The 72,089-nt window shown below is 42.0% G+C and overlaps 1 protein-coding gene and 1 long non-coding RNA gene across 2 annotated transcripts; both read right to left on the reverse strand.

Moving 5' to 3' along the window:
- Window positions 1-25,986: 25,986 nt before the first annotated feature.
- Window positions 25,987-35,723, reverse strand: LOC125264376. Its single transcript, XR_007184073.1, has 3 exons — window positions 35,643-35,723; window positions 26,189-26,282; window positions 25,987-26,064 (listed from the first exon to the last, which is right to left on the reverse strand). It is a non-coding gene; the product is annotated as an uncharacterized LOC125264376 (long non-coding RNA).
- Window positions 35,724-38,954: 3,231 nt separating this feature from the next.
- On the reverse strand, window positions 38,955-39,407 carry LOC125264023 (lithostathine-1-alpha-like). Its single transcript, XM_048183272.1, has one exon. It carries the CDS (start codon window positions 39,405-39,407, stop codon window positions 38,955-38,957), a length of 453 nt encoding a protein of 150 aa, XP_048039229.1.
- Between the last annotated feature and the right edge of the window lie 32,682 nt (window positions 39,408-72,089).

Raw genomic sequence — 72,089 nt, forward strand, 5'->3', positions numbered from 1 at the left:
TTTCCATGATAAGGAAATACAACATACACACAGACTCTCCATTCTCTAGCACATTCAAATTAACGTTTCCATGGTGAACACAGAGGAAAATATGTGGACACACATGTAAACAAGGAAGAAAATAATGTAGAATAATAAACAAATGATGCACAGCAAAATCCCCAGTGTTAAAAAATAACTCAGTGTTCATGTGTGTCCACACCAATGTTCCCTCTATTTTTTCTATGGAGTGCACAATTTGGCCACCTGAGCAAAAATATTCTTATATCAGACCTGTACAGTGTATGTAAACACACACACAAAGTGGTCTCATCATGCAATTGTAACTTTGAACTTTAATGTGCCATTTCCATTTTCTTTGACCCTTGATGTAATTTAGTGATAAATCATATTTTTGAAACAAGCAGTTCAGTTCATTTTAGGTTACTTGAGATTTTTTCACATTGCTGTTTTAACTGTACCAGTCTTTACCAAGAAATTTTATTAAAAAATAATTTCTGTCTGTTCAGTTCAATTCTTTATAATAATATAATATGAGCAGTTACAATGATGGTTTGGCACAACAATAATGTGTTTTTGTACAGTCAAACATTAGCAACAGGCAGTGTTAAACCATCAAAATTAAATGTTTATTTCTTATGAATTTCCCAGATTTTCTATATAGGGAGGTTTCAAAATATTTAGCAGCAAGGATCCCTAAACAATTCTCTTGTGAGATCAATTCTTTATTGGGCTTACATTATAATATAATATAATAAAATATAATATAATCTTGAAGCATTTAAACTGATATACAGCATTATATCAGTTTAAATGCTTCAGTTTGCATTTAAACAGCATTTAAACAGATCTGATAGCTAAATATTTAAGAAAAGTGAACATGCTAACTCTTTTATAGTCATCTAAACATCCCTGAAACCCACAGCATCACCACACACAATAATCTATTTAAACTGAGGTAAATAACTGATTTATTGTGGTGGGTGTGTGATTGTAAATGTCTCAGACAAACACAATTGGAGATATTATAAATATCCTTAGTTCTCCAAGGTTTATAATGGTTGTGAATGGCTGGTCAAATTTTGAAGACAACTAAATGACCAGCTTCACTTATTACAAACCAGTTTGACTTATTGAGAATTAACAGAGGTTTAGATGTTGATGAGTTATTGAAAATAATAGTTTGGTTTGATTGTCACCTGGTGATCAGTGTTTGCTTTAGTTGGGCTTTTTGGCTCTGGCTGCCATGAGTTTAGGATATTGGGTGCTGTCTACACTGGATGCGGCACAACTCAACATCACAAATCCCTGATAGTAAATGGATTCCCTATTCTATTTCTGACATAGTCCAAGTACTCACGCTACTTCTTACATGAAGAACAAATGGATTTGCACCTTTGTTACCTCCCGTGTGGACAGTTTCTAGCTGTTGCGATACAGCGCGACTCAGAAAAGCCATATGCTTTACACATATATGATGATGTTGACATTTCATACCGATGTTATGAGGAAAAAAAAAATACATTTTAGAACAATTGGAATATTTTAATTATTTTAATTGAATATTGTAACATAAGCAACTGCCTATGTTAAACATACTCGTCACAGAACAAGCACACAAAAATCATTACATTATTTTTTTTTGAATCATAACATGTAAGTTATATTGCTGGCAGTGGTGATCTCAGCAAAAAAAAAAAAAAAAAACACTTGCAAGTTAATATTTTTGTTTGCAAATGCAAAGATTTTAGGCACGGTCTGGAGCCCTGTATAAGATAAAATTTAATTGCAATTTAAAATATAGAAAAATGTAAAAGTTACTTATAAAGGCCATTATTTATTATCATAATCTTTGACATGCTTAACATCAAATGCAGGTGATGGAAATCAACCAGTGGAAGACATTTTTCAATGGTAAGCTTGTCTTACTCTAAGATTTGACTTCAGTTTATTGATGTTATTAGAAGTACAGCAATTTTTTTAAGTTACATGGAAAATATTTAGTGGCACTCAAATTTCAAATACTCTAATCCTGATAAAATGTTTGATATTTCAGGAAACTGAAAAGTGATTTGAAAAGAAGCATTGAAGAACTAAAGTCAGAATTTGGCAGAAATCATCAAACTCTCATTGGTCAAATAAAGGAGCTGAATGACATCACTGAACTTGAATCCATGCACAAGAACGTCTCGGTTACGTATGTAACCCTCGTTCCCTGAAGGAGGGAACGGAGACGTACGTCAGTAGTGACCGACGAATTGGGATATCGCTAGAGAGCCCTATCAGCTTTGAGTGAACTAAAACAAGCCAATGGAATTGGCGTGCGATATTTGCATAATGCGCACCGCCTCCGACAGGTGTATATAAATAGGAAGCAGATGCAGTCGCACTCCGTTTTTCGCTGAGGAGACAACTGGTGTCCGCACAACAGCGAGGGTACAGAAACTGTGGCGACGGGACGTACGTTTCCGTTCCCTCCTTCAGGGAACGAGGGTTACATACGTAACCGAGACGTTCCCTTTCAGTCGGTCACGTTCGACGTACGTCAGTAGTGACTGACGAATTGGGATCCCAAATAAAGCGCCACAGTTACGAAACCCCTTCCAGTGCCCAGTGCAAGCTCTAGCCACCCGTCGCACCAATTGGACGGTGAAGGGGGCAGGCTTACGCCGAGATAGTCTACTGCTGTTCCGACATACCCACTAAGTAAACTAGACTACACTGGGGAAGCGAACCCGTAGGGGACGCTGCGGAGGCCACTACCTACCCAATGGGGGAGGAGTTTACGTGGAGAATACACATATGAACTGGCCCGGAGGGCAGTACGCATATGGAGTCCCTGGGATGGCTCCACCTGGGTAGGGGGAGACTCATCTGACAGGTGACAGCAGAGCTGGCTCTGCTAAGGGAAAGACACGGACTCGCCCGTAGGGAGTTTTAAACCGTGGATGATACACATATGGGACCGCTCACGTAGAGGAGTCACGACATATGGGCCCCAGCCAACAGACAGCGTCAGCGACGGATGTAGGCCTGGCATCAGACACTCCGCAATGTCCGAGCCGAAGGGGGAGGCGGAGGAACTCGACAGGGTTCGCCAAGTGGGGAACACGACTGGAGTCAAAATATGCACGCATCCGGCCCAGGGGGTGGGAATGGCATTGCAAGCCGACACTTAGAGTGGGATCAACGCGTCTACCGGCTAGTGGAAGCGAGTACACGGGAAGATACCGGCTCTACACGTAGGCTATAGAATCTAGCGAATGTGTTAGGTGTCACCCAGCCCGCAGCTCTACAGATATCTGTCAGCGAGGCGCCATGAGCCAGCGCCCAGGAAGAGGCCACCCCTCTGGTGGAGTGGGCTCTCAACCCGAGCGGGCAAGGCAAGGCGCCAAGGCGATGGCATCCACTATCCAGTGGGCCATCCTCTGCTTGGAGACAGCCTTTCCCTTCTGCTGGCCTCCGTAACAGACAAAGAGCTGGTCTGAGGTCCTGAAGCTTCGCGTTCTGTCTACGTACACACGCAGAGCGCGGACGGGACAGAGCAAAGCTAGGGCTGGGTCTGCCTCCTCCGAAGGCAGCGCTTGCAGGTTCACTGCCTGATCTCTGAAGGGAGTGGTAGGAACCTTGGGCACATATCCGGGCCGGGGTCTCAGGATGACGTGAGAGTCGCCGGGCCCGAACTCTAGGCACGATTCGTCGACCGAAAATGCGTGCAGATCCCCTACCCTCTTTAGAGAAGCCAATGCAACCAGGAGGACGGTCTTGAGAGACAGTGCTTTTAACTCGACTGATTGCAAGGTTCGAGGGGCTGACCCCAGAGAGATGTAAGAACCAGGGTCAGATCCCAAGAGGGTATGGAGGAAGGGCGAGAAGGATTCAGTCTCCTCGCCCCCCTCAGGTACCTGACGATCAGATCGTGTTTCCCCAGGGACTTACCCTCAACTGCGTGGTGATGTGCAGCGATAGCGGCAACATACACCTTCAGGGTGGAGGGAGACAGCCTTCGCTCCAACCCTTCTTGCAGGAAGGAAAGCACGGATCTGACTGAGCATAATCGGGGTCCTCTCGGCGAGAGGCGCACCATTCGACGAATAGGTTCCACTTCAGCGCATAGAGGCTCCTCGTGGAAGGAGCTCTAGCGGAAGTGATGGTGTCTACGACCGCTTGCGGGAGATCACTCAGAACCTCCGCATCCCATCCAGGGACCACACGTGGAGGTTCCACAGGTCTGGACGCGGGTGCCATAGGGTGCCCCGTCTCTGAGTCAGGAGGTCCTTCCTCAGAGGAATCGGCCAGGGAGGGGCTGTCACGAGGAGCATGAGGTCCGAGAACCAGGTCCAAGTGGGCCAGTACGGCGCCACTAACAAGACCTGTTCCCCGTCCTCCCTGACCTTGCACAGGAGCTGTGCGAGAAGGCTCACTGGGGGAAACGCATATTTGCGCAGACCCGGGGGCCAGCTGTGTGCCAGGGCATCCGTGCCGAGCGTGCCGCCGGTCAGGGAATAGAACCACTGGCAGTGGGCAGTTTCTGGGGAGGCAAACAGGTCTACCTGGGCCTCGCCGAAATGCTGCCAAATCAGCTGGACCGCCTGGGGGTGGAGCCGCCACTCGCCCGCAAGTGGAGGCTGCCGTGAGAGCTTGTCAGCTGCACGGTTGAGCACACCTGGGACATGAGTGGCCCGAAGGGACCTCAGATGCTTCTGACTCCACAGCAAGAGATGGCGGGCGAGTTGCGACATGCGACGGGAGCATAGACCACCTTGATGGTTGATGTACGCAACGGCCGAAGTGCTGTCCGAGCGGACCAGTACGTGCTTGTCTGACAGCAGCTCCTTGAAGCGGCCCAGTGCAAGACATACTGCTAGCAACTCCAGGCAATTGATATGCCATACTTTCAGTGGGGCCGCTGTCCTGCGCTTGAGCGTGCTCAGGCAGGTCAACACCGACTGGACGCGTTCCTCGGCGAGGCACGCAGTCCGGGCAACCAAGTCTAGCTCGAGACCGAGACAAGAGATCCTCTGCCCGGGGGAGAGTTGCTCTTGTCCCAGTTGACCCGAAGCCCCAACCGGCTGAGGTGAGCTAAAACCATATCCCTGTGTTCGCACAACTGCGCTCGCGAGCTGGCCAGGATCAACCAGTCGTCGAGGTAGTTGAGAATACGAACGCCTTGTTCCTTGAGGGGAACAATGGCCGCCTCCGCAACCTTCGTGAAGACGCGGGGCGACAGGGCCAGCCCGAAGGGTAGGACTTTGTACTGATATGCTCGACCCTCGAACGCAAACCGTAGGAAGGGTCTGTGGCGAGGCAGAATCGAGACATGAAAGTACGCGTCCTTCAGGTCAATCGCTGCAAACCAATCCCGGGGACGGACGCATTCGAACTTGTGAAGGTACCGGTTCAAGACGCACAGATCCAGGATTGGCCATAGCCCACCGCCCTTTTTGGTACAATGAAGTAGGGGGCTGTAAAACCCCGACTTCATCTCGGCTGGAGGGACCGGCTCGATTGCATCCTTCGCCAGGAGGACAGCAATCTCCGCCCGGAGAACAGGTGCGTTGTCCAGTGACACCTGAGTGTAGTGGACACCCCTGAAAACCGGGGGACGCCGGGCAAACTGAATCGCATAGCCGAGTCTGATGGTACGAATGAGCCAGCTGGACAGGCTGGGGAGCGCTATCCACGCTTCCAGACACCGAGCCAGCGGGACCAAAGGCACCACAGACGCACCGGGGGTGGGGCAGCGAGGCAGAGTACGGGGACCCGACTCGGACGGCATGGGAGCGGCCCGGAGTGTGGTCAGACTCTGCGAGGCAGCAGTGCGTATGGGAGACGGCGCACGGGGCGCGGCCTGCACCATCACACTGCCACCTGCTGGCGATGTGAGGGGGGCTGCGCGTGACAAGGCAGGGCCTCGCACGCTGACAGCCGCAAGCAGAGTACGGGGACCCGACTCGGATGGCATGGGAGCGGCCCGGAGTGTGGTCAGACTCTGCGAGGTAGCAGTGTGAATGGGAGACAGCACATGGGGTGGGGCCTGAACCACCACACTGGAACCTGCTGGTGAAGTGAGAGAGGGCTGAGAGTGGCAAGGCAGGGCCTTTCACACTACCAGCCACACCCTCTTGGGACCTGGAGGATCAGACAACAGTTTTATTCGTGGGTACCACTGGACTCCGGAGAGCCAGCGGCGGAACAGACCAGAATTCTCCACCCGGCCCTCCTCCGGGGAAAGAACTGTTTCCTTCAGCTGCAGGTCACCATATCCCCAGGACCGCCTCCTGCTAACCAACTGGGTTGGCTGCGGGGAGAGCAGGCTGGGTTTTAGGCCAGCTTGTGAGATGAGCACATCGAGAAAGTGTACTTGACGATGACACATCCCAGCAAGACTAGCCAGGGGTGTTTCCGGACCACCATGGTGGACATTGTCTGGCCAGAGGCCTGCGCTATGACCTGCATCATGCGTAGCTCAACCCTGACTCAGAACTACCCACATGCAATGAGTGCTTTGGCCTACCACGGACTTGCCGGGGGCCAAGACCCATGCAGGGCAGAGGTGGTGTGCCCGTAGCACTGCGACCCCACCCTAAAGGGTAGTGAGAGAGAAAAAACTTGTAATGCAGATTATGGCCCCCTTGGCGTTCCATATTTAACAACAAAGAGGCTACAAAACTGCCAAGTTTTTCCATGCACGTCCGGGCACAGGGGGCGGGGCAAGGCGAGTGCGCGTCACACAACGCCCCAGGGGCCCGGGAAAGCATGGTTGTCAAGTCTGAATCTGATTCAGCATGAGCACATCACGACTGTGGGACGCTCAGCATCATCTTCATTTTCAGAGCCCAACAATACTCTCTCCAATGTAGCAGTCGACATCTGATCCTCTGCTGGAGCTCCGACTGAGACGCTAGGTCCCTCATGAGAAGGACCAGCAATCCAAACAGAAGCTACCAGCCATGTTGGACAGTGAACGTGGCCGTCCAACTGGACGACACACGGCGCACTGGGCGCCGACGTGGCCATGTTTTATTAAACATGAACCACCCACGGACATAGTCACAACATGTTTGCGATGCACTAGAGGAATGGGGGGCCCACGGAGAATGGCTCGGCGGGTATAGCCCCACTGTGATCCTCTGGTCACCCAGGCTTATTAACCAAAGTAGTATTTTTCTTATTCAGAAAAATAAACTAGATCGGGGAATAAGTGAGGGGACTCCACCTCATTAAAGGCGCTCGAGTCTCGACCGTGCATCTAGAGCGCCAGACGACGCGCAGGGTTGCCATGGCAACGCGCGCTGTCAGCCGGCAGCTCGACGGCACACGGCGCGCTGAACGCTCAAGCCCTTACGAGAAAGGCGAGACAAACAACGCGCCGACGTGGGCATATTCTCATAAGAGAATATGAACCACCCACAAACACAGTCTCAACACGCTAAGCAGACATGAGAGAAAGTGATTGTGGCCGTCAGTGAGGATAGGAAACGACCGCCTCCAGAAACGCACAGAATGACGTCTTGAAAAAGACGCAGTGTCTGTCTGTGAAGCTCTTTTAGAAGGGGAAGAGTCAGCTCTCTCGTGCTGATGCACACAGGGAGTGACGCGATGTGTTCAGGTACACCACTCCCCGAACACACCGGGAGGAACCAGCCCAAATCACAACAGACAACTGCGTTTTGGGAATTCAGTTGCTGTTAAAACAGCAGTTGAGAGCTTAAGCTCAGGCTCCCCGGGAAGCTCGCGACCTCGCTGTTGTGCCTTAACGCCAACACAAACAGACGCTGAATCTCCAAGGCTGTTTAGTTTCACTCTTGTGAAGTCTCAAGCTGGACACCAACTGTTGGCTCCGAAGCGAAAGACAGAGTGCGACTGCATCTGCTTCCTATTTATATACACCTGTCGGAGGCGGTGTGCATTATGCAAATATCGCACGGCAATTCCATTGGCTTGTTTTAGTTCACTCGAAGCTGATAGGGCTCTCTAGCGATATCCCAATTCGTCGGTCACTACTGACGTACGTCGAACGTGACCGACTGAAAGGGAACACCACAGTGGGCAGTTTGGTAGGATAAACCATTGGAGCAGATGGAGGAATTACATGCATAGCACATTTGTTTTTTGCCCAGCTCACATTTGGAGTGTCTTTAGCTCTTAGTGGTGCTGGTGCTACTGCTGGAGTAGCTGGAGGAGCAACAGGTGCACGTTGATGTGTTAGAAGCAGGAAAAATGGGCAAGAGTAAGGAGCGTAAAATCCTGTCCATTTGAATTAGGGGCGTAACTGAAGTATTGGCTATGCCAACTCACTGGTCATTGTGAGTTAAGGTAAAAACAAAACAAAAAAACATGATACTGTATAGTGCAAAAAACGTCAAAATGATGTAGATGATATGTATTATGGGCTAAAGTGATTTCCTCTTGATATCTGACATGATTTGTTTGAAAGCATTGTTTCTGTGGTCTTTAAAAAATTTGTTTTACATTGTAAGAATGTTGTTGTCTTTTGAAAACAAATATTAATATTAAATCAACATTTAAGGTTTTAATCAAACCATAAATATAACTTGAGAAAAACTAATAAATTAGGCTGTAACAAATTAGAGTATTGTTTTGAAAGTTGGTCCAAAGAATATATAAAGTATGTTTATTTTTCTCTTTTTTTTTATTTTTTACAATTTACTGCCTCAACAGTAATTTCATCAACAAATGATTCAGGGATGCCGATCGTCAACTTGGTGTGTCCCGGGCTTAAAGGGTTAGTTCACCCAAAAACTTCTGTCATTAATTACTCACCCTCAAGTCGTTCCAAACCAGTAAGACCTTTGTTCCTCTTCAGAACACAAATTAAGATATTTTTGATGAAATCTGATGGCTCTGCGAGGCCTCCATTGCCAGCAAGATCATTTCCTTCTTCAATGCCCAGAAAGCAATTAAAGATTCCTGTTCATGTGACTACAGTGGTTCAACCTTAATGTTATAAAGCAATACTTTTTCTGTGCCAAAAAAAGTGAGTAAAAGGTCACACGGCCTCGTAATTCCTGTAGTTATGAGATTCTAGCTTGTAAAAAGGATTCACGTCCTCGTAGAGCTCGTAATTATAGCTTGTACGCTGGGAGTTTTCTGAAAGCTACCATGTGGCTGCTGTACCACCTGACCACTGTAGATTCATTTAGGCGTTGATAGTGGTGCCATGGAAACGCATAATACCCAGTCCAAGGACCAAAAGGACGTAAACAGCTCCGAATATAACGTCACGTGTTGTCATTATATTACCATCGGATTACCTTGATATCGCTAGTTTTATCCGACTTCCCGAACATTCGCTATTAGCTTTAGCCCGTTAGCAATAGCGGCGTGGCACACTAGCGTTTGTACTCTTCTCTCACTATATTATTGTTCATCTATTCTAATGGCGAGTGTATCGGATGCTTCTCTACCTATGTGTGCAGGTGAGGACACGTTTGAGCTGCATGCGGTGCAGTTGGAACTGGAGGACGTGGAGCGACAGATACGGACCCTTCTCGAGAAGCAGGCCGAGCTACGCGAGCGGCAGACAGCGCTGGAAACTTCCCGTGCTGACGCTCACCGCTCCTCGGTAAGTTTACAGTGCGATATTAACACTCCTGCTTCCTCTACGCCGTGTGTTTCTCTGCACAGGGCCCGAGCTCCCAGAACGCGTTCATCCCAGCCTTCGTTCACTCCGGCGGCGTCTCACCAGGGACCTTGGGTGCTTCAGCAGCGGAAGATGCGAGCCAGGCCTCGGACCAGGACCTCTCCTCCTCCGCCGCCCCCGATCTTCGAGGTCTCGACACGGAACTGCTTCTCCCCTCTTCCTGAGGCGGAACGCGACGCCGTGGTCATCGGAGACTCCATCGTCCGCCACGTCCACGCTACCACAGCCAAAGGTAAGGTGCGCAGTCACTGTTTTCCTGGTGCTCGTGTTCTCGATGTCGCTGTGCAGATTCCCGCGATCCTCAATGGTGCTGAGACCATCGGAGCTGTAGTGCTGCACGCGGGGATGAACGACACCAGGCTGCGGCAGACGGAGGTGCTGAAGCAGGACTTCAGGAGCCTGATCGAGACGGTATGAGCCACATCGCCCGCGACGAGGATCATCGTGTCCGGACCGCTTCCGACGTACCGACGAGGACATGAAAGGTTCAGTAGATTATTTGCTTTAAATGAATGGTTGATGTCTTGGTGTAATGAACAGAAGCTGCTCTTTATAAATAATTGGAATCTTTTCTGGGAGCGTCCTAGGCTCTTCCGTGCTGATGCAGAAAAGTTAGTTCATGCTTTCATGACGTCTTGACTAGATTACTGTAATGCATTATTAGCTGGTAGTCCTGTTTCCTCAATAAATAAGCTACAATTAGTACAAAATGCAGCTGCTAGAGTTCTTACCAGGTCAAGAAAATGTGATCATATAACACCAATTTTATCATCTCTACACTGGTTACCCATTAAGTTCCGTATCGATTATAAAGTATTGCTAATGACCTATAAGGCTCTAAATGGTTTAGCTCCTGTGTACTTAACTGATCTTCTATCGCCCTACAATCCTTCACGCTCTTTAAGATCACAAAACTCTGGACTTCTGGTTGTACCTAGGATAGCCAAGTCCACTAAAGGAGGGAGAGCGTTTGCACATTTGGCTCCGAAACTCTGGAATAGCCTTCCTGATAATGTTCGGGGCTCAGACTCGCTTACCCAGTTTAAATCTAGATTAAAGACGCATCTCTTTAGCCAAGCATTCACATAATGCATCTCATACCAGATCAATTGCACATGACTATCTTTGCTTAATGTTATGAACAGCAGCTATGCTAATTATTCTCCATTTGCTTTTCTGTTTTGCCTCGGGACACTCGTCCCGAGGTGACTAGTGAGGACATCAGCTTCAGTTTGGATACAGCCTCTTAAGAAGACCTCAGATGACCAACACCTATGAAGAGACGGCGCCAACTCCTGTGAGGACTTCAGAAGACGCAATCATCTGGATCAACATGCACATAACACAATTTCTATATCCTAATTATTGTTAATGTAATTCATTTTTCAGGAGCTCATTGCTTCTACGTTCAGTTAAACTGCTAACAGTGATTGTAAATTAATTGCCTAAATTATTACATTATTTGCTAACTGCATTCTTTAAATTGCAATGTTGACATGCATTCTCTGTAAAGCTGCTTTGAAATGATATGTATCGTGAAAAGCGCTATACAAATAAATGTGAATTGAATTGAATTGAATTATAAGATTCCGGTAAATACGAGGTGGCGTGAACGCAGCATTATTTAACAATATCCAGTGATGGGCGAATTCAAAACACTGCTTCATGAAGCTTTGAAGTTATACGATTTTTTTTTTTTTTTTGAATGGTTTGGAGCGTGTATAAAACTGCCAAAGTCACATGAACTATTAATTTTGAAACACTTATGGTGTAAAATCAGGTGAAATCATGTGATTTTGTCGCTCTGAACCACCGATTTGAAACAAAAGATTCGTAAAGCTTCGAAGTTTCACAAGGTAATTATGACAAGTATTAGCAAAATATAAAAAATTTAAAAAAAAAATGTTAATTGACATGAAAAATTGACTAGTTAATGATTTAGTTAGAAGTTAGGTCACCTTTGAAAAGCAACCTATTTATGGCTTGCCTTCCTTTGAAACCAAATAACTGAGATTTCTTGCATCACAATAATATAAATTAAGTTAAAGTGTCCAACCAAAGGTAACACCAATCACCATAATAGTGTGTTCAAACAAAAACATTTTAGGAAAATCAACCTCAATTTATGAAGTCAGCTTATGTGATATTTTCTCAATTTTTTTTTTTCATTTGTATTGACAATTCAACATTCAAAATGACTAAGAATTGCCCCACCTCAATTTTTTTACTTTTTTGTTGGAATTTACATTGTACTCTTGCTAAACTTCCAGGTTCAGCTGCTGCACTGTAAAATCCAACAGTTGTTGAAACATTTTTTTAGTTAACTTTACACACACACACACATATATATATATATATATATATATATATATATATATATATATATATATATATATATATATATATATATATATGTGACCCGTCACGAAAAACCAGGGACACAAGTCGGCAGCACAACTCTTGAGCAAAATGAGAAAGAAGCATTTTTTTTCAAAATTGGTGATTTTCGTTTTTTTTGCAGAATCTGTTAGTTGAGATCATGAAGAAGCCTTTCCGTGTTTGAGATAGCAGTATTGGTATATTTAAAAGCGTACATTTTGAGGTTGAAATCGGCTTGTTTTTCAGAGATTCTAGCACGCAGTAGGGGCGTGTCATTGTCTGTGTGTATTTCCATACTGGGAAGCGTGGCTACTTACTATGCAGCGCTCTGGCCGGCTCTAGCTGATATCAAAATTCAATGAAGAACCGTGGCCGTTACACCGAAAATGTTTTGAAGTACTTCTTCGACAAGCCGGATGCTTATGAACAAGCGCTCACTGATTCTGAAGACGATCTGAGCGACGATGAAAGCGGCATAATAAGACATTACCTCTCTGGAGTCGGGTAACGCGCCGGCGCATTTTGCAGGATTTTTTTTCACATTGCAGCAAAACAGACTTAAAATACTCCGTCATTTTTTGTCATAGAGACATAAGTAATATATTGAAACTATAGAATGTCTTCTTTTATTTGTGTACACTCAGAGTAAAAACAAAATGTTGTGCTTTTTGAAAAATAAAGAAAACTAACATGATGCGCGATTTCTCCTCTCCCTCTGAACGAAGTCCAATCTGATAGTTCTCAGAAAATGAACTGTAACTTAGTGAATACTAATCATAAAAAAATTATACTTATGTCTGAAAAAACGTTGAAATGTCAAGTTTTAAAACGTGTAAGTCAAATCGAAAACAAACCTTCTGTGTTTATGTAATCTGTATGAAAAGAGAGCCATGTCAGAAGTCTGTGATTCAGCTCATTATCCGCTAATGCGGCCACGCCCACGGAGGGAGCGCTATTCAGAGGCAAATTCAGTCAATACATGCATTCATCGTCTCAATAATGATTTTATTGTCTTGAAAAGTGTTTTGAATAGCCATAGTTAGCGATCTCTGGCCTCTGTTAGTCCAGTTATTTCCTGGATTGCCTATTCTTCTTTAACAGGCTTCTCAGGTGAGAACATTTCATTTCATGATTATAGTGACCAAAATGATCACGGTTATCACAGAATCCTGTTCAAAAAGTCAATTCACCAAGTTTTATGTGGAAAACCAGCAAATAAAAAATAAAATTAGCATCAATATGTACTTTTTCTTTACATAAACATTAAAATAATAACATTAAAAATTATGGGCAGATTTTAAAGGAGTGTCTTGCAACATGTTATCTACAATGCACAAGTTCAAATAGAGTTTTGACAAAAAAAGTCACATATTTCAGCCTCTAAATCATTTTTATAAAAGTCAAAAAAGATAAATTACTGACATTTACAATGCACATTAACCTTTATTATTAATAGTATGCGGTCCATGCAGCTTTACAGGGGGTATGGCTTATCTAAATGAGATGTAAATGAGCCCTATTGTCACTCCCAGCAGGTGAGAACAGGTGAGAACTGCACAAACAAAAAGGGGTTTTTCTCCCTCTTGAGCTTTCTTGATTGCCTACGTTCAAATGGCCACAGCTTCTCCAAATATTATCAGATTTCCATGTGTCACACATCGTTGGAAAGCTTGGAGACTGCACTTTCAGAATCTGTGAATAACTCAAAATGCCCCAGAACCGACTTGTGTCCCTACTTTCCGTGACTGGTCACATATATATATATATATATATATATATATATATATATATATATATATATATATAAAAAAAAATCTTTAAAAAAATATCATGCTGGATATCTATACTGATATGGACTGGGTAATGAGGTAGGAACCTACAGAGGACTGAATTCAAAGACACCCCCAAAATCAAAATGAATAAATGATGCAGCAGGCTAGTCCATTTTGCTGAAATTTCATAGCAGCAACTCAAAATGGTAAACAGTAGTTTGTATGGCCCCCACATGCTTGTATGCATACCTGGCAACATCGGGGAATCTTCCAAATGAGACAACGGATGGTGCCCTGGGGTATTTCCTCCCAGATCTGGAGCAGGGCATCACTGAGCTCCTGGACAGTCTGAGGTGCAACCTGGTGGCATCGGATGGACCAAAACAATGTCCCAGAGGTTTTCTATTGGATTAAGGTCAGGTGAGTGTGGGGGCCATTCAATGGTATCAATTCCTTCATCCTCCAGGAGCTGCCTGCATACTCTCGCCACATGAGGCTGGGCATTGTTGTGCACCAGGACCCACTGCACCAGCGTAGGGTCTGACAATGGGTCCAAAGATTTCATCCCGATACTTAATGGCAGTCAGGGTTCCATTGTCTAGCCTGTAGAGGTCTGTGCGTCCCTCCATGGATATGCCTCTCCAGACCATCACTGACCCGCCACCAAACCGGTCATGCTGAATGATGTTACAGGCAGCATAACATTCTCCACGGCTTCTCCAGACCCTTCCACGTCTATCACATGTGCTCAGGGTGAACTTGCTCTCATCTGTGAAAAGCGCAGAGTGCCAGTGGTATCCTGGAGGAGTTGGAATGAATATGCAACCTCTGTAGGGTCCATGTATCGCCTAATGTTACCAGTAGAGACACTGACCATAGCCAAATGCAAAATTAGTTATAAAAAGTAAAAAAAAAAAAAAAAAAAATGAGTAGGAAAAAAAAATGTCAGTGGCCTCCACCTGTAAAACCATTCCTGTTTGCTATGCTAAACAGCATAAATGCTAACAATACTTGGCAGTCAGAGAGAGAGGAATTCCATGGGGTGTAGGGTGTGTGATTGTCTACAACCAGTATGTAGGGTGATATATGTAGGATATGCCAGATATGCAGGGTGTGTGATTGGCTACAGCCGTGTGTAATCAGTGCAATGGATAATGGGAAATGTAGTCCGGGGTGAAGTGCAACAGTAACAATGTGGTGCAAGAGTCCATACAAAACAAAAGATAGAACTGAGATTGTGACAGACTTGATGCTATTATCTGATTAAAAAGTGTTCATTAATTTTTTTCTGAGCAGTGTATGTGTATATATATTAAATATTTTAATTAAATATTTTAATATATAATATATAAAATTTAATATATATATATATATATATATATATATATAATAGGAAAATTATTGCAAGGTTAATTAATCTTACATTTATTATCCCGATTCGTGCCTCATTCTCAGTTTGTCTTTTTGTGGAATGTGGTACATATAGAAAAAACAAGTCTAAATATGGTCAACATCTGGTCCAGTGCCCCTGCCTGCCTGGGGATCCAAGAAGACCCCTTCTATACTTGCAATACAAAAGGCAGGGACCATTTCTTGGCTGCTTTCCAAGAAACACACACACATATACATTGTGTACATTAAAACCAGATGTGTGACGAAACCATAACAACCAGTCTCCATTCTACCCTTGCATCCGTGAAGACCAGGTGAGAGAAAACAGGGAGAAACAGGGAAAGAAAAGTCAGGCTGATAAGAATATCTATCAGTTCCCCCATTTGATCATAAAATGATCACTTAATCATAGCATGACTTTTCCTCACAACACTTAATCAGTTTCCTTGACCTTCAATTAACATTTTCCTATATTCTAAAACAGTGGGTAAAAATTCACTGTAGACAACTATGTTGTCATCTTCCACATCTAAATGTCTTCATTCTGTGCTTCAGCATCAGGATGATTTAATCAGTTTCTGTTGAATTTCTTTTTTTGCTGCTATGATGCTCGTCGATCCTTCATCTGTTCTTGGATGCTCTTTATCAGTTGGAGCAAACAGCGGGCTTTTAAGCCACCAGTTGAGTCTGCTCAGTTTCCTCGTTGGTCCCCCTAAGGAACTCTTTTGCCTCTGCCAGGGTTAGAGGCACGCCTGGTGTGAACTCAGGGTGTTCCACTTTTCAGCACTGCGCATAGTGTGCTCATGGATCCGCCACTCAGATAGTCTTCTCTTGTGGTCACAAGCAGGTGTCAGTCAAATCTGGTTCTATGAAGATACCGCATTCAATCTCCTGATAGCGTCTACTCGTACCTTATACCTATATATGATAGATAGATAGATAGATAGATAGATAGATAGATAGATATGGAGACATGGAGGACACACACAGAAAATAACAAGACCAAAACAAGACAATAGCATTGTCATTTTCCATACCGTAAAAAATACATCAGTACCCACATTGTAGGACAAACATCTTTTGTATTAAATTGGTGATGAACTGAGATCAAATTTTCCTTGAGTTTTTGACATATTAGAATTCATCATATTTTAGGAATATCCTGTAAGTTTCAGAGCTGAAATCTTCCTTGTTAGTCCAATAAAAGCTTTAATGGACACCAGACCCAGCAAACGACAGGATTTTCAAAGTGAGGATCTATGACGTCAAAGGGCAGCAAGCACCGCCTCCGCAGAAGAAGATCAACACCTACTTCATCACTGCCTGTTTAGCCCCGCTCACCGATTCGCGCATGACATGCAATAGAATAGGTAGCCTAAGTAACATAGGCCTACGTGGTGCTAAACCAGATTGAGCTATTAAGCAATAAACATGCCGTTGAGGATTACAAAATATTGTGCAGTGCCTGGACTCGACATTAATGCAACAACATGCAAGTAACAGTGTTAATTCTAATGCCTGATCTGATATTAATGATTCATGTACAGTCAGATGTTCTTTTTCTGTGTGTCGGTAAATCAAACCCGTGACTAAACGTCAATTGGCGTAGTTTCTCTTAGTAGGATGAAAATAATATGTTATTTAACAATGATTAAATAAAGGAAGCGATCAAAAAAAGTTCCCTTTGCAATCGTTAGAGCAGCGCGCTTAAGCTGTCAATCAAACAGCATGCGTTTATAATGACTGATGCTCAACTCCCATTTTATTAAAAGAATCTTAGTTATATCGCGTTTGCACAGAAATTTCAATGACGAGATCACTGCTTTCATTCAATCAACATGTCTGGATCAGCTACAATGTTCATTACTGCAGTCTTTCATGCCACAATCTAAATATTTAAGCCTTGAGAGCTGTAATAGTAAAAACACACTAAAAGAGAGAGTACTACTTGGCTATTTCAAATGGAAAGATGTCAGCCAATCACAGCAGTGGGCGTTTACACTAAAATCTCTCAGCAGACACGCCCCTTAAAACAGAGTATTCAAACCAGAAGGCTAAAATCAGAGTAGGAAAAATACCTTTTTATAAATTGACAATTTTGGGTGTAAAAGCATTAACATCATAAGTGTACCCCAGAAAACATTATGAAACAATAAAACAATGCAGCTCATGACCCCTTTAACTAAACTGCTTTACCTGTGAATGGAAATTTTAAAATGCTGTTAGAGACAAAATATATATTTACTCATCAGCAGTGACAGTAGTAACCTGTGGAAAAATTAATGTGGGGTGAGGGCTGTCCATTCTTTCATTACCACCAATACATGGAGCAGGGTTTGAACCCATGTCATTCCAGTTTCTGTCAATACCATACATTGGTTTTTGCTATTTGATTTCCTCTTCATTTTTTGCGCTATACAGTGCATTTCAAAATGATTAACCAATGCTTTTCTACATGGACAACACTCAGACCACTTTAAAATGTTAACGATCACAATGTATTTCATACACCTGTCACAGAATTAGCTTGAGGGAATTCTGCAAATGGAATTCATCATGACATTCTGAAAAGGAAGAGTTCGATGTGCGCTGCGCAAGTGTGGCACTGCCACAACAACAACCCAGGCCAGGATCGTTAACCGTCATCCATGGCCATTATTTCATTGGGCATTATCCAATTTGTGTGCCCACTTCAAAAATTTTGGTTACAGCTGTTTATGGCATTTTGTTTGCCTTTGTGCACCCCCATTTGCAATTTTTTTCATTCATTTGTCTAATATAATTTCATTTTCATTATTAATTTTGTGTTGCTCATGAGATGCTCTGATAAAAGTTTGGAGATCTCCACATATTCTTGGATCCATGGCCAAACATCATGTAATTGTAATCCCTGTCAATGACAGCATCTGTAATTTCATAAATTAGGAATTAGGCTATTAATTCAATTTATCCCTAAAAATATAAATAAACCAAGATGAGGTGACCAATATTATGGCTTTACCATCCACAGTTTGTTCTAGGACACTTTGTGCCCCAATTGTAATCCACTCCTTTTTAAAAAAAAAAAAAAAAAAAAACCCATAACATGCTTTATAGGAAGCTCTGTCTTACGAGCAGATTCTACACTTTCTCTCTCTACACTTCACAGCCTCACCAGTGATCTAATTTAACATTTTACCCTGGATTTTATGAAATATCTCCTAACTAGACTAAGTCCAGTCCAAAGTTTTAACTGATTTATGAATCAGATCAAACACTTAGCTTCATTTAAGGTTGGACTGGTGCCTATCAAAAGAAAGCAGAGTGTTGTTAGTTTATCAAAACATAAAGAACTGCTATGAGACCAGTAAATAACCAAGCTACAAATTAATGTGACAAATCAAAATTTTAGGCGGTCTCTGTAGTGCTCATTAAATATGCAATACCTGCACACAAGGGAAGGGCTAGAAGCTTGCTTGATCATCAGTCAGCTGAATGTGTTACTTTTCTCAGATTCATCTGGCAGTTCTGAGATTTCTGTAGGACTGCTGTTCTGCAGCACTGGACCTTCTGAAAGAGTCTTTCAGTTTCACATGTCTTTCTCTTCATCCAGTGAACTTTGTCAGTCTGTGATGAGGATCTGATGAGAGCACTGGAGGTCTGGAGGATGCAGTTGTGTCTCTGTCTCTCTTCTCAGGGCAGCTTGTTGAATTGTCGTTTCTCCGAGTCCAGCCCCTCTGAGAAACAGTATCAGTCTTCTCTTTCAGGGGTGGAGCTGATGGTCCATCCAGCCATGTGCCGTCTTCTCTCTCCCTCATTAAGTGCACAGCATAGTTGTTCTTTATTTTGGCAACATCCCAGAAGCCATGGTACCCTCCAACCCTCCATCCTTCTTTGGAACAAAATAGTAGCGGCCCTAAAAACCCTAACTCTCTGCTGGGAGGAGGAGCTCATTTTGTAGCTCCTTTCGCAAAAAAGAGTTTACTTTCTGTTCCACTACCAGAGCCTGCCCATTTAGATACATTTTTGGCAGAAGCCTCAACTCTGCCAGAAAATCCACAAAAGGGAACCAGCCTCTCAAGACTGGTCTCTGGTATACCTAGAGCAGACACTTTGGTGACCTGAAATACACTGGCAGGAAATAACCCATTTGACTGCTTTTCGACCCTCCTCAGAGGGTGCAAACCGGATGCAGCGTTGAGTGAGCGCTGAATCAAAGCTTGCTGGAAACCGTTGCGCCCCAAAGCACTAAGAGTGATGGGGTTGGCAGATCGGTCCCCTGAGGGCAACGAAGTGGCACAGGCACCGTATACTGAGGTGTACACCGCTCCACCCCGCAGGGGGCTGCCCCAAGAAGCCTAACACCACAGGCGTCAGGATCTACATGAAAGGCTGAACTAATACATAAATCTAACTACTTAAAGGGCACCTATTATGCAAAATTCACTTTTACATGGTGTTTGACCATAAATGTGTGTTGGCAGTGTGTGAGCAAAACCACCCTAGAATGAGAAAAATCCACCCAGTGTTTTTTTTACAATCTCAATAATTCATAAGCACTGTCTCAGAACGCCCTGTTCTAAGATTGCTCTCACTGTGACGTAGAATTGCGCTAAGCCCCACCCACGTGGTTTGATTGACAATCTGGTTTTGGCATAGACGCCGCCCTCGGTGATCTGTCAACCATCCTCCATTGTTTCAACGACAGCCGGTAATGTCTCCTAAGAAAGTGTTCTGTTGTGGGATGTAATAATGAATATAGTAGTTTTCACTTACTTCCGACATCAGAGCCACTGAAAACGCAGTGGATGGATTTTATTTACGAAGGAAAGGCGCCACTCAAAATTCCAAAATACGTTTATGTTTGCGCGAATCATTTTTTGACTGACTGTTTTGAGAACGAGGGTCAATTCAAAGCAGGTCTTGCTTCAAAGTTAATCCTCAAGTGTGGATCGTTGCCTACTGTTCGCGATCCAACGTCACCTCCAGAAGAAGTAAGTGTATTTAATGTTTTTTGAGCAAATAGTCATTTCAGTCGATGTCAGCCAGTTCAATAACAAATGCGTCTAAAGTTGTTGTCGTCGTCGTAGAATGTCTGTGTATATAATTTAAACCTTGATTGTATAGTGTGTATCCACACGTATATATATATTTTTTAAAGATATTGTATTAAAAACTGTGTATGTTTACTTAGCAAACGTTATCACAGTATTTGTGTTTGTAGTTTCAAAAAATTGCGCGAACATTATCACAGTGTGTGTGTGTGTGTGTGTTGCACATCCATAATTGCAAAGGGGACGCGATTAAAACTCTATAAGTACATAAATGTATCAAATAACCATTCAGAGACGTCCTGCTCCATTCTCAATTGTGTTTCTTCTGCTGGAGTCTCTTCATCATCTGGGTCTGATTCCGGTTCAAACATGTACGGCTGAATGCCATACAAAACAGCGGGTCTCTCACTCTCAGCCATTCTGCTTCTACCAACTGTTTATTGCCATAGGTATGCAAGTTACGCCCTCATCCAAAGGCAGGGCGGGGATATGCAGCTCATTTATATTTAAGGTGGTACACACCAAAACAGCTCTTTTTAAAACAGGCCCCAAAAATGACATTTTCAAATGGTTATAATAAATTAACTATGGGGTATTTTGTGCTGAAACTTCACAAATACATTCTGGGGACATCCAAGACCAATATTACATCTTGTAAAAAGGGGCATAATAGGTGCCCTTTAAAGTCAGATAAATATGTATTATTTTAATTTCTCAAAATTAAATTACAGCCAAATGTCCATTTAATTCCTCAAAATTAAATGCAGCAAATTATCTATCAGGCAAGTTAATATGGTCTGAAAGAAATGCTAAATATAGTATGTATGTATATATATACTGTATATATATATATATATATATATATATATATATATATATATATATATAGGCATATAGGCCATACACACATCAAATTTCATTTAATCTCTCAAAATTAAATGCAGTCACATATCAACCAGACAGGTAAAAACGGTCTGGATGAAAGGCTAAATAAAGAGTTATTAGTGCAGACATATAGCTTTTTAAAAACCAGGCAATATCCCATTTAATTCCTCAAATTAAATGAATCAATGAACCATCAGACAAGTGTACACGATCTGAATGATTGGTTGAATATTTATAACTGCCGTCTGCACACCCTAATCTACGCGTTGCCTCGGCAAACACGAGATCAGAGCCACTATGGCGCTCCAAATGTTCCATTCGGCGACGAGACTGACAAGCACGACGGATAACACGCGTGTATACGTGCGTGTACGTCTCCATTTGTTTTATATGGAGACGTACACGCAAATATCACGTCACGTAGACACGTCAATAACGTGTAGCTGTTGATCTTTACACCCTGCGTTCCATTCGGAAGGGCTCAGCCCTATGCCCTAATCCCTTCAAAGGGTTTACCCTCCGGAGTGAGAGCTTCGAAGGGATGAAGGGTGTAGGGATAAAAAAAACTCTTCTTTTGGAACGCACTTCAGCGTCATCTTAACGAGACAATCAAGGAGCCGCCTTCGTCGCACATTTTGTACGATAAGTAGATTGTGCAAGATGGGCCTTTTGTTTAACATTTATTTATGGTTTATCTCACCAAGGCCAATGGATATTAACCTACTTCATAAGCAATGATTTTAAATGGATTCATTTTGCGTATGCATAATTCATGCCATGTATTTCTAAATTTTTTCTTTGTTCTCAAGCACACCCGGGTGAAAAAATACTATAGTGATTTATAGTAAATACTATAGTGTTTTTGAACCATACTATAGTAAATTGTAGTATATTGTATATATTATAGTATTTACAACACTTTGTTAATTAATGCTACAGCATACTGTAATATTAATTAAAGTGAACTGATCAACTGTAATAAATACTGTAGTATACTTTAGTTTTTACTACAGTAAACTGTAGTGTATTGTAGTATAATATAGCTAGCCTATATATTAAAGAAAACTTAGTACAGTATTGGGTAACGTAATGTGTTTAAATTATACTATAGTTGTTAAATTACCACAACAATTTAATTCAAGTACTTTACTATAGTATGGTTCAAAAACTCTATAGTATTTACTATGAATTACTATAGTATTTTTTTCACCTGGACATTTTGTCTTGCATATTGAATAAACTTACTTGTTGGTTTTATTGGCCTAATGTATTCATTTCATTTGCCACCACATATTTACCTTACTGTATGCTCAGTAGTACTGTTGTTAGCATTGCCCCTGCTGAACAAGTCAAACAAATTCTAATGGTTTCCATTGCAAATACCATTAAAATCATAACAAAATTCCTGTATAATAATGCTTTTCGGCTCTTATCCCACTAGGCCTACTGGTGTTCAATGGTTCCTATCAGACAGGTAATTTCCCACCGATTCACCATAATTTGTTGGTCTGTACCAATACACACCAACACTTTATTAGGGAAAACCCACAGAGATCATTGCAGTTTCCATTAAAACCAACACAATTCCCATTATAACTATTAAATAAAAATTATAAGGTTTGTGATGGATTATATTGGTTTTATTTTGAGCAGGAATTTACATATTATAAATAATAACAGTAGTAAATGTGAAATTATACTTTGTCTCTTGTAAAGATGAAAGAAATCTTTACATTTTTAAATGTGTCTTATTGTGTAATAACGGAAATCCACAAGAATGGCATGGCACGTTATTCATTTTATTATTTGAAGCTCCATAAAACACACTTGTCCATAAGTGCACACAGATGATTGTCATTGCATCATCATTCCTTTAAAAACAGAAAAGGAGGTCACTCATGGTAGTCATATAGATAAAAAGAAAAGTCCTTGTGTACAATCATTAAATGTGAAAACATACAAATGTAATAAAAGATGTTGTTGCATATACTGACATTATTAATAGATGGGATTTTAATGTGTGTGTTTATGAATTCTCATCTAAAAACTTAATATTTGTATGGTGGTTATAGCAAATATTGACAATACAGATTGACGAGCTATTACACCTGAATGTAATGACTGCATTTTGGTGGCAAATGTTAGGCATTCTAATTGGACATGGACACACAGGTCATGGAATATGGAAGAAGCATGTGCTGCTGCAATTCTTCTGGGAGTCTTGTTTACATTAAACGAAACAGAAATAGAAAGAGAACGAAGAAGGAAGAGACGTTTACGGAACAGAAGGGCATTGGCACTTGCAGCTGGATTTCATCAAGTAATATTGCAGCAACTTAAAAAATTCATCAGAAAAATAGACAAATGCAACAATTTCAAACTTACTTATACACTTACATTTGATATTTTAATAGGAGAATCCTTACAGATATGCTCAGATCAACAGGACTGTACCTGTTCTGCGTGCCTTCTTTGATGTGGAAAGTGACACGAAAAGACATTTCCGTCTTAGGAGACAGTCCCCCAATGAGCTGATCCAGCTGCTGCATGAAGACAGGCATCATGGATGGGGAAGAACTATAGAAATTCTAATATTTCTGTTCTGGCTAGCAAGTGGGGCATCTTATAGGGTTGTGTCCTGTGCCTTTGGAGTGCCCAAAACCACAGTTTATAGAGCTGTGAAACTCACTTCCAATCATCTGCTCCAGCATTTGCAAAAATACATTAATTTGCCAAGGGCCGCTGTGTTAGATGACATCTCAGAAGGGTTTCAAAGGCTTGGGCGACATGCAGCAATGGGAAAAGCTGCTGGAGCAATAGATGGGTGCCATATTCGAATAAAAGCACCAGGAAAGGGGTTGGCACCATGCTATTACAATCGGAAGCTGTACCCATCTATAATACTACAAGCAATCTGTGATCACACTGGAAGGTTTCTGGATGTTTTTGTGGGTTACCCCGGTTCTGTCCATGATTCCAGGGTGTTAAAAAATTGCGATGTGTATAGAAGAGCCCTTTACCCACCACCAACACATTTTCTTCTTGGGGATGGAGGCTATCCATGCATCCAAGAACCAATTTCCATTCTAACACCTTACAAAGAGCCAGTGAGAAATCCTGTTGAGGCAAGATTTAATAGCCACCATGCTAGGGCACGCTGCATCATTGAAAGGGCATTTGGCATGCTAAAGACCAGATGGAGATCAATTTTCCTGCAGTCACTTCCAGTGGATCACAGATTTGCACCCAAGGTTGTGGCTGCATGCACCATGTTGCATAATCTCTGCATGGGTGTAAGAGACACAGTTACTCCACATGAGGAACCTGAAGAAGCCCCACAAGGTTGTGCTGATCAGCAGGAGGCTACTGGCATGACGCTTCGTGATGCAGTTGCTGCCCAGATGTCTGTACCCATACATATCCCCACACATCTAGAAGAACATGATTATTTTTAGAAAAAGTTAAGTAGAAGTTCTAGAAGAAGTTAACAATTCTTCTAATTTCAAACCCTCACAAAGATAAACACATGTTTTACCTGCTTCAGCGTGAAAGTTTCATTTAGCTTTAACTCTTCATAATGTAAATACCTACTTTTCACTCCCTCCTTGCATGGAGAAGTCTATTTTTTACTAAATAAATTGTTCATAATCCATCAAAACTGCTGTGTTATTACAAATATTAATATTGTTGCTGGTTTATATTGTAATTTCTGTCTGGGGGTTTTATATTTGTGTTTATACAAAACTCACTGCGTACTGAAACATAACACTTTCCACAGCTGTAATTATTTATATCACAACTAGCAAAATAAAGTTCATATATTAGTACATATACCACCTGTTTCACAGACAAGGTTTAGCTTAAGACAGGACTATGCCTTAGTTAAGTTAGGATATTTAAGGTGCTTTTATAAAAATGCATTAGAAAAAAAAACATTACTGGTGTGCATCTTGAGACAAAACAATGGCACTGACACATTTAAAGAGATGTCAGTGTAATTTATTTTCAGTTAAGATAGCTCGAACATGCATTTTAGTCTGGGACTAGGCTTAATCCCTGTCTGTGAAACCAGGCAATAGAGCATGAATGGCTGCGATATGAAATAAAAATATCATAAGCAAATCATAATAAAACCAACAGAACACACCAAATGCTTTGTTAATTTACATTTTATTTACAAGTTTTTCAAACAAAGAAAGAAACCTCTCACTTCTTTCAGCAGCAGCTTTTTCTCTTTCTTCCTCTCTGGCTGCCTCGGCCACAAGGAAGTCTAAAACACATCCTTTCCTCTTTCTCTCCTTCCTGACAGCCGGAGGTGAGGTCTCAGTTGAAGGGCCTGCAACTTCATCCTGAGTAGATGAAGCAATAAGAACAGGAGGTGCAATAGATGGCCTTCCACCTATTGCTTCATCCATCGGAATGAAGAAAGGCCACGATGCAGCAGTGGCCTCTCCGGACTCCGTCCCTGTGCCCGTTGGTGGACACTTAAGCTCCTGTAAAAGAAAGCAATAATATGTAATGTGACAAGCACCATCCCTTACTTGTCCATAAAATATCATGGAAATGTGTATCACACATTTCCAAATTATAATGACTGGGAAAACGTGGTTGTTCAGTTGGTGAACTTTGATGTTATTATTATGAATGTGAAAAAGGTGAAGGTATACACATCCAAAACATCTTGGCCAGGTGATCAAAAACAAAAAAAAAAGAATAAAAAATATATCAAATAATAAAAAAAAATACAAAAATAAAATAAAATAAAATAAATGTACTTTTTTTCTAAATAAAGGGACAAAAACAGTGTTCAGATCTTATTCTTTTTATTTTTTATTATTAAGAATGTACCTTGTACTTTTTCTTGAAATTTTCCCATTTCTTTGCGGCTTGCTGGCCAGTAATCTTCCCCTCCAAATTAATTTCTTTAATTACAGTTCTATAACAACAACAAACAAACAAACAATAAAGGAAGATTTGTATGCATTTTGATGTCACACAGAAAGCATAAAATAGGACATTACTATTTACATAAAGAAATAAAATAACAATATGGTACATACTCCCAGGCTAGTTTCGATGCATTTCTTTTGCCCGTGAAGAGATGCTCATTCTCAGCACGGAGTTTAATGAAGAGCTTGGTCTCCTCTGTAGACCCTGCGTGCAGTGGCGGACTGGGACAGTAAATCAGGCCGGGAATTTGACTCCACCCCAGGCCACCTCTGCTGCTGCAGTCACCACCACCAAATTCATGTGTCCACCAGCCTGCTAAACTTATAGGGTAACCCTGTTAGTTGATGTAACAGGTAGACTACCATTCATAATATGAATGGATAAATAATCCTACTACTGATGATCTTATAAATCATAAAAGCACATATTTTTCTAAGAGTATAGCCAGCATATTTAGTTTTGCTTATAGCTTAAACTTTACCTGGAGGTTCCTGCACTGACTCAAAAGCTGAACTGTCCACCACCAGCTCTTGTTCAACAGCAGGAGCACTTGCAGCACTAGTGCTACTGTTGCTTCCTTCGTCACCTTCAAAATAAATAAATAAACATTGTAGACTTGGCTACATAATGTAGGCTAGAAATGGAAAATCTAAATTTCTGGTCAAGTTTGGCACTAAAAAAATACTGTATCCCCATATGTAAAACAGTGTGCTAGTTTGTCATTAAGATGCACTTTTAAAACTTCTATCATTATAAAAAATAAAACAAATATATATAAAGAATAGATTTTATCTATTGTAAGTTGCTTTGGATGAAAGCGTCCATCTGCCAAATGATTAAGTAAATATTAGGGGTGGAACAGTTCAACTTTTTCACGGTTTGGTTTGTTTCATAGTTTTAGAGTCATGGTTTCGGTACCGTTGTTACAACGGCGTTGTATGTGCTATATTTATGGAAAAACTATACTTTCAAAAATATATATATTTTCTCATATTATTTAGAATTCTAACTACAAAAAACAGCACAATTAAATATAATAGATTAAAGATACAAATAAAATAAACTGACTTCATTAGTTTTTAGGTACAGAAATTGAATAAAGTAATAATGTAAAACAGCATTGCATTTTGGACTATACATTAAAGATTATTCTTTATTAAAGTTACAAAAGGTTTTTAATCAAGAGCAGTGAGTGATTTCTTCTTTGTTGCTGTTCAATTAATATAAAGACTGTCACTTTAAGAGAATGTGGTAAGGTGACACTAGGACCTGGGGGAGAATTGGTGAGGTACGATCGGAAAGGGGGTTGAGACCAATGATTGCCGCACATATTAATCAGGTGAATAACCATTTGAAAGGGAAGATAAATAATCAGAAAAACAACAGGAACGGGATGCGGGGCTCTTTGTTTGTTCGGGAGCGAGTTGATGCTTAATATAGCAGTGGATAACTATGTGATTCAGGAGCGGAACTGATGACTAATATTTCAGTGGATAGTACAACCAACTAAGAAAAGGACCGGGGCTGATGACTATTATATCAGAGCACGCACTACTAAGACAACAAGGACTGGCACCGATTGTTATCTGTTTATTTTAGAGTTTTGTATGCTATTGTGTAGCCGATGTGGGGTTTAATGAGTTTTTAACTCGTTGTTAAGTGCTTGTTTTTTTTAGTGTACTCTCAGGATATGTTGAGTCTTTCCTTTCGATAAATGTTCAACGTGTATTGGGAGGTAACAATAGATGGTTTTCATGAGAACGAATGGTAATTGTTGCGTTGTTGTTTTAAATGTTTTTGTGTTTGTTTTTAGGTTTCCCAGGCGGTTGCACTTGAGGGGCAGTGGGCGCACGTGTGGCGTTTTTGGTGGATGCAGTGGTTTGGTGTGTGGGTTTTTGTTACATCGTAAGTATTTGCTGTGGTGAATAATTGGTTTGGAGAATTATTAACTTTCACTCCACTTGTTCCTCAGTGTGCTGCCTGGTTTGTTTTTGTTTTTTTTGTTTGTTTAATTTTTCTTTATTGTGTTTATGCTGGAGTGTATTTTAGTGTTTTAATAAAACTGCTGTGTAAAAGCTTGTTGTACTAAAATCATCTTGACTGCTGGTTTATTCCATACATGATATACCTGTAAGTTCATTACCTGGGCAAGGTTACAATCTGGCGTAGTCGGCAGGATACCCAGCAGTCTCGATGTTTTATTTTTGTTTTGGTGTAAATTTGATCTAATTAGTTTATGTAACAGATAATAATCGGTGCAAGAAGAGGACGGATTCACTGGGAACCTGTGTTGGAGTAACATCTGAGACATTGAACTGAGTTTTTCTTCTACCAATATTTTTTTTTTTCTCTTTCATTAACTGTCATTGTTTATAAAGGAGCATTCGATGGCTGATGACATGGAACAGCAACTATCAGCGCTAAGAGAACAATTGGAGGCTCTTCAAGCCACTAATGAACGTTTACTGAGAGAACAGTCCACTCATCTATTGCCTGATGCTGCTCGGCCTAGTACCTCCACTGGCCATCAGGTGCCTTTTGAGAAGATTGTGTTTATTCCAAGAGAACGTAAATGCTCTAAGTTTTATGGTAATGATGAGTCAAGTAGTGTAACTATTGAGGATTGGGTGGAGGAGGTACGAGCTTGTATAGATGACAGAAATTGTTCAATGACAGAAAAGATCCAATTTGTATTAGATCATTTGGGTGGGGAAGCACGTATGGAGATTAAATTACGTCCTCGTAGTGAGAGAGATGTACCTGAGAAAATTTTTAAGATCCTCACTGATATGTATAGTGGCCGTAAATCTTATGTGAAGCTGCAGCAACAATTTTTTGGTAGAAAACAACGAGAGGGTGAGACACTTTGTGAATATTCTCATGCACTTATGTCTTTAATGGAACTGATTGTAAATACTAATTCAGATTGTGTTCCTAATCCTGATAGGGTTGTTCGAGATCAGTTTGTAGAGCATGTGAGGAGTGTTTCCTTGCGCCGTGAGTTGAAAAAAATAGTACGGCAGACTCCCACTATATCTTTGTGGCAAGTTCGGGAGGAAGCTATGCGATGGTTAGAAGAAAGTGAAGTTGAATATGGTCAAACAAATTCGGCTTCAGTATTTAGGCAGTTCAATATGGAATTGAGTGACTGTAATGCTGTAACGGTTGATAGAGATGCTGAATTGATAGAAATAAAAAATATTCTTAAACAGCAACAGGTTCAGATAAGTGCTTTAACTCAAGGTTTTGAGTCTTTTAAAGTAAGATTTGAAGCTTCCCGTTGTAGTCCTCAGGTTGAGGCTGTAAATAGCCAACCAGTGAATCAACCAGCTCCTGTTCAACGCCAATGTTTACGTTGTAATAGGCCAGGTCATTTGGCTCGATATTGCCGTACACCTATTCCAAATGAGTTTAGGCCAAAGAGAAGACACGCTAATCAATCAGAGGCAGAACCATCGCCAGCTGCTGTAGTGGAAAGTCATGTAATAGAGAGTGAGCATGTCTCAAGTCAGCCGGTCCCAGTAATGTCAAATCTTGTTGCACCTTGCCCGGTTATGGAAGTGGTTATGGGGGGGGGGTGCCAATTCCATGTCTTATAGACACTGGTTCTATGGTTAGTACAATAACAGAGAGCTGTTTTTCCAAGAATTTTGAGAGTTTGGGTTCACAAAAACTACAGAGTTGTCATTGGTTAAAATTGAAAGCTGCAAATGGGTTAGATATTCCATATATTGGATATTTGGAGTTGGATGTGGTAGTACAGGGGCAGATTATTTTAAACTGTGGGATTTTAGTTGTTAAAGATCCACCTTGCCCTACATTCTCAAAACAAAAGGAACGTACCCCAGGTTTGGTAGGGATGAATATTTTTACCCAGTGTTATCAACAGCTTCTTTGTCAGTATGGTGTTGCTTTGCCCTCTGTGTTGTCTGAGTTGCAGGATAACAATTTATGGAAGGAAGCCATGTTAACATGCCAGCAGCTGGAGGACCAGTCCTCCAGTTGTGTGGGGAAAATTCGTGTGCAGTCTAAAGCCCCGGTTCCAATTCCAGCTGGCTGTTTGGTGTTAGTACCTGCAACTGGACCTAAAGGTAAAGTTAATAGTAGGTCTTTAGTTTATCTGGAACCAAATGATTCTGATGAGACTCATCTGCCCCCTGGAGTATTACTTTCCCATGCTTTATTGGCCATGGAGAATGGGTTAACTCATGTTCCTGTTGTAAATGTTGGTACTCAGGTAGCATATTTACAGCCACTAGCATTGCTGGGTGCTTTGTACCCTGCAGATATTCTTGATGTTTCTGAAGTCGATTTTAAGGAAAGACTGACTTCAGAGGGGTGGATGGTCTTTATTGAGCAACATAGTGTTGAAGTTGAGCCAGATTTGACAAGCTTGGATGGTGTAAACCTTACAAATTTGAATTCTGAGCAAAAGACAATAGTTAAAAAGCTGTTGTCTAAATATAGAGGAGTGTTTTCAAAAGGAGATGGTGATTTAGGCTGTACTTCTTTAATAGAACATCAGATTCCATTAGTTGATAAGGCTCCAGTTAGACAACGTTATAGGAGAATACCCCCATCCCAGTATGAGGCTGTAAAAGCACATATTAGGCAGCTTTTAGAAGCCCAGATTATAAGGGAAAGCTGCAGTCCGTATGCCTCACCCATTGTCTTGGTCCAGAAGAAAGATGGTGCTTTGAGGCTTTGTGTGGATTATAGGCAATTAAATTCTAAGACTCGAAAAGATGCATACCCCCTTCCTAGAATTGATGAATCCCTGGATGCATTGTCTGGGGCCAAATGGTTTTCCACCCTTGACCTAGCAAGTGGGTATAACCAAGTGCCTGTGGCAGAGACGGATCGTTTTAAAACCGCATTCTGTACACCATTTGGACTATTTGAATTTAATCGTATGCCTTTTGGCCTGTGCAATGGACCAAGTACCTTTCAGAGACTTATGGAGCGTATTTTTGGAGATCAGAGCTTTCAGTCTCTGTTGCTATATTTGGATGATGTAATTGTGTTTTCATCTTCCTTTGAACAGCATGTACAACGACTGGAGCTGGTCCTGCGCAGACTTGATGAGGAGAATTTGAGAGTAAAATTGACCAAATGTTCCCTTTTTCAACACAAGGTGAAATACTTAGGCCATGTGGTGTCTTCAGATGGAGTATCAACGGATCCAGATAAGATCGCAGTTGTGGCAGAGTGGAGGAGACCTCAAAATATGCAAGAACTGAGATCATTTTTAAACTTTGCAAGCTACTATCGTCGTTTTGTTGCAAACTTTTCAAAAATAGCACAGCCATTGAATGCCCTGGTCGCGGCTTTGCTGCCTAAAAATCACAGAGGTACGTCAAAGAAATCTGTAGAGGGGCAATGGACGGAAGTATGCGAGCAAGCGTTTCAGACACTAAAGAGCAAGTTGGTATCCGCTCCTGTGTTAGCTTATGCAGACTTTAAGAAATCATTTATTTTGGATGTAGATGCCAGCCATCATGGACTGGGTGCAGTACTATCGCAAGAACAAGATGGTAAAATAAGGCCTATAGCATATGCTAGTAGAGGACTGAGAAAAGCTGAACGTAACATGCAGAATTACAGTTCTATGAAATTGGAATTTTTAGCCCTAAAGTGGGCAGTGGCAGATAAATTCAGGGATTATTTGTTGGGAAACAAGTGTCTGGTTTTTACAGACAATAATCCATTGAGCCATTATCAATCTGCAAAACTTGGAGCTGTGGAGCAAAGATGGGCATCACAACTGGCAGCATTTGATTTAGAGATTCGATATAAGCCGGGAAAGGCAAATGGAAATGCAGACGCATTATCTCGTCAGTATGTTGATGCAACAGTGGAAGTTATAGCTCCTTTAACTTCTTTTCCAGTTTTGTTGAAACAGGCGATTCAAGAGCGGAGCTGCCCTGATGTGCAGGCTACCCAGGATTCCGTGACTACGCTTCCAGCACGAACAAAAGGGGACATTACATTGTTGCAGGCTGCAGATCCGGTGATTGGCCCTTTTCTGGGTTTTTGGAAGCGTCAGAGAGGCCCAAATCGTGAGGAGAGAGAGACTGCATCTCCAAAATTATTAGAACTTTGTAGGCAATGGAACAAGATGTTAGAAAAAGATGGCGCTCTCTACCGACGGATTATGCCACAGGATGGAGGCAAGGAAATTTATCAGTTAGTGCTTCCAGAGGTGTTAAGAGAGGATGTGTTAACAAGTCTCCATGATGACCATGGGCACCAAGGAATTGAAAGAACAACAGACCTGGTGAGACAGCGATGTTATTGGCCAGGTATGAGTCAAGATGTTGAACGATGGTGTAAAAACTGTGAAAGATGCACACTGGCCAAAGCTGTCCAGCCAAAGGTACGCAGTTTTATGGGCCATTTACTGGCTTCTAAACCACTTGACATTTTGGCAATAGATTTTACTGTTTTAGAGCCTTCCTCTGATGGAAAAGAGAACGTTTTAATAATGACTGATGTTTTTTCAAAGTACACTCAAGCCATTCCTACTAGAGATCAGTCTGCCAGTACTGTAGCAGAAGCTTTGGTAAATCACTGGTTTTATATTTTTGGAGTACCCCGCCAAATCCATTCAGACCAAGGGAGGTCTTTTGAGAGCGTGCTGATTCAACAACTATGTTACATGTACGGGGTAGTTAAAACAAGAACAACACCATATAGGCCACAAGGGAATGGCCAGTGTGAACGTTTTAATAGGACACTTCATGACTTGCTTCGCACTTTGCCATTTGAAAAAAAATGTCACTGGCCTGTTCACCTTCCACAGATGTTGTTTGCTTATAATACAACGGTGCATCAGTCTACTGGTCATTCCCCTCACATGTTGATGTTTGGACAGGAACCGCAGCTACCAGTGGATTTTCTGCTGGGGCAGGAGGGCCTGAAAGGAAGAAAGGTTGGTGAGTGGATTACAGAGCACCAGGAAAAACTAAAGAATGTATTTCAGGATGCAAGGCATCAACTCCAGGCGGCTGCAGAACAGAGAGCAAGGAAGCATGATGTGACCGTTAAGAATCCAGAACTTGAGTTGGGACAACTAGTTTTAAAGCGAGATCACCGAAAGAAAGGTTGCCAAAAGATTCAAGATCTTTGGGACCCCACAGTGTTTAAAGTTGTAAGATGTTCCAGTGATGGAAATGGTGTGTATGCTGTTGTTCCAGTAGGAGAAGAGGGACCGGTGCGAAACATTCACAGGACAGAATTGCGACCAGTACATGACTGGATACAGCCACAGACAGTCCCTGTGTTAGAAACAGAGGATTTAGGACTCCCTAGTCAAAATATTGAACCTGATGTAGAAGACCCTAACCATTTAATTGTGGTTTTTCGTCCGTTGATAGATTGTCCTCTCAATAACCCTGTGGACCCTGTACATCCGTTACTGGAAGGTCAGCAGAGCCAGTATGACCAGCCTGAAGGTACGGGCCAGCGAGAGACTGGACAGCAAGGACAACTGAGGAGAACTTCAAGAGTAACAGCGGGTCATCATTCTAATCCACATAACCTGCCACGATCAAGCTGTCCATTAGAAACGGAGTTGTAAGGGTGTTGGCATGCGGACTGTTAGCTTCCCCCTAAAATAAGTGATTTATGTCCTGTCGACGGGACGGCGACAAAATTTGGGGGGGAGGAATGTGGTAAGGTGACACTAGGACCTGGGGAGAATTGGTGAGGTACGATCGGAAAGGGGGTTGAGACCAATGATTGCCGCACATATTAATCAGGTGAATAACCATTTGAAAGGGAAGATAAATAATCAGAAAAACAACAGGAACGGGATGCGGGGCTCTTTGTTTGTTCGGGAGCGAGTTGATGCTTAATATAGCAGTGGATAACTATGTGATTCAGGAGCGGAACTGATGACTAATATTTCAGTGGATAGTACAACCAACTAAGAAAAGGACCGGGGCTGATGACTATTATATCAGAGCACGCACTACTAAGACAACAAGGACTGGCACCGATTGTTATCTGTTTATTTTAGAGTTTTGTATGCTATTGTGTAGCCGATGTGGGGTTTAATGAGTTTTTAACTCGTTGTTAAGTGCTTGTTTTTTTTAGTGTACTCTCAGGATATGTTGAGTCCTTCCTTTCGATAAATGTTCAACGTGTATTGGGAGGTAACAATAGATGGTTTTCATGAGAACGAATGGTAATTGTTGCGTTGTTGTTTTAAATGTTTTTGTGTTTGTTTTTAGGTTTCCCAGGCGGTTGCACTTGAGGGGCAGTGGGCGCACGTGTGGTGTTTTTGGTGGATGCAGTGGTTTGGTGTGTGGGTTTTTGTTACATCGTAAGTATTTGCTGTGGTGAATAATTGGTTTGGAGAATTATTAACTTTCACTCCACTTGTTCCTCAGTGTGCTGCCTGGTTTGTTTTTGTTTTTTTTGTTTGTTTAATTTTTCTTTATTGTGTTTATGCTGGAGTGTATTTTAGTGTTTTAATAAAACTGCTGTGTAAAAGCTTGTTGTACTAAAATCATCTTGACTGCTGGTTTATTCCATACATGATATACCTGTAAGTTCATTACCTGGGCAAGGTTACAATCATGCACTGATACAGTGTTCGTATTTAACAAGAGTGAATGGTTTGTCCACGTTTTTTTTTTTTTTTTTTTCATCGCTGTTGTTGTAATGTCTGGGAACCCAGAATGTTCATCCATCAACAGAAACATATATTAACTGAACCCTGATTGTTTTACGTGTTATTTATATTAAACCATATTACAGATGCTTCGTCAGATTTAAGTTGAACAGCGGTCCGAGCGCGTGCCGAACCGAGTGTGGAGAACCGAACGGATCGATTTTTTTTTTTTCCCCACCCCTGGTAAATATTATGTAAATGTAATTCTGACCGACCTGTTCCCTTACCGGCGAACATGGCTGGGATTTTGCAGCAACTTGCTGCGTCTGTGGCCAGGGCTTTTCTCCTTTTTATGCGTTCCCTCTCTGCTCCTCCTTTGCGTTTACGCTCCATTTTTTTGCACTATTTTTCAAGATAAAGCCTGCCTCTGGATATAGCCAATTAGGCAGTGCTTCGCTGATGTTGGGTCATGTGGTGGTGTCATTTTCACTCCGCGATCGCCTGATTCGTAGATTCATAAGTGCGTCAATTAATTCGCAGTTGCATACAGCCTATTGCACGTCAGTCTGATCGACAGCACAGCGGCAGCCGGCAGGCCAGAATGACCATCAGGCCACCGGGAAATGTCCCGGTGCTCCCGATGGCCAGTCCGCCCCTGCCTGCGTGTATGCAAAGACAACGTAGGCCTACATGCATTTTTCCCCTGATGTACTCTTTGTATTAAATACGCATTGATTTTATACATTTACTGTAGTAATATTATCAGCTACTGCCGGTATTTTACGTTAAATGTAATGCATTTTGTGTCTTATGTATTTAACTTTTCAGTGGACTGATAAAGGGAGCTGTAAAGTATTTTTGTTGAAGTACAATGTCGCTTTGACCATAATAATGAAATCTATCTTGTATAAATAGTACAGTAGTATAGAAAATACTATTATACATACATTTATGGACAAAATCCAAGTCCGAGCTTCCTGTAGACATTGTGCCGCCACACAACTTCAAAACGTCTAACAACTGCAAAGGATCATGGGGGCCTGAAGTGTCCATCAGTTGTTCCCTTCGAAATCCTTCATTCCGAAGGGCCCTTTGAAGTGAGCAGTTTTGAGCACTTCGGTTTGGAACGACCCTTCAACATGGCGGCTATGATTATTTTCACTCCGAAGTGCCCTTCGGAGGGCGATATATCCCGTTTGGAACGCACCGAAAGACGTGACGGAGGCGTCATGTTAGAAGTTAACGTGTGGATTACGTCTGAACGTCTGCTCGTCTGCCCGTCTGTATGGCGCGGAGTCCGTGCCAAAATCAAGCTTCCGAACGACCGACCGACCGACCGATCGAACGTCAAACCGAACGTCTATCCGAACGTCTTGTACTTTGAGCGTCTAACTGAGCGTGTCGACCCACGTGACGACCTGAGGTGACGCCAGCGTCTTGAAATTAACTGTTTTTTAACCACGTAAGGTGCCAAGCTGATGTGTAAAGACTAAAAATGGACATTACAGGCATGAAAGTATGTGTTTTACTAGCATGTAACTGTAAAAAACATCATAGTCTTAATTTGATCCGTACAATCATGTTAACTGTTAGCTTTATTGCCTACTGTACAATATAGCCTATACCAGTCCATCAGACCTCTTTATCCTACTTCCCAGGAAATCTACAGAATACCAATCAGGTGATGTGCTCCAGGAGAGCCTTTAATGTGGGCTGTTAAACTAAACTCTGCTGGTCGTGTCCCTGCAGGAACTAAATTGTATAGCCTTGTTTTATACACCTTTTTCCACCAGTTACTTTAAAAAATAATAATTATTTATAGTAGTTACTTCTCACAAATAGTAGCTGAGTTAGTAACTAAGTTACTTCATTCTCAATTACCAGGTAAAGTAAGTATTGGGTTACTTTTTAATTTTCTTTTTTCAAATATGTCAAATAACTTGGATGCCCTAATATTACATATGTTAAATGAATGAAATGGACACTAAATAGAATAAAATATTTTTTATAAAACATTGTACCTAATCTACACTATTTTAATGTTGCTGTGGGGCAACGTGAGAGACAACTATCAAATTCAATATATTATTGTAAATATTATCATATGGAACAATAAAACACAATATGGTTTAGAACTTTTAATATTTATTGCACAGGCTACAACTGGCCAACAAATAAGTCTAAAAATAAATTATGCTTGATCCTTCTTGACTTATGATCCGCTCTTACTCACGACATGTAATTTATCTGTACTGTAGGCTACTGTTGGTAGCCATTAAAGAAAACGTATTTAGTTTCATATTTATGTTTAAATAGGCCTATTATAATGTTATTTTTTAATTTAATCTATTTTATATTAAAAAGTGAACAGCATAAGTAAGATGTATCATAAGATGCCCAATATATCGGGAGACATGGAGTGGGTCAGACATGATTTTGACCACTTCATTAAGTTTTGTTTTGTAGAAAGCCTTTCTTAAAGTGAATTTCGTTTTGTAAAAAATGTATCTTAATTTAAATCAATGCTTCATCAACCAATTGCCTAGATTTAATAAATAAGAAGCAAATAAAGTAGACAATATAATCATGGCAGGCGCGGGCGCGATCACTGGCGCGTGAACTGGAGCGCGACTTATAGGCTATATGAACCGAGACCCATAGATTTTGGCACGGACTCCGCGCCATACATTTCGAGCGCCATAGCTGCCATCGCCGCCGCGCACTTTGAGCGCAGCTCCAACACGTGACCATGACGTCTAACGTCTCATATCTTACGTCTGACGCCTGAATACTATGGGATTTTGGCCAGACGGCTGGTGTGCATATACACGTTAATTCTCCCCTCAGTTTGCTTAGCAATCATCAAATTTTGTTTAAATCACCCCTCATAAGAGTGGCCACGTATCAGTTCTGGTAGCCGCGTCGCAGCTGTGACGCGCCGCAGACGCGTGCAGTGTAAACAAGGCTTTAGATACCTGAATAGCACTGTTTATTTTAGTTGAATATTTGCTCTATTGCATTTATTTGTGATGTTTGATTATTTTTTCTTTTTTCTTTTTTTTTTGACAGTAGCCTAGTCCTATTTTCCCTGAACATAGCACATACCGAACCATACCGAAACCATGACCCTAAAACCATGATACGAACCAAACCGTGAGCAATTTGAACCGTTGCACCTCTAGTATATATGGAGGATTTGTGAGTTCCGTCTGACTGAGATCTGTTGAAGTGCACCAACGGTTCATGGCCGTTTAAGTGTTTCAGAGACTGAGTTTGGGGTTCTCTTATATTATTTTAAGTGTTTAATATCTGTTTTGACTAATTTAAACAAAATTGGAGTAGATAATTGACCTTTGTAGGAAGTGAACTTATTATCAACAACTCTGCTGGAGGGACACGAGTCAATCTAAGAGTCACCGATTCATACGAGTGTGTTAAGAGTCATCTCTGTTTCCAACGAGTCATAATTGATTTCTTCTATAAGTGTGATTCATTGTATGAGGAAACTGACATTCTCTTAGTTCAGCTATATAGTCATATATAATTTTCTATTATTAAAATGTAATTCAAGATTTTCTATTATTAAAATTGTATGTATTTTTGTGTTTTATAAACATCACAACACAAGAATGCTGATTGTAAATAAGTTTATTTGAGCTGGTGTTGTTGAATTACAGGTTACAAGATGCTTTGTACTCAACTTTTATTTTTTCTTTAAGAATAAACCATATTTCATTTCATCGAGACATATATATACACTCACAATCATTTTAAACAAGTAATTTGTGAAGATGTGACTAGAAACAGGAGTAGAAGAAAGTATCCACACCACCAGAATCCCAAGATCCCATGAAATCAACTGATGTGATTGTGCTTTACTTTGATTTTCTTTTAAATAGTCAATATGATTTATGCCAAATCCTTGAATCATGATCTTCTAATGTCTAGTTGACTGCAAGTGTGTTTGATTGAACAGTATGTGTTAAAAATATTGAGCCATTTTTCCAGAAGAGAATGACTGCAATTTCCAAATGATTCTAAAAGCCACAGATGAAAACTCATTTTGATTTCATGGGGTCTTTAAAACATATATAGTGATATTTAAAAAACTCATATGATACTCTTCAGTTACAAAAAATAATTTCATTGTACTGATATAAACACATTATTTGATGAAAACAGAACAAAAAGTGTTTGCCAATTAAAAAAAAGATAGAACAAGGCAAAATGAAAGTGAAAGAACAGCACAAACGAATCCTTCACTCTTCATTTCTGCTGCAGATGAAGTTGAGTCTGTCAGTCTCAGGACGGCTGATCCAGCGCTGATTTCCTCGAGAAATAATTGCTCCAGATCTCACTGCAGAATCACAGTTCTCTGAATCATCAATCGCCCAGTTCTGATAGCACACGGTCTGTCCGGTCACCCAGAACCAGAGGCCCACAGTGCAGGAGTGACGTAAACCCAACCACACCGCCTCAGTAGACGCCTTTTTAACCACATTCATCACACAACGCTGAATCTCTTCTGAATGAACCGAGACCAGATCCACATGATTCTGTCTGCAGTATCTCAGAGCTTCAGACCACGTCAGATTCTCTTTGATCAGAATCAGTTCTGAAAACAAAACTAAACACAAGCAGAAACTAGAGAGAGACTGATCAAAAACAACATGCAGAACAAACACTGTGGAGGAATTTGTCATGTCAGACATGTAGTGTGAACTTTAAAGGGTTAGTTCACCCCAAAATTAAATTTCTGTCATTAATTACTCACCCTCATGTCGTTCCAAACTCATAAGACTTTAATTCATCTTCAGAACACAAATTAAGATATTTTTGATGACAAATACCCATACATTTTTTTTTCATTAATTTTTTTAACTGCCTATTTTGGGGCATAATTAGAAATGCGCTGATTCAGGGCTGCTTTAATTGCTTGCGCTCTCTGCCCCCCCCAGAGCTCTCGACTCCATGATTGCATAAACAAAGTTCACACAGCTAATATAACCCTCAAAATGGATCTTTACAAAGTGTTTGTCATGCAGCGTGTCTAATCACGTAAGTATGGTATTTATTTGGATGTTTACATTTGATTCTGAACGAGTTTGAGGCTATGCTCCGTGGCTAACGGCTAATGCTACACTGTTGGAGAGATTTATAAAGAATGAAGCTGTTTATGCATTATACAGACTGCAAATGTTTAAAAATTAAAATAGCGACGGCTCTTGTCTCTGTGAATACAGTAATAAACGATGGTAACTTTAACCACATTTAACAGTACATTAGCAACATGCTAACGAAACATTTAGAAAGACAATTCACAAATATCACTAAAAATATCATGATATCATGGATCATGTCAGTTATTATTGCTCCATCTGCCATTTTTCGCTATTGTTCTTGCTTGCTTACCTAGTCTGATGATTCAGCTGTGCACATCCAGACGTTAATACTGGCTGCCCTTGTGTAATGCCTTTCATAATGTTGGGAATATGAGCTGGCATATGCAAATATTGGGGGCGTACATATTAATGATCCCGACTGTTACGTAACAGTCGGTGTTATGTTGAGATTGGCCTGTTCTTCAGAGGTCTTTTAAACAAATGAGATTTATATAAGAAGGAGAAAACAATGGAGTTTGAGACTCACTGTATGTCATTTCCATGTACTGAATTCTTGTTATTCAACTATTCAACCAATTTTCAATTCGATGGCACCTTTAACTTAATTGACACTTCAAAAACTCCATAAAGAGATCGGAAAATTAATCCATATAAATCAAGCAGTTTCGTCCAAATTTTCTGAAGAGAATCAATCAAATTTATTATCCAGATGCCAAAAAAAAGTGCAAGTGCAGAGTGTACAGTCTTGTCTTGCACTTTTTGTGGCCTCTGGATAATAAATTCGTTGGAACTTTTTTGACTTCATTCTCATGTGCAGATCTTTCATTTTTTTGATATTTGAGCATTTTGTCATCAAAAATATCTTCATTTGTGTTCTGACGATGAATGAAAGTCTTACGGGTTTGGAACGACATGAGGTTGAGTACTTAATGACAGAAATTTCATTTTGGGGTGAACTAACCCTTTAAGATATCTGGAGGTGATGGATGGATTGTGTGTGTTTGTGAGGATCTGCTCACCTTCATGACACACAAAAGGGTATTCGGTGTAGCAAGAGACGTCATTCCAATCTCTCTGAGCATCACTAATGATCGCTACACAGTTGTCAACTCCAGCATTATTAGGTTCACCAGACCTCCAGTATCTGAATAAGGAGTCACTCTGATCTGACCACTGCCATGAGACTCTGACTCTGAACAGACCGATCCAGACATCATCAGATATGTGACTCTCATTGATGAACTTCTGAAGCTGTTGACTCTCATTCTGGTTCCTCACACTGACCAGATCAATGTGATTCTGTCTGCAGTAACTCTGAGCGTCTCTCCAGTTCTTCTGCTGATTAACAAAGACGAGTCCTGTGTTCGCTTTAATAAAAACAATAAAAAATGTAAATAAAAACAATTAATTATTCTCACACTGCTTTATGGTTTGATATGAACAGGAGAAGCAGTGGAAACATCAGAAACACGTGTCATTCAAAGTTTCTACAGCTGATGATATATTGAATCTTGAATTGTTTAACGGACATCAGGGACTGGATGGTATTAAATTTTCTGAAATTTAATGAAAATAAAACTGAGATCATGTTCTTTGGCTCAGATGGAAAACAGAGTACTTCAAATTCTATTCTTGGACCGTTGGCTAAATATAGTAAACCAGTGGTGAAAAATGTAGGAGTACTATTTGACCCAGAATTTAAATTTGATAAACAAATTAACTCTGTGGTCAAATCTTGTTTTTTCAACTTGAGACTTGTTGCAAAGATGAAGCCTTTTCTTTCTATTAGAGATTTAGAATTAGTTATCCATGCTCTTGTGTTCTCACGTTTAGACTATTGTAATTCTCTTTACATAGGAGTTAGCCAGAAGGACGTGTCCCGCCTACAGATGGTTCAAAATTCAGCAGCGAGATTGCTAACAGGCACCCGAAAGCATGACCATATACTCCTATTTTATTTTCTCTTAAATGGTAGCCGGTACATTTTTGAATTGAATATAAACTTTTATTATTTGTTTTTAAATCTTTGAATGGGCTGGCACCAAAGTATTTGGAGACCGTAGTGAGCCGCTATTCTTCTGTCAGGCCCCTGAGATCTTCTGACCAGCTTCTTTTAGCGGTCCCCAGATCTAAACTAAAACTGAGAGGAGATCGGGCTTTCTCAGTAGCTGCTCCGAAGTTATGGAACTCACTGCCTCTTTCTATTAGATCTGCTCAGACAATTTCTAAATTTAAATCTTTGTTAAAAGCTCATCTATTTAATATGGTTTTTAACTTATCGGGTGATTGATCCCTAGGTGTGTATGTGTTTTATGGTTTGTATGTTTATATTAACTGTGTCTTGTATTTTCCCAATTTTTAATACAGCACTTTGGACAACTTTGGTTGTATTGAAATGTGCTTTATAAATAATAAATACAAATACAAATACAATCTTCTCAATATCTTAAGGATTATTTTAAAGATTTAACATGAAGTAACATTTGTGATCATCATGATGACTTTAAAAAGTAACATAATTTTGGTAACAGCGACACCTACAGGTGAACAGAATGAGTGTTAGTTTAAACCTGTCATCAGGGTGGAAAGAGTACTGAAAAAATATAAAAGGAACATTACTTTTCACAAAATTTAGTGTGTGTGAGTTGAATAAAAATTACTTGTCCAAAAAACATCTTGGGTTACTTATGTAACACTGGTTCCCTGAATAAGGAATGAGGCGCTGCGTCGAGACGCATTGGGATCACCTCTGCGTGATTATGTCTTGAAGCACTTGTGAAATCGAGCCAATGGTGTGGGGTCAAGGGTAAAGGCTGTCCGGAGGACTCATAAGCAAGAGAGATGGCCTCGACCACCCACTTGCTCATTCTCTACATAGACGCAGGGCCCCCTTTTTTTTGGAGACCCATAACAAACAAACAGCTGTTCAGTTTTTCACCACAGGGCAGCTCTTTGGATGTAAGTGTCTAACTCCCTAACTGGGCACTGCAGATTAAGTTTTTCCTGATCCTGATTAGTAAAAGGAGGAGGACAAAAGGCCTGCAGTACAATCATTCCTGTGATTGACAGTGATAACTGTTGTAACAGATGGACAAAACATTTGTCAGAATGGAGTGGTGCATTAAGTGCTGTAGAGTAAATGAAGATTAATAGACCTGCAGCAACCCAGAGGAGAAGAAGAGAACAAGTCTGTGTTGTCAGAGTGCTTCAGCAGCTTTAAACATCTATTTAAAGAGCTTTTTTCACATCCTTTTTAAAGCAATCTATAATAACCTGCCTATTTAATGTTTTTAATTAAATCTAAAAATATTTCAAAGTATTTAATGATTTATTTAGTTATTAGAATGAATAATTTGTTATTATAGATATTTTATAATAAATCCAAAAGCAAAACATGAAAAGAACTACATTAGGAAGTGGTAAATGAGTTAACGAGTGTCCTCTGCTGCCATCTACTGGTTATAGTGCTCATTTCAGTGTGTCTTTATCATTTTGAACGTCTTTGTTTTCCACTAGAGGACAGAAATCGTCCACTAAACTAAAGCATATGCCATTCATTTTCCATATCTCCTTGAATGAAAATGAGAAATGTCAGCTAGATCTTCTTTAAACTGAATTGAACCGCTATAAGCGTCAAACCTGTTTTTAGCCTAAATGTCCTCTCGACCAATCAGAATTCGGTTCGATGCAATCTAACATGGCAGTGCTCTGAAGCGATGGATGTTTGTTTGTGGTCAAAATGAGTGCTTTAAACTGTAATAACACTTTTGATGACCTGGATGAGCCAGTGAGACCTACACCTGGCGGTAGAAAACGCTGACTGAACAAAGAAAATCACAAAAAACTACAAAAAAAAGAAGGTTCGCCACTCAGGGGGCACGTTAATACCCACTGTGGGATGTCACACAGGCTGGTGCGACCGGTTTCTGTCAGGCCGAGAAGCTGTCACCGGATGACCTGATGATGAATTTCAACAAATTTTATGAAAGACCAAACAAGGTTGACCAGGACATACTTCATCTCCTGGACATAACGCAAGTGAAAAGGCAGCGTCTGAAAGTCCTGGACGTGAACAAACGGAAAGACCGGAACATATTAGTCAAGTACAGTCTTTTGTGCAGCAGTCACCCGGAGAAGGTGCCGTTTGCAAGGCGATCTTCATTAAAGTGTTTGGTGAGTACAATTTTCATTTCAGAATTGCCTAGATTAATACCGTTTTGTAGGTTTCTCCCTTGCGATAACGTTTTTTTTTTTTTTTTGGCTGTAAAAAAGCATGCTAACGTGACATGGAAAGTACTGATAATAATACTAGCCTACTGATGCAAAAGAGGTTCCTGACCCCAAAAGAGGTTCCTGACCCCTGCCAGGGCTGTGCAAAATTCAGATATTCAGAATTTAATTCAGTTCAATGAATGAATTTGAATTGACTTCACCCTACAGGATGTTGAATTGAATTTGCATTGGAATTACAGGAAGTGGAACTGAATTCATTGCAATTCAGAGAAATTCATTATCACCACATATCAGTGAGAATGTTGATACTTTTAACATAAATTTTTCTTCCTAAGGGAAGTACAGACACTAACATTAAGCATACAATCACTTAATATAGAATAATTAGCAATATCTTAATTCCAAAGTAATCAAATGAAACAATGTTTTCAGTATTACAATTTGAATGATCTGTTTTATAGAGTATGTAATAGCAAGTTAGTTATTAGATTATTTCAATCTAAACAATTTACTTTCACAAGCATCAGCAAAGACTGTGTGTCCTGGGTGGCTAAATATTATGCTGAGACTGCTGAGGCTCGTCCAGAGAGAAGAGGTGGTGCACGGCACAGTGAGGAGCACAACAGGAGAAGCAAACTCATTGTTGAGCACATCCAGTCTTTTACCTGCAGGGCCAGCCATTATGGGTGGAGAGGAGCACCAGGCCACAAGTGTATCCCCAATGACCTGAATGTACACAATATGCATGAGCTCTTTGAGGCTCAAAACCATGCTCAGACCAGCTACTCCCTCTATTACTCGGTGTTCTTCAAGGATTTCAATCTTGGCTTCGGTCACCCAGCTACAGATGCATGCTCTGGTTGTGCCAAGTACAAGATCAGAATTACAGATCCAAACCTAACTGAGACAGAGAAGAGGATGAAATCTGCATCATTCATCTTGCATCGTCCCAGAGTGCGCATGTTTTATGATCTGTTAGGCAGATTTGCTGAAGGTCATGTGACCCTCTGTTTTGATATAATGCAAAACATGGTCCTTCCAAAAACCCCAATAGGACAGGCCTATTACTCACGGCAGATGTATCTGTACCTATTTGGTGTTGTTGTGCACCATGGTGAGAACAGTCACCAGAAAAAAAAGATGATGTCCATCTCTACGTGTGGCAGGAGAATGAGAATAGCAAAGACAGCAATCTGATTGCTTCTGCACTGAGTGACTGCCTCAAGGTTCGACTTCAGGACAAACTCCGCAGATCCAGGGGGCTTCAGCCGTTCAGCGACTCTTGTTTTGGGCAAATCATGGTGTCCATGCTCATAAACTTCGTCAGTTTTTTCCCAACCTTGGCATAGAGCATACCTTTCCAGTAAGGGGCCATAGACAGTTTTCTCCCAGCAGACCAAGTCTTTGGCAGAATTGAGCAGAAGATCAGGAAAATTGACACAATTCTGCTACCACAGGAATACCATGCCATCCTCCAGCAATTCGGCCATGTTCACGTTTATGGCACAGACTGGGAGGCGTTTGATTATAGGTCAGCCACAAAAGAGTCTGTTAAGGCTCAGAAGAGCTTTAAAATCAGTGAAGCACGCATGCTTGACATGAGTGCCAATAAGGTTGGTTTAAAGACTGCTTACAATAGGGAGTATTTTTTCCATAGTGTATTAAAGCGGGGCAAGCGGTGGGCTGACCTGAAACCTGAGTTACTTCCAAAGCTGACCTCTGTGAAGGCCACAAAGAAGCGCGATGTGCTGGGACTATTAGGAGCAATAGGTGTGTCTGATGTGGTGAGGGCTTTTTATGAGGATGCACTGTATCAGGTGACTGAATGCAGGTGTGACCGTATGAATGAGGTAAGGGTGGTGATTGACACTCGTGATCACCCATCAGCAGCGAGTGTTCACTATTTCAGGGCTGGTTAGTTTCAGCCTGGGATGCGTCACGTCCGGATCCTCCCCTCTTTCTGTTATGGTGGTTTCAGCCCGTCTTTCTCATCGGTGTGTCTCCGTCAGATGCTGTAGTGGATTTGATTACTGCCCTAATTTCAGTTTAACAGCGGGTTATTTGAAGGCTGCGTATCCTGAGCGGTGAACTGATTGTAAAACTTATCTATCCGCATTTGGATTCTCTCTTTCGTCCTGGGCGATTATTATTGCAGCTCGGTCGTTTTCCTGCTGTGCGCCGCACAAACACTATCAGTTCACGGTGGAGTGTGTAGAAGTGTGCTTTTGGAAAACTAGCACTGGTGATCACTCCAGTGGGTAACCTTAGCGCTTTAATTTGGTATATATTTTGTTTTGTTTATTTGGAAGTTGTGTAAATTGGATTTCTTTAACGTTTTTCTTATGGTTGTTTCATAATTATTTGTATAATTAGTTACCTGTCACTGTGAGGATATTGTTTTCTTTTTGTTGTTAAGTTTGTTTTTGTTACTTGGTATAATTTGAGTTTGTGATTTTTGTGTGCAGTTTTTGTCTTATGTAATTTGTTTGTGTATATCCATTTATTTTTGAGTTGTCATTGGAGAGAGAGAGCTGCCAGGAATGGCACTGTATCATTGAAGCCATTTAAGTGATTTTTCTATCTTGAATTCAATTTGTGAATAAATGTTATACTTTTATATGATGCCCACATTTCCTGCCTACATTTCTTTATAAGAGAAGCGAACCTGTGTGACCTAATAACAAACTTTGGGGTTTATTTCTATTTCCTGGGTGAAACCTACGGTGGCCCAGTAGTGCACAACACAACGAAATTAAAAAAGCAAACATAAGTTCACAACACAACGAAATCGAGCCACAACACAACGGAATAAAGCCACAACACAACGAAATCAATCCACAACACAACGGAATAAAGCCACAACACAACGAAATCAATCCACAACACAACGGAAATGCTCCCGACCACTAGGGGGCTCTCAGAGCTCGGTAAAGTTAGTTTTCCTTGCCACTGTTCTATAGAGTCGGCAGTAATATCAATACCACGATTAGTTTAAACAGTATGTAATCACTGCATATCGACATGAAATATTAATTCAATATCACCTACGTGCAAAATAGCTTCATATTTATACTTGTGAATGATTTGACGCGCTACCACGGTGCATGATGAAGGGAACGTCTGCCAATTCCACCAAATGGTTAAAACGTATAATTTGTATTCATTAAAATTACTTTTAACATTTAAAAACAGACATATTCAAATTCCAAAGCTTGTCAGTCTTACCAACAGGAACTAACAACCTTTGGAATTTGAACATGTCTGTTTTTAAATGTTAAATGTAATTTTAATGAATACAAATTATACGTTTTAACCACTTGATGGAATTGGTGGATGTTCCCTTTATCATGCTCCGTGGTATCGCGTCAAATCATTCACAAGTATAAATATGAAGCTATTGTGAACGTAGTTGATTTTTAATTAATATATCATGTCGATATACAATGCTTACATACTTAAAACTGATCATGGTATTGATATCTTTGTAAAACTGTCGACTCTATAGAACAGTGGCAAGGAAAACTAACTTTACCGAGCTCTGAGAGCCCCCTAGTGGTCGGGAGCATTTCCGTTGTGTTGTGACTTGATTCCGTTGTGTTGTGGTTTAATTCCGTTGTGTTGTGGCTTTATTTCGTTGTGTTGTGGCTTGATTCCGTTGTGTTGTGGTTTAATTCCGTTGTGTTGTGGCTTGATTCCGTTGTGTTGTGGCTTTATTTCGTTGTGTTGTGGCTTGTTTCCGTTGTGTTGTGAACTTATGTTTGCTTTTTTAATTTCGTTGTGTTGTGCACTACTGGGCCACCGTAGAAACCCTCCCAGGTGGCGTAGTCGAATTTTCTACAAGTAGGTAAACTTGGGTGTAAGGTCTGCACAGGATCAAAAATTAGCAAGCCAAATATAAACTGTGTTTAAGTTTTAATTCCTTGAACTTTTGTTTGTAAATCTCACACTGGCTCCGGCCTGGCGGACATTAACAGCCCACTTGACACATTTTATGGCCATATCGACGGATTCCCAATTCCCTCCTTTGTGACTTCAAACGATCGTGGTCAACTCGGATCGAATTACTGCAAGCCATGTGCCTGCATTCCAGACGACAACTCCAATACATGTACACGTACACACACAGAGACACACACACAAACACGCAAGAAGAATGTATGTACAGTTATCCTCAAAATATGACTGTGCCAAAGTGAACCTGTGTTTCAAGGTGCATGTATGTATCCCTAGTGTATAAGCTTAGCTATGACTGTAGTTGTGTTAGTTTCATTCTAAACGATAAAATTCGAGTATAAACTGTATCTCCCCTTTTATGTTTTTGCCACCTGACATGTTTGGTTTCTTTGTAAAGCTCTCTTTATGCCTTATTCGACAATGTATGTCACATTACTGTAAAATGCATTGTTCTACTTTTAATGGTACTTCGAAGAAAATGTACTCTGATCTAACACTTCATAAACCATGCAAATGAGGTCATAAATGGAGACAAAGAAAAAGTTTGCCCGCCAAAATTGCACCCCTATATTGGCTGTTTCAACCAAGGAGGCGTGTTGGCTTGTTCTTCCTTAAAAGACAACCACACGCATGTCTCTTGATTGTCTCTCAACTATCCCTCGCCATCTCGTGCACGTCTCTCCCGGACATCTCGGCTGCGCTTCCATCACACGCTCCTCTTCTTTCGGACGACCATCTCTGGCGAAACAAACTTTCAAGTCCTCAGTTCAAATCTTCCCGCGGAAAAGGAAGAAGCCAACGAACTGCAGCAGCACCGAATCTTCACATGTATCTTTTGAAACTCAGCACGCAAACTCATGCAAGTACCACTTCTCTCTATCTTAGATGTGATAAGTTATATGACCTAACAAAGTGATACTGATTCTTTGCTGGCTCTCAAAGACTGTCTGTAAGTTTTGCTACTTGTCTTCTCTCTTTTCCTGTCTTTACTTTTGATTTTGTATATACGTGTATTCTTAGCGTATATTTAGCCTATGTATTCGTAGTTTCATGTATTAAATACATTATATTCATGCTCAGTTGGTCTGCTGCTTATCCAGAAAACCAAGTCACTTCTACGTTTTCGATTCGGCAACACTGCTTTACACTTTAATGCTATAATAGGAAGTTATTCTCGTTGCCAGAGAATAACATTCCTTTTATAATAGTCTATGAGAAAACTAATGGTTTACTGGACAAACTAGGATAGTTTTCTAAAACAACTATTAAACTAGAACTAATCATATATGTAATTGATCATAAGCTGTTGTAATTAATTCACAATATATGTGCATAATTCCCTCATAAGGCGTTATGTTTATGATATGGTTATGATAATGATATGGTTATGATATATGATGATGATTTATATTAATTTATAGTATGAATACTATAATGTCATAGTCCCTGATGTCATATGTTGTCCCTGATGTCCCTGATGTCATATGTTGCATGTTCTCTTGTTTTTTTTGGTTTTTTTTAAAGACATAAACCAACATTTATTTTTAGCCAATAGACCATTTTAACAGGATAAATTGAATATTAACAAAATGTATGGGTCTAGGTAAAAAAAGAAAAAAAAAAAAAAAAAAAAAAATTAAAATAGATTTATGGCATTTTGGAAAAGAGCTCCTCAAAGAAAGAGGTAAATAATACTAATACCAATAATAAAGTGTTTAAAGTAGTAGGCTACATGTGTTTAAAACATTATTTTAATGTTAGACTCATCTTTTTCTGTTTCTTCTTATTTTCTATGTCTGAATACTTGATTGAGATTGAATGTGTTCATTAAACCGTTGTTACATTTTTTATACTAATATAATACTATATATATGAATAGTACTAATACTAATAATAAAGTGTTTAAAGTATTAGGCTGTAACGAGGCGAGACTCAAGGTAAGATGCATCTGCAGGCTTTTATTAAACAGAGTTCGTAGTAAGACAGGCAGGGGTCAGAGAGTGGCAAACAGGTATGGCAGAGAGCAGGCAGAATCGTGGTCAGGATACAGGCAATGGGTCAGGGCTGGCAGATAACAATCACAAATCCAGGAAACAATAAACAGTCCAAAGGGCAGGGAGCAGAGTATCGTACACGAGGAACAAACAGGATCAGAAACAGGCAGGCAGACAGACAGGGTAAATAACGCTTAGAATTGCTACAAGACCTCGCAATGATGTGCGGTGAATGAGAGTCTTATATAGTCTGGTTAATGTGTTGCAGCTGGGTGTGGTGATTAGTGATTAATGTGGAGTGTGTGCAGGTGACTGGCAGGGAGGATTATGGGAATTGGAGTCCGGAATGAATGGGAACGTGACATAGGCTACATGTGTTTAAAACATTATTTAAATCATATATTGTCTGAGGTCTGAACATCCATGTGTACCAGATAAAAGACCCTGATTGCTCAGACCTCCACAATTGAAGACAAAAGAGTTCAGATTCATTTGCTGCTTTTTTCAGATATCTGAAAAGGAGGAATATTGATGATGAGAGTAATAATACATCTCTGATCTGCTTTACTCATTTGGAATACAGCGAGTCAATTAATTAATTTACTTTAATTATTATTTTTGGAACAGATAAGGGGTTTGTGGTAGTTTTGTAATCTGGCTTAAAATCTAATTGGTCTAGACTACTTAAAGAAAAAATCCGCAAACAGTTTATCAGTATTTATAAAGTTTTTGTATTGTTCTATTTACACTTGTACAGTCATGGCCAAAAGTTTTGAGAATTACATAAATATTAGTTTTCAAAAAGTTTGCTGCTAAACTGCTTTTAGATCTTTGTTTCAGTTGTTTCTGTGATGTACTGAAATATAATTACAAGCACTTCATACGTTTCAAAGGCTTTTATCGACAATTACATGACATTTATGCAAAGAGTCAGTATTTGCAGTGTTGGCCCTTCTTTTTCAGGACCTCTGCAATTCGACTGGGCATTCTCTCAATCAACTTCTGGGCCAAATCCTGACTGATAGCAACCCATTCTTTCATAATAACTTCTTGGAGTTTGTCAGAATTAGTGGGTTTTTGTTTGTCCACCCGCCTCTTGAGGATTGACCACAAGTTCTCAATGGGATTAAGATCTGGGGAGTTTCCAGGCCATGGACCCAAAATTTCAACATTCTGGTCCCCGAGCCACTTAGTTATCACTTTTGCCTTATGGCACGGTGCTCCATCGTGCTGGAAAATGCATTGTTCTTCACCAAACTGTTGTTGGATTGTTGGAAGAAGTTGCTGTTGGAGGGTGTTTTGGTACCATTCTTTATTCATGGCTGTGTTTTTGGGCAGAATTGTGAGTGAGCCCACTCCCTTGGATGAGAAGCAACCCCACACATGAATGGTGTCAGGATGCTTTACTGTTGGCATGACACAGGTCTGATGGTAGCGCTCACCTTTTCTTCTCCGGACAAGCCTTTTTCCAGATGCCCCAAACAATCGGAAAGGGGCTTCATCGGAGAATATGACTTTGCCCCAGTCCTCAGCAGTCCATTCACTATACTTTCTGCAGAAGATCAATCTGTCCCTGATGTTTTTTTTGAGAGAAGTGGCTTCTTTGCTGCCCTTCTTGACACCAGGCCATCTTCCAAAAGTCTTTGCCTCACTGTGCGTGCAGATACGCTCACACCTGCCTGCTGCCATTCCTGAGCAAGCTCTGCACTGGTGGCACTCCGATCCCGCAGCTGAATCCTCTTTAGGAGACGATCCTGGCGCTTGCTGGACTTTCTTGGACGCCCTGAAGCCTTCTTTACAAGAATTGAACCTCTTTCCTTGAAGTTCTTGATGAACCTATAAATTGTTGATTTAGGTGCAATCTTAGTAGCCACAATATCCTTGCCTGTGAAGCCATTTTTATGCAACGCAATGATGGCTGCACGCGTTTCTTTGCAGGTCACCATGGTTAACAATGGAAGAACAATGATTTCAAGCATCACCCTCCTTTTAACATGTCAAGTCTGCCATTCTAACCCAATCAGTCTGACATAATGATCTCCAGCCTTGTGCTCGTCAACATTCTCACCTGAGTTAACAAGATGATTACTGAAATGATCTCAGCAGGTCCTTTAATGACAGCAATGAAATGCAGTGGAAAGGTTTTTTTGGGATTAAGTTCATTTTCATGGCAAAGAAGGACTATGCAATTCATCTGATCACTCTTCATAACATTCTGGAGTATATCCAAATTGCTATTATAAAAACTTAAGCAGCAACTTTTCCAATTTCCAATATTTATGTAATTCTCAAAACTTTTGGCCACGACTGTATTATTATTAGGGGCCAAGCACCAAAGGTGCGTAGGAACCTATTGTATCTGTTAGATTTCTTTTTATTCTTCTTCTTCTTCTTCCGCTCTTGAAGTCTATGGCAGCCCATAGAACTGCTTGTGGGAAAGTTGTGAAATTTGGCACACGGTTAGAGGACAGTCTGACCTTTGTCCATAGCAAATTTGGAGTCTCTAACTCAATCCCTCTAGCGCCACCAGCTGTCCAAAGTTGGACTTATGTTTATGCTAATAACTTTTTAACTGTAAGGGCTACAAACAACATTAATTTTTCCTCTGATTTTTTGGGTCAAGCCGATTCGAATGTACCCTATGACATCATTTTCCGTCATGAAAATTTTTCCGCCATTTTGAATTTTCTGAAAAACGCACTTTTTCGAACTCCTCCTAGGCCGTTACTCCAATTTTCATGAAAATTGAACCAGATCATCTGCAGACCATGCCGACAAAAAGTTGGCATTCAAGTTGATTCCTCAAACCGTTTTCGTAAAACACATGAATGAATTGTACGTAGTGCTTGCGAAAATAGACATAAGGCTGTATCTCCGCAATGCTTTATCGTATTCAGATCAAACTTCGTACATGTCATCACAAGCATGACCTGAGGCATCATGCAGTGTTTCGGCGCAGCGCCACCTACTGGTGCGGAAATATGAAAAAATTGATATTTTTGATTATAACTTTTGAAGGGTTTGTCCAAAAATCATAAATTTGGTCTCGTTGGATTCAGGGCATCATGCCGAGTCGAATGATAACCAATTTTCCCATATCAGACATTTTGGCCGTCGGCCATTTTGAATTTTGTGCTAAAATGTGCTACGAACACATTAGTGTATCTTTACAAAACTCTGTATGGGTCATCAGCACAATGCCCTGAGGGAGCCTGAGAAGTTTCGGACCAGCGCCACCTTGTGGTCAAAAGTTATAACAAAATTTACAAAAATGCTAATAACTTTTGACTTTTTTAACTCATTGTAATGAAACTGGTCTCAGTTGATTCCTTGGGTCATGCCGAGAACACAGATATCAAATTTGCCATAGTCGGCTGAACTTTCTGTCCGCCATATTGTTTTTCTTTAAAAATCTACTTTTTCGAACTCCTCCTAGACCGTTGCTCCGATTTTCACCAAAATCGAACCGTATCATCATCAGACCATGACGACAAAAAAGTTATGGATTTCAAGTCGATATGTCAAACCGTTTTCGTATACCGGAGCAATGAATTTGAGGCATGATGCAAAATGTACTCTTGAAGCTATATCTCCAATGCTTTGACATATTGACACCAAAGTTTGCAAGTATCATTGTCACCTCACTCTGGCCATACTATAACAATTTGGACACAGCGCCACCTATTGGTCGAAAGTGATGAACCAGTAAATCATCATTTTTGATCATTTTTTAGCTCTTTTGCCTAGAATGATCTTAATAGGTCTTTAATTGCTCACTGTTGCAGTTGGTCTGTTGGTCTAATGCTCACAGCCATGTTGGCTGACTTATTGTGCCGCTTTTGTGCTTGGCCCCGTAATTGATGCTTGCAGCTATATTTATTTTTATTATTATTATTATTATTTTACACATAGCCTAAAAACATGGACATATTTAAATCATTTAAACATTTTTCTACAAAACTGGATTTATATATTTTTCTCACTTTAGATGTACAGAGCCCCTAAAGAGACATGGTGGTGGAAAAAATTGGGATGGGAGGAAAAAAAAATATTTTTCAAATCTTCTGTGTTCTCTGACAAAACCTGTTGTGAGTTCAGACAAACACTTCCTGTTTAATTTCCCTCAGGCAGTGGTTCAGACAGCTCTGTACATTAACAATGGAGCAGTTAATAGAGTTTGATTCTGAACTGAGACTTAAATATAAAGAAATATGTTTAGTGTTTAGTTCAAAACATGGTTTGACATCAGTGTCACGGTTCATGGGTTCACTTACCCGCCCTCTTGTGGTTGTGGTGTGTTGCCTGTGGTTACTGATTGTGTGGGCGTCACCCACCTGTTTGATTGTGATGTGCTGCCAGCCGTGTCTTGTTCTGTGTTTAAGGAAAAGAAGGTTAGACCGCCTGACAGTAACCTCGGTCCTACTGCCGGGCTTTGTCTTTTACTGGGCAGTCTTTAAGAAAATGTCCAGCTCCACTACAGTACAAACAAAGTCCTTTCTTTCGTTGCAGGCTGTCCCGGTGTCGTGTGTTCCGTGTTTCACTTCCCGTTTCCTGGATTTCTGGACTATCGTCTTGTGCTCGCGTCTGGGTGGATTATATGAACTGTCGTCTTGTGCCCGCGTCTGGGTTGGATTATCCTTGGTTTCTGATACCCGCTGCAGCCCTGCGCCACCCTGTTCATCTGCCCCCGCACGCCATTGCTTTAGCACGCCTCAGTCTCTGCAACGACTGCCCATTTGGAGTGAAGTTATTGTACAGCGTATTCTGTCAATAAATATTGTTTTACTTGCACTTGGATCCTCTCTCCGTGTTCATTTCCTGACAGTCAGTGGAAGACACCTGAACGGATAAGTTCAGTAAAGTTGGCAACATATTCACAGATTTGAATTTCCTGGATCAATAACTCGTGAGCTAAACTTTGTTAAATCTTAATAACATCTCTTTACAATCGTAGACAACGAGCTACAACCTAATTTTCCTCAAAACGAGTCTTCCTCCTCACTGTACAAAATACATTGATCTCTATGTGCAGGAGCTGAAGGGACCACCTGCAAAGTGCAAAACCTGAAAGTGTTTCTACAAAAATGTTGTACAGCTGTTGAACATCAGGCATGTGCACACATAGACAGAGCTGTCTGAACCACTGCCTGAGAGAAATTAAACAGGAAGTGTTTGTCTGAACTCACAACAGGTTTTGTCAGAGAACGCAAAAGATTTGAAAAATATTTTTTCTTCCCATCCCAATTTTTTTCCACCACCATGTCCCTTTAGGGGCTCTGTACAAATGAAATAAATTCTTTAGGCAACATAATTAGCCTGTGTTGTTTTAATTCTGATAAATCATTGCATATGCACCTGCATCACACGTCATCAGAGCGTTCCATAAGGTTATAAAGAGTTAGACAGACTTCAGTCACAGAGAGCCAAAAACAAACAGCAGCGCCTTTAACAGTTCCTCCTGAACCAAAACAATGAGCTCCTGCTGCGTTCACTCCATGAGTAATGTCTTGGGTTATGTCTGTAACCCTGGTTCCCTGAATAGGGAACGAGACGCTGCGTTGAACACTTTGGGATCACCTCTGCATGATTACGTCTTGAAGCACATGTGAAATCGAACGAATAGTGTGACATTACGTCAGAACGGGTGACGTCACGGACCAGGAAACTATAAAGCACTCCTGAGAACAAAGAACGCCAGCTTCAGATATGGATGAAGCAGACGCTCACAGGCGTGCAGGGAGTATGGCTAAGCAGCGCAGCATCTCATTCCCTTTTCAGGGAACCAGGTTACAGACATAACCCGAGACGTTCCCTTTCATGGGAACATCGACGCTGCGTTGAACGCTTTGGGAACCCTATCCCAACTAGGCCATAAGACCAAGGTTATAAAACCTAATGAAGGTATGCTGAGAGGACCACCCAGCCGCATCACATATCTCATTGAGGGGAGATCAAAGCCTTTGAGGCAGCCATACCCCTAGGTGAGTGTGCCCGGACAACCAAAGGTGAAGGCTGCCTGGATGACTCATGAGCAAGAGAGATGGCCTCGACCACCCACTTGCTCATTTTTCCTGATCCGGATTAGTCAAAGGAGGAGGACAAAAGGCCTGCAGTACAATCGGTCCTGGGATGTTGGTGGGGACCTTGGGTGTATAACCAGGTCTAGGATGAAGGAAAGCCCTGAACATACCAGGCGCAAATTCCAAACATGAGGGAGCAACCGAAGTGCTTGAAGATCTCCAATTCTTTTGAGAGATGAAATTGCCAACATGAGGAATCTCCCAGACACCACACTCCTCTAATGGTTCAAAGGGAGCCTCGGCTAACCCTTCCAACACAATAGCCAAGTCCCAGGCCAGAGTTTTGTGCGCACAGAAAGCCTCAGCCTCTGGGTACCACAGAGAAAGCATATAAATAGGGGGTCTCTTCCACAGAAGAGTCCCCCACCGGAGCATAAGCGGAAATAGCCGGTATGTAAGCCTTCAAGGTAGAAGGAGATAAACCATCCAAGATTTATATTTGGAGAAATTACAGCACAAGACTGATAGAAAAGTGGAACAGGTCCAACTGACATTGTCTACAGCAAGTAGAAAACAACTTCCATTTATATGCGTATAGCTTTCTCGTGGAAGGAGCTCTGGAGTGGAGCATGGTCTCGACAACCTCCGTTGGGAGACTGGATTCTATGAGCCTAGCCCCCTCAGAGGCCAGGCCCAGAGTTTCCACAACTCCAGGTGGGGGTGAATTATCATGCTGCCCGCTTGAGACAGAAGGTCCTGTCTGATGGGGATCTCCATGGGGGAGCCGTCTAGAAGAGATACTAGGTCTGCAAATCAAACTCGGGTTGGCCGGAACGGGGCTATCAGTATGAGATGGACCCTGTCTCGGCGAACCCTCTCCAGAACTTCTGAGGCCCCTGCCTCAACAGGATGTCTGCCCCCACATTTTGATGCCCTAGGATAAGTGCTGCTCTCAGGAAGAGGAGCTTCCCCTGGGCCCACAGGAGGATCCGATGGGCTAATCTGCACAACTGGCGAGATTTCAGACCCCCCTGATGGTTGATATAAGAGACCACTGACATGTTGTCTGTGCGAACCAACACATGATGGCCCCTCAGGTCTGGGAGGAAGTATTTGAGTGCTCGAAATACTGCCATCATTTCTAGATGATTTATGTGCCAGGAACGATGATGGTCCTCCCAAAGACCCTGAGCCGAGCGACCACTCATGATCGCCCCCCAGCCTGTGAGAGACACATCCGTCGTTAGCATTACGCGATGACAAGGAGCCCCCAACACAGGACCCTGGGACAGGAACCAAGGCTTCTTCCACATGAAAAAGGCACGAAGGCATCACCGCATGACCTTGATCATGGAGAAAGGATTTCCCCTTGGAGAAACCCCCTTGGTCCTGAGCCACCACTGTAAGGGTCTCATGTGCAGCAGGCCAAAAGGTATCACATTGGACGCAGTTGCCATCAGACCCAACAGTCTCTGAAACCGTTTTACAGTGTGTGACTGGCCTAATTTCACCCCATTCACGGCCGAGAGAATGGAATTCACCAGAGCAGGAGACAGACGTGCCTGCATCGTGATGGAATCCCAGACTACCCCTAGATAGTTGGTAGTTTAAGCTGGAAGAAGCACACTCTTCTTGGCATTAAGTCTCAGCCCTAACCTTCTCATGTGAGACAGAACAACATCTCGATGTTGGACTGCCATGTGCTCAATCTGAGCTAAATTCAACCAATTGTTGATATAATTCAACACGCGAATGCCCTGGAGTCTCAGAGGAGCCAAAGCTGCATCCACGCATTTTGTGAAGGTGCGGGGTGAAAGAGCTTGGCAGAAAGGAAGAACCCTGTATTGATAAGCTTCGCCCCCGAAAGCAAATCTGAGGAACCTCCTGTGTTGAGGATGGGTGGATACATGAAAGTACCCTCCAACCCTCTTTGGAACAAAGTACAGACTGTAAAACCCTGACAGCTTACTAGGAGGAGAAACCCTTCTATAGCTCCTTTTTACAAGAGCGTCAGAACCATGTGTTCCAATACCAGAGACTGCAAGGGGTCCACCACTATAGGGAAGACCCTGTTAAATTGGGGCAGGCGAGACCCGAACTCTGTAACCCTTTTATATTGTGAGCAGTACCCATTGAGAAATACTTGGAAGAAGTTTCCATTCTACCAGAAATTCTACTAAGGGAACCAGTCTCTCGAGACTGGCCTCTGGTGTTTTTTTTTTGTTTTGTTTTGTTTTGAGGCGCCCTGAAGTGGCGAACCGGCAGGGAACACCCGAATCAAATGTCGACCAGCCCTCCTCAGACGGTCAGTGGAGACCGTTGTGCCCTGAACACACGAGGTGGCAGGGTTGGCAGAACGGCCCCTTGAGGGCACCGAGGAGGGGTGGATACCATATAGTGTGGTGAAGAACCCTCTTTGGAAGGGGGCTACCCTCGAATGTCCCATGCCACTGGCGTCAGGACCTCGTCGAAGCCTTCTTGGTGATAATAACAGTCCGCAGATCTGTCTTACCCCACAAAGACTTCAGCTGTGTTGCCTGTCCCGGTCCCCAAGCTTTCTGCGGGGGAGTACGGGTGGCAAAAACTTTCTTTTTTTTTTTTGGATGAATGGTCAGACCAGTGCCCTGAAACGGCGAACCGGCAGGGAACAACTGAAATGACCACTCTATGACCCTCCTCTTCTTGGAGGATTACTGGAAACCGTTGCACCCTGAAGCACACGAGGTGGCAGGTTTGGCAGAACGGCCTCTTTTCTTTTAAATTCCTCGGAATTTAATGTATTCAATATTTCATTTAATCCTCAAATTAAATGCAGCCAGAAACAAACAGTCAAAAATGACAGGCTGAATATATTAGAATACAAAAAGAATTATAGCTCATAATAGTTTGGAAGGTATTATAGGGAAAGAGAGAAAGGGAAACTCCCGTCTGCTCAGTTCCCTCCAAATATATATAAACTTTATTTATTTATTTATTTATTTATTTATTTATTTACGGACACGTAATCTATGCGCAGCCTCGGCAAACACGAAATCCGAGCTATATATTCTTTATTGCAGGTTTAATCCACGCGCTGCCTCGGCAAACGCGAGATCCGAACCTTGCGTTAGACTTTTATTCCCTCGAGAATAAAGCCAACAGGAGTGGAGCTAAAAACTTCCACTAGTGCATACTTCTCTTTACACTTCGGGACATTTTTATGAATGAACCCTGTCAGCTGTGAACTGCATGCTCCCCTCCCAGCAAACAACACATAAATCGTGTGCATCCCTACTCGCTTTGTAGTATATATCTTCAATATTTGTAAATTGACAAATTCAGAAAGATATTTGATTTAACTTCTCAATTAAATCGAGAAAATAACCAGACAAGTATATCACGGTCTGAATATTTCAAATAAACAAATTAATCATGGCTTTCAAACACAACTGATTTGTTTTTTATGTTAGAATAATAAATGTGTGATTTTGACATGACATGTGTGTGAGGTGGCCAGTCCTCAGATCGATATCACAATCAGGGGCGGAGCTACGGGTGGGCCCGGCTCCACCCAGATTGACAGCTTGCCCACCCAGTCAGATCCAGGGAAATATATATTTAAAAAAACAATTTTCTAACGTTTAACAATTCTTTAATAACTTTTTAAAATTTGATTTTTTTTTTTTCATGCATTAAAGCTCTTAATAAGAATATACTAATTCGTTTCTTCTTCAATTACGTCACACGCCAGTAGCCTGTTATGTTCTTCGCGCAAATATTCATATTTCAACCACCGGTGCACTTTTTATGTTAAAAAATGGCTAACCCGCTATCTATGATGCATTTAATAAAGAAAAACGACTTGACAAAGATGACAGGATGCCGTAACAACTTTTATCGTTTGAACGAGAACTAAATAGGCTAAATGAGTTTATGACGATATTAACATCATCAATTCAAAACCCAGCCGACTCAGACTTGTTTAGAACAGACATCAGCCATACATGGTAAGCTACAGGTGTTTAGTCTGGCCCGCTGTGGCATGATAATGCAAGTGAATAAATAGATACATTCGCCGCAACAATCGTGTATTGTAATGGTCTCGTGAGAGAATTTTTGGCAAGCGTTTCTGAGGTTCTGGGTTCTAATCCACCCTCGTATTTTCTTTTTTTTTTTCCTTATTAAAACCAAAGGTGTTCATCAGTAATCATACATCAAGTGCAAGGACACGTTGTGTGCATTTTGTTTTTTGCTTTTACCAGAATGAAACGCTCGATTGTCTGTGTGAAGACTGTGCATGTGCACGAGCGCCATCAGAACTGATAACAGCAGCAACGAGCACTGGCCATGATTTCAGAAACAACACATTCCAGCGGAAAGATCGCCTCTTATTTAACACAGACATACGAATTCCTTATTGAATGGAGATGTTACTTTCTTTTAGGTACAATTATTCGCTGAGTTCAAGTTTCAGAAAGATTCTCGCAGAAAAACAGCTGAAAGCGCACCCTGTTTTTTTTTTTTTTTATTATTTTACAAAAGTACAAGGTTTTGTTATTGTGAGCGTACACGAATAAAAGTTGACCATTTGTAGTCTTGCACTAATCTGTAGGCTATTGCCAAAAATGACGAAAGGCCTATTTTAAGTTGTTTCTGTCATGAGGAAAGAATCCATCAGAAAGCGCCGGCGCGTTCATCGGCCAGAGGGATAAAATAGCCAATTTAGTTTCACATTTATATTTAAATATTGGGCTATAGCCTAATATTATTATTTTTTTAATTTCACCTTGTTAATTATGAAAAGTGAATAGCATGACGGATGCGCAATGTCGGGAGACATGCAGCGGGACAGACATGAGTTTGACCACTTCATTAAGTTTTGTTTTATAGTAAGCCTTTCTTTAAAGTGAATTTCGTTTTGTAGAAATTGTATCTTAATTTCAATCAATGTTTCATCAACCAATTGCCTATATTTAATAAATAGGAAGAAAACCAAGAACGTCAGGTGGAATTGATTGAAGTGCGTAACAAACGAACATGTTTCTGCTGCCTTTGAATAAGGCTGAAGCAATAGGCCTATTCTGTTTTTATTGAATTTCTTAAATAATTAAATCTTAATTAATTCGATGAATCTGAACGTATGTTTACATGAACGTTAAATAAGATCAGGTTAATGTGTGCGCGTTTATCACAAGTTTCAAATCAGAATTGATTTGAATTTTTTTTTTTTTTTTTTTTTTTTTTAGAATCGTAAGCTGACTTTTTTGATATTTTTATTTATCCATATAGCTGCCTGTTACCATGCCAGGTTACTTCCAAATATGTGATTATTATTAGGTTATTTTTTTATAACACCCACACTTTTAGAGGCCCACCCACCATCCACTTTCTGCCTCCGCCACTGATCACAATATCCACCTCCTCAGAGCTGGACATGTGAAGTACCGGTGCCTCAACCCGGGGGTAGAAACCGCAGAGCGTACTTCCACCTGGGAAACGGCACTGAACCTGGCAGGTAAGGGCAGAGAAAAGGCGGCGCCCGTCTCTAACCCTATGGGATCAGATTCCCGCCAATAGTATTGCAGTCACGGATCAAAAAATAATAAGCGTAAATAAAAAATTAAAAAACACATGTAAAAATATAAAGCACAAACTTAAAAAAAATAATGCAAAATGATCGGAATGGCAAAGAACATGGTCACGGATCAAAATATAATAAGCGTAAATCGAAAAATCAAAAGCACATTTAAAAAAATAACAAGCATGAATCAAAACTTTAAACACATTAAAAAAATTATATTGCACAAATCTTAAACTTGTGTTTATGCGTTCTTAAAAGTTGTTTTCCTTGCTTTTATTACTCTTTTCTTTCTGCTCTCTTTACATTTTCTGCTCATATTTTACTCTTTTGTGCGCTTGTGCAGTTTTTCTCTTTGCTCTTCTTTCTACTTTCTGCTCTTGCTTTTCCAAATGTTGCAGTTTGAGTTTCATGTAAATTAGGCCGGGCTTAAGCGCCACCATTGGTCCATTAGTTCTAGATTGACAGCTCCTCCTCTAGCCAATCAATTGAAGAGAGGGAGATGACATCACTTCAATGCAACTCATGGCTACTGATGCTCACACTCATACAGGAGAAGATAACAGTTTAATCTGAAACTTTACAAGGACTTTCAAGCTGTAAAGTTATCTGAACTATGGACAAATAATTCCTCTTTTTGAGATACTCTTTTTATTGTGCAGTCTACTTATGATTGTTAATCTTTATGTTCATAATATATGGTATTTGGTGTTAAAATATTACTTGGCTCATGGTGCTAATATGCTAACGCTACTGTAGCTAATATACTTCTTAATTGTTGTTAAACGATCATAGGTAAATTAATTCTAAGACTGAATGTATCATCTCTGCATTGACTACGATAGTGTCCCTTGTGAAAAAAAAGTGCACTTTAGTATACTTTTATAAAGTGTACTTATTGCAAAAATAATATACTTTAAAAGAACACACTTAAGTGTGAATTAAATGTAATGTTTTCATCGCTTAAGTGCATTATATCTGTACTTAATTTCAAATATATCACATATTAAGTTCATATTAAATGCAATAAGTTGAACTTAAGAGTGATTTTTTTTGAACAACTTAAGTGGTACTTTAATACAACTTTATGACAACCTTCGTAATTGCTTCTAGTACCTTTAAAATATAGTTGAAGTGCACTGCCCAATGCACTAACAAGCAATTAATGTGAACTAAAATATATTTTAATATCAGATATAAATACACTTAAGTGTGAATTAAATGTAATGTTTCATCCGCTTAAGTGCAATCTATTTGTAATCAATTTCAAATATATCACAGATTAAGTTAATATTAAATGCAATAAGTTGAACTTTTGAGTGATTTTTTTGAACAACTTAAGTGGTACTTTAATACAACTTTATGACAACCTTCGTAATTGCGTCTAGTACCTTTAAAATATAGTTAAAGTGCACTGCCCAATGTACTAACAAGCAATTAATGTGAACTAAAATATATTTTAATATCAGTTCCCATTCAGTCGGTCACGTTCGACGTACGTCGGACAGACCGACGAATAGGAATCTCGCTAGAGAGGCCAATCTACTTCGAGTGTAACTAAACGAGCCAATGCACATTGGCATGCAATCATATGCATCAGCTGCTTGCCTCGCAGCGCGGGTATATAATGAGCAGCAGGTGCGTTGCATCTTCAGCTTTTCGCTTCGGAGCCAAACCTTCTCAACACTGAAGAAGATAGCTACTGAAAGCACGAGTGTGAACGAGTCTGCTCTTCGAGACGTCTCTTGGTTGCGGTGCAGGCGGACAGCGCAGCAGCGGGGCCGATTTCTCCTTTGTTTGTTGTTTTTTTTGCCTTTTTATTGAGCAAAAGCTGTAATCAGCGTGAAGGCCGTTCTCACGGCTGGTGAAACGGTGCGCCTAGAGAGCTAAAAAGCTGTTGTTACAGCTGGTAAGAGAGCGCCTTCAAGGAGAGTGCACACGACAGGCTGCACATTTCCCTGTCTGTGCTGCAGCGGCTTTTCCCCTGCGTGCTTCAGCACCTAAAAGAGTCAGTCCTTGAAAGAGCTTACACGAGTAGTTCGCGTCTTTTTAAAGATGTCGTTCTACTTGTGTGTTTCTGGATGCGGTCGTTACCTGGCGCCTCGGGATGGTCACCAGCGCTGTATCGCGTGCTTGGGCTTAAGGCACGCTGAGGCGGCGTTTGTGGACGAGTCATGTACCCATTGTGGGAAGATGACCGTCGCGGAGCTGCGGTCGAGACTCCACTTTCTGCAAAGGGGTGGAGTCCCGGTCCCGACGCCTCGTTCCAATCCTCCTCAGAGGGTTGCTTCGGGCGCCGGGGCTGGTGACTTGAGGATCACGGTGAGCGCGTTTCCTTCGGGGAACCAACCCCCTAGGAACCCTCACCCCTCTTGCGCTCCGCAGCCAGTAGAGCTGCCGGGGGAACGCGGTGGACCACCCCAGAGGTGTGTACCATCCGTATCCTTCGGAGCTCCCCAAGACGACCGGATGTCGATCGCTGCATCGGAGGGTGAGCCTGACGCTTCTGGGGATGAGGATTCGGCGCAGTTGCCCCCTTCGGGTGTGGTTTCTGTGCCCGATTCGGACCCGGAAATGATGGCTATGCTTTCCCGGGCCGCCAACAGGGTCGGGCTCGTGTGGAATCCTCCACCGTGTCCCGAGCCCTCGAGGTTGGATGATTGGTATCTCGGGGTGGCAAGGGCTGGTTCTCAGCCCCCCACCCCAGTGCCTTTCTTCCCGGAAGTGCATGAAGAGCTCACTGGCACGTGGACGGCACCTTTTACTGCCCGAAGCCGTGTCGGTGGGTCCTCCTCCCTCACCACCCTTGATGGTGGAGCGGCTAAGGGTTATAAGCGCATACCCCCTGTGGAACGGGCCGTTGCTATGCAACTGTGCCCTAACTCCACCTGGCGGGGGGAGCCGTCTCTCCCTTCCCGGGCCTGTAAGTACTCGTCGGATCTTACCGGCAAGGCTTATCAGGCCTGTGGGGAAGCCGCTTCCGCCTTACACGCTATGGCGTTGTTGCAGGTCCATCAGGCCAAGGCACTGAAGGACCTGCACGAGGGTGGTCATGATCCGCAAGTTCTGCAAGAACTTCGTGCCGCGACGGACCTCGCGCTTCGTGCGACGAAGGTTACGGCGCGGTCAGTGGGTCGTGCGATGTCCACTTTGGTGGTCCAGGAACGCCATCTCTGGCTGTGTCTCGCGGACATGAGGGATACCGACAAAGTCAGGTTTCTTAATTCCCCCGTGTCCCAGACCGGCCTTTTCGGCGACGCGGTTGAGAACTTTGCCCAACAGTTCTCGCCTGTACAAAAGCAGTCTGAGGCCATCAGCCACATCCTGCCGAGGCGGTCAGCTGCTGCACCTCCACCGCCGGCGGCACCTCAGACTGCCCGTCGCCGAGGGCGCCCCCCTGCAGCCGCCCCCGCTCCCACGCCCCAGCAGCAGCAGCCTCCATCCAAGCGGCGTCGTGGAGCCGGTCGCGGGCGGGGTGCCCAGCCCGTCCAGCCACCCCCTAAGAAGAAGGGTGGCAAGGCCAAGTCCAAGCGGCCCTAGGACGGGCGACCCGGAGATGGAGGGGACTGCTCTTCAGGAGGTGGTGACCGCACCGCTCCTTCCCCCGGAGGAGGGCCGGGTGGAGAATCTTTTGTTTCCCCTTTTTGTTCGAGCGGTACCCAAATTTTCAATAAAAGAGCAGTTTCCTCTATCTCCGGGTCCGAAGAGGGCTCGGAGAGCAGTGGGAGGGCTAGAACCTCACCACTCTCATCCACCTCTTCTGTCGCCAGCGGACAGCAGCGAGCAGCAGGTAGGCAAAACCTCGACTGCTCCCTCTGTCCACCCGTGGAACCAGGTAAGTGTTGCACAGCACACTGTGACCCCGCTTCGGGCCGCCTCACACAGAGAGCCCCCCGGGCCGCGTCCCTGCGTTCCACCTCGCTGCCCCGCGGCGGGTACGCCGGTGGTCCCCTTGGTGCCGCTTGTGCGGTCTCTGAGAGCCTGGCTAGCGCTCCCCAGTCCGTCTCGCTGGCTCCTTCGGACCATCAGGCTCGGCTATGCGATTCAGTTCGCCCGGCGCCCCCCCAAGTTCAGGGGCATCCTCTTCACTTCAGTGAAAGATGCCGATGCCCCTGTCTTGCGTGCGGAGATCGCAGTCCTACTGGCGAAGGACGCGATAGAGCCGGTCCCTCCAGCCGATTTGAGGTCAGGGTTCTACAGCCCCTTCTTCATTGTACCCAAGAAAAGCGGCGGGTTACGACCGATCTTGGACCTGCGAGTTTTGAATCGGAGCCTCCACAAGCTACCGTTCAAAATGCTCACGCAGAAACGCATTTTCGAGTGCATCCGTCCCCGAGATTGGTTTGCAGCGATCGACCTGAAGGACGCGTACTTCCATGTTTCGATCCTTCCGCGACACAGGCCATTCCTGAGATTCGCGTTCGAAGGTCGAGCATACCAGTACAGAGTCCTACCCTTCGGGCTGGCCCTGTCTCCCCGCGTCTTCACGAAAGTCGTGGAGGGAGCCCTTGTTCCCATGAGAGAACGGGGTGTTCGCATTCTCAACTATCTAGACGACTGGCTTATTCTAGCACAGTCTCGGGATCAGTTGTGCGAACACAGGGACTTGGTGCTCAGTCACCTCAGCCAGTTGGGGCTTCAGGTCAACTGGGAAAAGAGCAAACTCGCCCCAGTGCAGAGGATCTCTTTTCTCGGTATGGAGTTGGATTCGGTCGAACAGATAGCACGCCTCACAGAGGAACGTGCTCAGTCGGTGTTGAACTGCCTGAATACGTTCAACGGCAGGACAGCGGTCCCACTGAAGTTCTTTCAGAGGCTCCTGGGGCATATGGCGGCTGCAGCAGCTGTAACACCGCTCGGTCTGCTTCATATGAGACCGCTTCAGCACTGGCTTCACGGCCGAGTCCCGAGATGGGCGTGGCAACGCGGCACGTTCCGGGTGCCAGTCACTCAGGAGTGCCGCCTAACCTTCAGTCCGTGGTCGGACCCTTTGTTTCTTCGGGCAGGAGTGCCCCTAGAACAAGTGTCCCGGCATGCTGTGGTTTTCACAGATGCTTCTGCCACCGGCTGGGGTGCCACGTACAACGGGCATGCAGTCTCAGGGGTTTGGACGGGACCCCATCTGCATTGGCACATCAATTGCCTCGAGTTGCTGGCAGTACGCCTTGCTCTGAGCCGCCTCAAAGGCCTGCTTCGGGGCAAGCATGTACTGGTCCGTACGGACAACACTGCGACCGTTGCGTACATCAACCGTCAAGGTGGTCTACGCTCCCGTCGCATGTCGCAACTCGCCCGCCATCTCCTCCTCTGGAGTCGGAAGCATCTGAGGTCGCTTCGCGCCATTCATGTCCCCGGTGTGCTCAACCGTGTGGCCGACGAGCTATCACGAGCTCCGCTGCCAGGAGAGTGGCGACTCCACCCCCAGGTGGTTCAGCTGATCTGGAGAGAGTTCGGAGAGGCTCAGGTAGACCTGTTTGCCTCACCAGAAACCTCCCACTGCCAGTTGTTTTACTCTCTGACCGAGGGGACACTCAGGACAGATGCACTGGCTCACAGCTGGCCCCGGGGCCCGCGCAAATATGCGTTTCCCCCAGTGAGCCTACTTGCACAGACCCTGTGCAAAGTCAGGGAGGACGAGGAGCAGGTCTTGTTAGTTGCGCCTTACTGGCCCAACCGGACCTGGTTCCCAGAACTCTCACTCCTCGCGACAGCCCCTCCCTGGCCCATCCCTCTGAGGAAGGACCTCCTCTCTCAGAGACGGGGCACTCTTTGGCACCCGCGTCCAGACCTCTGGAAACTCCATGTCTGGTCCCTGGACGGGACGCGGAGGTTCTAGGTGACTTACCCCCTGAGGTACTTAACACCATCACTTCGGCACGTGCACTGTCTACGAGACGTGCTTACGCCTCGAAGTGGAACCTGTTCGTCGAGTGGTGTTCTTCTCGCCGAGAAGACCCCCGAAGATGCTCGATCGGAGTCGTGCTTTCCTTCTTGCAGCAAGGGTTGGAGCGTAGGCTGTCCCCCTCCACCCTCAAAGTCCATACTGCTGCCATATCCGCTTACCACGACCACATAGATGGCAAAACTGTTGGTCAGCACGACCTGGTCGTCAGGTTCCTTAGGGGGGCGAGACGGTTAAATCCTCCTCGTCCCCCCTCCATACCCTCTTGGGACCTCGCTCTGGTGCTAAGAGCACTTCAGATTGCTCCCTTTGAGCCTTTGCTGTCAGCAGACTTAAAGATTCTCTCTATGAAGACTTTGCTGCTGGTGGCATTGGCCTCAATCAAGAGGGTAGGGGACCTGCAGTCTTTTTCGGTCGACGAATCGTGCCTAGAGTTCGGGCCGGGTGACAGCCACGTGGTACTGAGACCCCGGCCTGGCTATGTGCCCAAGGTTCCTACCACTCCCTTCAGGGATCAGGTGGTGAGCCTGCAAGCGCTGCCCTCGGAGGAGGCAGACCCAGCCCTGGCTTTGCTCTGTCCAGTTCGCGCCTTGCGACTGTACATAGACAGAACTCGAAGCTTCAGGACCTCAGACCAGCTCTTTGTCTGTTACGGAGGCCAGCAGAAGGGAAAGGCTGTCTCCAAGCAGAGGATGGCCCACTGGATAGTGGATGCCATCGCCCTGGCTTATCAAGCTCAGGGCGTGCCCTGCCCGCTCAGGTTGCATGCTCACTCCACGAGAGGTGTAGCATCCTCCTGGGCGCTGGCTCGTGGCGCCTTGCTAACAGACATTTGTAGAGCTGCGGGCTGGGCGACACCTAACACGTTCGCTAGATACTATAGCCTTCGTGTCGAGCCGGTCTCCTCCCGTGTTCTCGCCTCAGGTCAGAGGCACGGAGAGGCCCCGGCTTAGTGTCGGCTTGCTGCGCTACATGCGCGTTCTATTCTCCAGAGAGTCCCTTCGGGCAGACCCTGTTGAGTCCTCCGGTTACCCCTCAGCAGCCGACGTGGCGGAGCGCCTGGCGCCAGGCCTATACTCCGTTGGATCCTTGAGAACCGGATCTAGGCTGGGTTCCATATGTGTGACCCTACGGGGATCCCATATGGCTTTTTCCACGGCTGCTCCTAAACGAAGCCCGTGTCTTTCCCTCTGGGAGACCCATCTCTCACCGAGTGGAGTCACCCCAGTTCTTCCATATGTTGTACAACCTACAAGGTTAGTCCATATGTTCTTATCCATATAACTCCTTCGGGGAAGGATATGGCTTCCGCAGCGTTCCTTATCGCATGTAAGGCTACGCTTTCCCAGCGTTATCCAATTGTCGCACTGAGTGGGTTTTGGGAACAACAGTGATCGACCCTCTCTGCGTGAGCCTGGTCCCACCGTCCTTAGGCAAGGGGGTTCAGGTGGCTCACGACAGAGCGCTGGAAGAGGGCAGCTCCTGTGGCACTTTGGTAGGGATTCCTATTCGTCGGTCTGTCCGACGTACGTCGAACGTGACCGACTGAATGGGAACGTCTCGGTTACATAGGTAACCCTCGTTCCCTGAAGGAGGGAACGGAGACGTACGTCCCGTCGGCACAGGCGTTGTCCTGCTGATGCTGCCGCCTGCTGGGTTCGGCTCCTCAGCGAAAACCTGAAGATGCAACGCACCTGCTGCTCATTATATACCCGCGCTGCGAGGCAAGCAGCTGATGCATATGATTGCATGCCAATGTGCATTGGCTCGTTTAGTTACACTCGAAGTAGATTGGCCTCTCTAGCGAGATTCCTATTCGTCGGTCTGTCCGACGTACGTCTCCGTTCCCTCCTTCAGGGAACGAGGGTTACCTATGTAACCGAGACGTTATCAATACACTTAAGTGTGAATTAAATGTAATGTTTTCTGCCGCTTAAGTGCAATCTATTTGTAATTAATTTCAAATATATCACAGATTAAGTTCATATTAAATGCAATAAGTTGAACTTCTGAGTGATTTTTTTAAAGCACTTAAGTAGGACTTTAATACAATTTATGTACTTCAAAATATGGTAAAAGTATACTTCCGAATGTACTGACAAGCAATTAATGCGAACTTAAATATACTTTAATGTAATTTACATGTACACTATTATATAATTTAATACATTTGTAATTACATTTTTTGTACATATAATAATGAAGTTACAATTTAGTATATTTCAAAATATTACAATCAACACAAATGCAAATTGAAACCCTCTACATTTACTGACAAAATAATCTCTAAAACAAATGCACAAAAACCTTTTTGTTGATGCACAAGAAAAACCCAAGAAACACTATACACAATCACAAACAATTACAACACTTTAACTCTCATTTAGAAAGAGTCTGGAGGACAGTGAGGCTTATATGCACTATAATTTTCTCCATCACATACAAAGGTACCTAAACCTACCATCACAATCTTTCTGCATTTTTACATTTTCAGATAAAATCATTCTGTATAAGATGATAAATAAGATAACACCCATGAATTAATACAAACAAAATGTAAAGAAAAGAAAAGATTCAAAACGTTGGGTAACACTGTACAATAATTTTCTATTAGTTAACTACTTTAGTTAACATGAATGAATGAAAAATACTTTAAGCATTTATAAATCCTAGTTAATATTACGTATGCATTATTAAAATCAAAAGTTGCATATGTTAATAGATAATGCACTGTAAACTAACATGAACAATAACTATACATTTTATTAACTTGAGAAATTTTTTTTTTTGTATTGCCTAATGTTAACAAATATTGATAAATACTGTAAAAAAAAGTCAATGCACATAGTTAGATAATGTTATCTAATATATTCATTAATGTTAACAAGCGAGACCTTTTGTAAAGTGTTACCTTTTGTAAACCTTGTTACTTATAAGCTCTGCAACCCTTACTAGCACAAACATTAAACAGGACAAAAAGGTTTCTTCTAAAATCTTACTCCAGCATTACAGTGAATGTAATTTTGAAAAGAAAAAACAAAACAAACAAAAAAACAATGAATTCCAAAGGCACAAAAACAAGAAAACCAAAATTGTCCATCACCACCTTTTTTTAAGTTGTATGAAAAAGTGCTGTTTATGTCAATGTCCCAGAAGCTCTCCATCGGCAGAAAACCTTAAATGTCCATGAAGCTGCGAACCACCTCTACACAGTATGCATAAATGAACATGTTCCAAAGAGGCAAGAAAGTAAAAAAAATAAATACCTGGAGGAAAAAAAAACAAAAAAGAAGTAAGAGTCAGTCCATTATTATAATTGGTTCAATCGAATGAAATCAATAGATATAGATATATATACAGAACTCCAAAGTTTATATCCACCTTTGTAGGTTTGAAAATAATAAAAACCCATTTGGTATTCCCTAAAGGCAAAGAGTTGCTGATAGTGATTGAAGCCTGTGGCCAAGATGTTTACTGTGTACTGATAATTTCCTCCACTTTAATACCAGTTACAGTGTGAAATAAATATGAATGAACATCTGAAGGTGTGTTACAACATACAGTACAACTGACCCATAAGTTGTCACATTTAATCGCTCAATCAGTGTTTCAACGCGTGGAAAGACGTCAATGAAACAGCTTGTAAACAATGTCACGTAACATCACATTTACTTCAGAAAAATCATATTCAGCATAAACTCATTAGTCAGCTATAGAGAGGAGCATTCTGCTAATTATATGCACCACGTTACATATTCATTATAATTTTATTTTAAATATTTTTTTTTATAATTAATTTATGTATTTAATGTTTGAATACATAATTTATGACAGCTACAATTTAAATGTTTATATTTCAAAAAACAATTTAGAGTAGAAATATGATTATGTAATTCTAAAGTTTACATAATCATAACTTTATTATAAAACAAACAAATCATACAAATTAGCATTGTATTTGTTTCTTTATTTAGTACTTCCCTGATGAAGCAGTTTATTCTGCAAGGTGTAAGTAAACTTTTGACCGCAACTGCATCACCCAAGATGAATTACCTCAGTCATCAGGACAACACTGTTGTAGAATCCTGGGAGAACATCCTTCACATTTCCCACAAACACCAGGATTCCAGTGACCACACCATCTTCACTGACACTGGCCTTTCAAAATAGAGAACATTTTTATAAACATTTTTATTCCTACTTTACAAGGAATTAAACATAACTTTATCAGTTACACAAATATAGATAAATAACCCAAGGCCCAAGCAAATTGAGGGGTTTTGCTTTGAAAATAATTATATAATAATATCATTATATGTAAATATAAATATATAATGATTAGATGGGGATTTGTAAGTGCACAGGTGAGAATTTATTACTTGCAAACAGAAAAGATTCAAAGCATTTAAAAGCTATAAGGACAGTTGATGGCAGTGTTTTAGCTTGTAGTGTGTGATCAGGGTGGCTGAATTAATGGAAAAACATGGAACATCACCTCATCAATACAGGTCTTTGATTCCACACAGCTTGCACTGTATCTCCAATAACAAATCTGTACTGATCCTACAAAATGAATATATAAAACAACAGATAAGCACAAAAATATTACAT

This window comes from Megalobrama amblycephala, linkage group LG3 (genome assembly GCF_018812025.1).
Source record: "Megalobrama amblycephala isolate DHTTF-2021 linkage group LG3, ASM1881202v1, whole genome shotgun sequence".
Classification (NCBI taxonomy): Eukaryota; Metazoa; Chordata; class Actinopteri; order Cypriniformes; family Xenocyprididae; genus Megalobrama; species Megalobrama amblycephala.

Coding starts and splice junctions, on each gene's coding strand:
- LOC125264023 (XM_048183272.1), bottom strand. CDS start 39,407: ATGTCTGACATGACAAATTCCTCCACAGTGTTTGTTCTGCATGTTGTT.